General features: G+C 37.8%; 1 protein-coding gene across 4 annotated transcripts; it reads left to right on the top strand.

The window, feature by feature from the left end:
- The first annotated feature begins 34,563 nt into the window (after positions 1-34,563).
- On the top strand, positions 34,564-51,983 carry MGST1 (microsomal glutathione S-transferase 1). 4 transcript variants are annotated; one of them, XM_045554255.1, is made up of 4 exons: positions 34,564-34,686; positions 40,185-40,332; positions 45,645-45,739; positions 51,360-51,983. In XM_045554255.1, the coding sequence occupies exons 2-4, from the start codon at positions 40,207-40,209 to the stop codon at positions 51,604-51,606; spliced, it is 468 nt and encodes a 155-aa protein (XP_045410211.1). In that variant the 5' UTR covers positions 34,564-34,686; positions 40,185-40,206; the 3' UTR covers positions 51,607-51,983. The 4 variants fall into 4 exon arrangements, with proteins under 4 accessions (XP_045410211.1, XP_045410210.1, XP_045410213.1 ...); XM_045554254.1 differs by having other exon boundaries at positions 34,565-34,690; XM_045554257.1 differs by having other exon boundaries at positions 34,632-34,655.
- Positions 51,984-72,089: the final 20,106 nt, after the last annotated feature.

Below are 72,089 nucleotides of genomic sequence, written 5' to 3'. Positions count from 1 at the left end.
CTCAGCTCAACACTGATGGCTTTGAAGATGGAGAAAGGGGTCAAAGAATGTGCCCCCCACTCTAGAAGCTGAAAAAGGCAAGGAAACATGTTCTTCCCCTAGAGAATTCAGAATGAAACATACCCTGCTGACACCTTGATCTTAGCCCAGTGAGATCCATATTGAACTTTCAATCTATAGAACTGTAAGATAATATGTGTTGTTTTAAGCCACTAAACTGTGGTGATTTGTCATAGTTTCAATATAAAATGGATACAGTAGGTTTGTTTCTCCTTCCTGCTGTGCCCACAACAATATTACATTTCAAGCTTTTGCAGAAAGCCTTATCCATTGACATAGTATCACATACAACATTGCCTTGGGCCAAGAGATCCATTGTTTGGAAAAGAAGGTACAACACTGGGCTCATTCCCATGGGATTCATGTTTGTTCCTCATAACTCGTAAGTAGACAGCTTGCTAAGATGCAGAACAGCTCAGTTAAGGCACCAGCTCAGGGGCAACCTTTGAGAGGTTAGTGCAGGATGTCTGCTGCATCTACAACCAGGTTATGGAACTATGTCCTGACAGCAAGAATATTTAAGATGAAGAATGAAGGACTAGAAGTAGAATTTGTCCCTTTTCACTATACTTTCATCCTTCCACTTACCTCTTATCCTAGAAAACTTAGGCTTTGCTAGGTTGGAACTGAACACTATAAACACTACTTGGCTACTTTAGGATTTCCATGATAGTAGATCTGCAGTCCAGTTACTCTACAGGCCAGGGTAATTGATCCTGACTACTCTCAGGAGATAAGGCTTCCACTGCACAATGAGGGCAGGAAGAGACCTGTCTAAAACCAAAGGGACTCACTGGGTCTTCCTTTGGTGATTCTGTGTGCAATGATGTTTGTGAACAGGCAATCATACCAATCACAGCCTGACAAGGACAGAAAACTAGGAGCTCAGACTCTTCCAGAATGAAGGTCTGAGTCACCTTACTAGGCAAAAAATACAGATCAGTTGCAATTCTAGCCAAGGATGAGGAAAATCTAGAATGGGTAGGGGAAGAGAGGAATAATGAATGTTAATATGGCTACAGAATCAGCTAAAGCAACTGGGAACGTAGCTTGGATTTCTAACCTTCTTTAAGGGCTAGACGATGGCAATTGGCTCAATCTTGGAAGGCTGGATTTTTACCTCCCCCGAAGGAAGCAGTGAGGGTATCTTGTTCACACAGGAGATCCATACATTATTAGAAAGTGTAAGCAGAATTAAGTGGCACTGAGTGATCTTATCGGACTCAGTTTATGCATCATCTCCTATCAGACTGGCCCCCTTGCCTCCCCACCCCAAACTCAGCCATTTACCTTGCTTTATGTCCACATTTCTCCCAGCAACTGCATACACCATGCCAAGATGCAGCCTCAGTCACCCCATCTCCTAATCGTTCTGATTGCTTACGCCTTTCCCAGGAGTTTAGGGCTGGGCTTCAGGGCAACTTTCATATCACTCATTACAATTCAACAGAGGAGCCATAGCAGCTCAGTGCTTAGGTACTACTTGAGTGGATACCCAGAGGCTCCCATTTCTCCAGTGGCTGTCCAGGGGGACCCAGTAACCAAGATAAAAAAGTGTGGGAAAAATTAAGCCCCAAGGGATGGACTTTGACCAATGAGAGACAGAAGACAGGATCGGCAGATAACCTGCTCACTCTCCCTCTTCCATACATTTTTCCTAGCAGTGCTTTCATTCTGCCTTGTGGAACCAAGGCATTGTCTAGACTTCCTTGAGAAGTTGTGATCAGTTCAGTAATAAATCATCTTATTTTCACTTTCTCTCCTTCCTTGCTTCGTTTTTCCTTTCCTTAATAAAATGCTGGCACTGATGCTTTGCCTTCAGCTCTGAATTTTTTAAAAAACCGGGGCTAAGGTATTGTGCTTGAGTAGTATTGAAGACTTGAACTACACAAGCCACATGCAGATGGTAAAGAAGGGTAGGTACATGCGCAAGACAATTAGGGAGAAGAATGTTCTGTGCTGCTGTTGCATGGGCTTAGAATTGGAGAGAGGAATGGTAAGAGAGGCTATTATGAAAACTTTGAAGTTTACAGCATTGGCAATGGCTGGAATGATGCATTAACGGAGATTTCAAATATTAAATGTTTGGAGAGAAGTAATGAGGAGAGTTTTGAATGCATTTTCCTTGAGGTAGCTGTAAGACATCCAGGTGTTGAAGTCTAGGAGGAAGTTGGGAATGTGTGCTTGGAGCTAAGGTGGCGGGTGGCATTAGTAAATGAAAGGTTGAGGTCAGCTCGCTACAGTGTAAATTTTTTATACGCATAGATTTTTTACGACCACATTTCTGGCTGACATGTAGGTGTGTTTCAGCAGTGAATGTAACACCTTTCGGAAAATAAATCATCCAATAGCATTTATTTGAATGTCCCTTGCCCTAAAACATTTTAACACTCCTGTCATTTATTTCTTCCAAATCATCTATCATTTATCCTTTCCTGGCAAAGGCTACATTTATCCACAGGGCTGGCTATGATGTGCTTTCAGAGGCAAGAATGAGGCTGCTCTGTCTCAGGAAGTATCTCTTCCACTGCTTAAGCCTGATTCTCACAATTAGTGGTTCTACTGTTGAAATGAAAGATGTAATTCTGTGTAGATCATCAGTGGGTTTGGAAAGACTGAGAGTAACAGTCTTCCTGAGGGAATATTTTGAGGAGAGGTGGATGTATATGTGCTTGTGCCTCTGTGTGTGTGTGTGTGTGTGTGTGTGTGTGTGTCAGAGAGAGAAAGAGAGAGAGAGAAGTGGATGCCATCAGTGGTATAAAAGAGAACAGTGTTCTATTTAGAGGTTAAGAGCTCAGGGCTCTTGTGTCAGTGACATAGGTTCAACCCCAGCTGTATGTTCCCCGGCTTCATCACCTTGGAAAAGTTACTTTCCTAAGATTCAATTTTACTACATCTAGGCTGGTGTCATGGCTCATGCCTATAATCCCAGCACTTTGGGAGGCCAAGGAGGGAGGATTGCTTGAGGTCAGGAGTTTAAGATGAGTCTGGGCAATATAGTGAGACCCTATCTCTACAAAAAAAAAAAATGAAAAAAATTGGCCAGGCATGGTGGTGTGTGCACCTGTAGTCCCAGCTACCCAGGAGGCTGAGGCAGGAGGCTCACTTGCGCCCAGGAGTTTGAAGTTGCAGTGAGCAGTGATGACACCACTGCACTCCAGTCTGGGTGACAGAGCAAGACCCTCTCTCAAAAAAAAAAATTATATCTATAAAATTGGGTATAATCATACTAAATGTCTATAGGGCTCTTGTGTGAATTAAATAAGAAAATAGACATAGGTACTTAATTTAGAATAAGCTCTCAAATATTATTAATAATTTTTAAAGGGATGGATTGTAATGATAAAGACAAATATTATCTTCTGTATAATCTTATCCAAAAAAGGCTTTTTTGATCATGTATAATCATTTGCAAGTAAATTTAGAATCAGGATCTAATTTTTATTCTCTTAATTGATTTACTTTATAATTTAAATATGCAGATTGGTTTGGATCACTCCCCACCCCACCCCATGGAGGTCTCATCTAGCTGCCCCATTTCCTGGTTCACGGACAAGCAGCTTCTCAGCGTCATGGTGCTCCCCTGCTTACTTGGAGGGTGTGCTGTCTGCTTCACCTCTAGATTATGTCTTAAATTGTCTCCTCTCATCCTCTCCACGGCCTTGACAATGGCAGTAGCCTCCTGATGCTACTTTCATTTTTCTCCCCCAAAATCTGTTCTCCTCTCACCCCAGAGACCTTATTTAGTACCCTTCAATGGATTCTGGGTTTTTTGAGTGAAATATTTTGCTTTTATTATTATTTTTAGTTGACACATAATAATGGTACATATTTATGGGGTACATTGCAAAATTTTGGTACATGTATATAATGTGTAATGATTAAATTAGGGTAATTAGCATATCCATCACCTCAAACATCTATCATTTCTCTGTTGGGAACATTCAAAATTTGCTCTTCTAGCTAATTGAGAATACACCGTAAATTGTCATTGATTATAGTCACCCTGTAGTGCTATAGAACACTAGAACTTAATTCTCCTATCTAGCTGCAATTTTGTATACATTAATCAACCTCTGGTTATTCCCTACCCTCCCAACCTCTAGTAGCCACTATTCTACTCTCCACTTCTATGAGATCAACTTTTTTAGCTTCCACATATGAGTGAGAATATATGTCCTCCTATCCCTGGCTTACTTCACTTAACAAAATCTTTCCAAACTCATCCACGTTACCATGAATGACAAGATTTTATTCTTTTTATGGTTGAATAGTATTCCATTGTGTCTATATACCACATTTTCTTTACCCATTCATCTGTTGATGGGCACTTAAGTTGATTCCATATCTTGGCTATTGTGCATAGTGCTGCCATAAACATGGGGGTGCAGATATATTTTTGACACACTGATTCCCTTTCCTTTGGTTATATTCTCAGTAGTAGGATTGTTGGATAATACGGTAGTTTTATTTTTAGTTTTTTGAGGAACCGCCATACTATTTTCCATAATGGCTTTACTACTTGACTTCCCAACAACAGCACAGAAGAGTTCTTTTTTCTCTGCATCCTTGCCTGCATTTGTTATTAATATTTTTTGTCTTTTTGATTATAGCCATTCTAACTAGGGTGAGATGATACTTTATTGTGGTTTTTATTTGCATTTCCCTGATAATTAGCGATGCTAAGCACTTTTTCATATACTTTTTGGATATACTATTTGCATATACTTATTGGATATTTTGGATAAAAATTGGATATTTTTATGAGAGATGTCTATTCAGCTCATTTGCTCATTTTAAAATCAGACTATTTAAGTTTTTGCTAAGTTGTTTGTATACCTTATATATTCTGGAAATGAATCCTTTGTCAGATGAGTAGTTTGCAGATATTTCCTCCCATTCTGGTGGTTGTCTCTTCACTCTTGTTTCCTGTGCTGTACAGAAGCTTTCTAGTTTGATATAATCCTATTTGTTTTATTTTGCTTTTGTGCCTATGCTTTTTAGGTCTTCTCCACAAAATCTTTGCCTAGACCAGTGTCCTAAAGTGTTTCCCCAATGTTTCCTTCTACTAGTTTTATAGTTTTGGGTCTTACTTTTAAGTCTTTAATTCATTTTGAGTTGATTTTTGCATATGGTGGGAGATAGGGCTCTAGTTTCATTCTGTTTCTTTATGAATATCCAGTCTTAATGGATTCATATTTTGTTAGAGTAAAATCAAAATTCTGAACTGTTGTCTCCAAGGCCTCACATAAGTACCTATGGAATCTCATTTTATGTCAGCCACAAGGTTTCATTCTTGTTCCTCCCAAGCCCGCTTTACTTCTTTCTTGGGCCTTTTCAGCAATCTCATCTGCCTGAAATGCTCTCTCCCAGCTCATCATGTGTCAGGATTATTCATAAATGATCGTCCTACTGCAGTTTGGTATCACAACACCCCTTTCCTTTTCTTCACAGGTATTATATCACAATTTTTAACTATCTTGTTTTGTTATTATTATATTTGTATGTGCTTCTCTCTTCTATAAGCACTTCATGGGACCAGATGTCTTATTTCTACCTTGTTTATTTTTATATACCCAATATTAAAAGAGCCTGGCACAGAGTAAACAATAAATATTTGGTCAGTAAATGAATGAATGAACAGGAGAAGTATAATTGCTCATCCACATCTCCCTGGTTAACAGAGTCAGGGAATGAAGTGACAAAGAAGACCACCATTGTAGCATAATATACAAGGTGTCTCTGTACCTATGGGTAGTTGAAAAGAAGTAATTATGAAGGTTTTAACAGTTGAGAAAGCAGTATGTAATAATAGCAAACACACCGGGTTTGGTTTGTTTGCCAGGTGATATGCTTTCAATGCTTGGCCCTTCCAAATCTCCTGTTGAAATTCATTCCCCAGTGTTGAATGTGGGGCCTGGCAGGAGGTGTTGGGTCATGGGGGCAGATCCCTCATGAATGGCTCAGTGCCCTCCTCATGATAATGAGTGAGTTCTTGCTTCATTAGTTCACGCAAGAGCTGGTTGCTTAAAGGAGCCTGGCACCTCCTCGTCCCTCTCTTGCTCCCACTCTTGTCATGTGACACACCTGCTCCCTCTTTGCCTTTCACTTTGATTGGAAGCTCCCTGAAGCCCTCACCAGAAACAGATGCCAGGGCCATGCTCCTTGTACAGTCTGCAGAACTATGAACCAAATAAACCTCTTTTCTTTATAAATTACCCAGCTTCAGGCATTCCTTTATAGCAGCACAAAATGTACTAATACACCAAGGATTGTTCTAAGAAGTTTAACCATATTAACTCATTTAATTCTCACTACGACCCTAAAAAGTAGAAACTATTAACATCCTTATTTTACAGATGAGGAGACAGTCACAAAGGAGTTGAGTAAGTTGTTGCTCAAGATGACATGGCTAGCAAATGTCAGGGCGGGTGTGAATCCCAGCAGTTTGACCTCAGAGCCCACGCACATTCCCCTCTAGAGTTACCCAACAGGCTCATCAACGTGGTCCTTGATACCAGATGATGAAAGCAAGACTGTATCTTATACATGTTTATATCTGCTTTGCACTTTATTCACTGCCTTATCTGTGATCATCGTGTATCAAATTGAATGAGATGTTGAAATCCCTGAGAACGTCAACAGGATATTTAGGAAAAGAAAGGTCCTAAGCTAGATATTAAAATTAGTGCGTTTGTTGGGAGAATGTTCTACAGATTTGCAGGAAAAAATGATAAAGATTAAATAAAAATGCAGAACATGATGATAATAAATACAAACAACAGGGCTTTTTATAGAATTCATAAAAATAAAAAATAGGGTAAGAATGAATGTGTTTCCAGGGAAAAAAGCAGCATTCAAAAGAAAGAGGGTAACTTGACTAGGGAACGCAAACATATGATTTAATTGGCAAACATAACCCTTCAGTGGAGAAGAATGACTCACCAGGCTTTATAGCTTGGTGAAAATATCATCTTTTGAAATGTCTATTTCTCTGATTCCATGTTTAGCAAACAACCTCCAAATTTAAATTCAATTTCCCAGTGTTTCCTGACCTGGGTAAGAAAGCACTAAGAAACAAAAAGCAAAACACAACCTGTCTGCTTTAAATCAAGAATTTTCATGGAAAATGATTAAATTTGCTGTCTATTACCAATTCAAGCAATTCGGTTTGAGTACTTAATGTATGCCAGAAGCTCTTCTAGGCTGTTGGGAGGCACAAAAAAAAAATGAGTTCTTGTTCTCAGCTTGCTTACAAGGTTTTCGCATAAATGTAGGCCTTATTATCATCTGGAGGAGAGGACCGTTAAATGCCTCAACTCGTAGCAGTGGAGGATCAAATCTGAGGCCCACATTGCTTTGGCGTACTGTGTCTCCACTGAAATGCCCACGTCTCCAGAAAGCACACGCGTGTTCTCTTTCAGAGCACTTGCTTCCTTGACACGTGTTCCACGATAATTCCTGCTCCTCCTCTATCTTGTGAACTGGCACTGACCTGGTGAACCAGCAATTAACATTTCGGCAACTAAAGACTAAAATAGTGCCTGGCCTTCCATAATATTGACACCAAATATTGGTGCCTTAACTTCTTTTTTAGTTGTGGCCTGGGAAAATTTAAGCAACAAAGATTGTGTGATCTTGGCAATAACTTTAAAGATTTTTATTATTTACTTGTCCCCCAAAGCCAAGGAAGAACAAAGCATTTTAAACCTGTTTGAAGAGTGTTTGTTTTCAATCAAGAATTACATAGTTTTGTATCTCTCTCTCCTCTCTCTCTCTTTCTCGTACACACACACACACACGCATGCATGCATGCACACGCACTATCTTCTCCTACCATAGCATTATATAATCCTCCAAATTATTATTTCCCTAGCACAGACCAGAACCACACACATCATCTGGGATGAGGATGGGAGAAAGGAACATGGAGGTAATGTTATCTGGAAAGACTTGAGTGAATTTGTTTGTCACTGCAACCTTCACCCTTTGTCCTGCTTGTCAGCTCCTAACATCTTACAATCTTCAGCAATACCCCATAGGCTTCAATGCATGGGTCTGTCCCAGGCTAGTATTAATAAATTGACATCAAATACTTAAAAATTATACAGATCTTAATTGTCAACTAGGTTAAAGATAAGACATGTTCTAAGACAAAGGGAGTGGAGTTTACTGCAGAATGGCTGTTTCATAGAAAAGGAATACAGGCGTGATGTCTATAAAACTGCCGTGCACTTTGCAACTATGGCCTTGACCTCTGTGCCTACTAGGCAAGGCCTCAAATACTCACCCATACTGATTGAAATCAGTCTACACCTAAATAGGAGGCTTTTTCATTCCCACCCCTTTTCTCCTCCATGCCATTACTTTTTCATAGTTAATGTCTATGTGGAACTAACTCACTGCACTGTTTTTCCATTCGTACTCCCCAAAGCCTCCTCCGGAGTCATAAAACCATGAATAAGGGGAATTAGCAAACAGAAAGCCTATGATTTTAGAGTATCTGGAGTAAATGGGAATATAATTAGGCTGGTGCTGGTTTACAATTAGAAGAGGGATTATATCTGCCTTTACTCACTATCTGCAAAGGTAACCTGGAGAAATACAACTAATTTGGAGGAGAATTATCACGTTAGCCCATAGCTCTAGGTCAGCCTCTCTCTCTCCCAGCTGTGGTAACCCTACAGGTCCCTTCTTAAAGAGAAAGCACAGGCTACCACCCCTGCTGCTTTATAAATGCTCTCTCCAACCTGAAGGGATTGTGCTCACAGCACAGTGCAATTTTCATTTAGAAATGGGCTTCCAATTGTGTAGACACACCTCATTAGCTAAGCCCTACCTCTTAAGTCAGGGACTTTCACACAGGAGTTAAGTACTGGAGGGAAAAAAAACTAACACGTAGACGAAGAAAAGCTTCAGTCTTTACTCAAATAAATAAAGGAGGGCAGCGTTCTTTATTCCAAGTCCTTTATACTGTGTAATTCTAAGGTTTGTTATTGTTGTCGTTGCTAGTGTTCCATTTTATTTCATTTTTCTTCACCCCAGGGCAGGAAGCCACATTATTTGCACATGAGGGTGTGGTTAGATATGGGTTTGGCTTTTTTAGAACTATATAAAAAAAAGACTAATATTGTTTTTCTCTCTAAGGATCCCACTAGTGTGTATTCTCTTCATTGTCATGTGTGCCATTTGGAAGTATTCAGTTAAATTTACTGAAATGTTTTATTTTATCAGCCTCTGCTGAGGATCTATTTGGCACTTTATTTTACGTATTAGTTTATTCGATGAGTCGATTCTCAGTTGTCTAAGGGAATATGTGTCCTGATAACTGTAGCAGGTGTTTAAGTGTTTGGCAGGGGTTGTCATTTGGAAGAGAACCAACCCAGCTTGGGCCACATCCTGTGGCAGTAAATTTCAGCTCTACTGTAGGTTTCTCTTGTTCATTGTTGATTTACATGTCAGGAAGAGCATCTAGGAGCTTCTGTTGGGTTACATGACTCTGCCACCCTTACAAATATTTAATGACTCAGTCACCATTATAAGACTAGACTAGGGACAATTGCTCTTCTAATTTGCTCTTTTATTCCCTGCTATTTTCCTAAGCCTTTTCACGTGAACGAGAATTGTATCATAAACCTGCTGTGTGCAATTAATATGTGATACTGCACTTGCCTTTTTCTGGGTACCTTTTTATGTTTCATGATTAGCTGTTGCTAACAGCAGAAATGGGAGAGAAATGTGAGGAGAGAGAAGCTACTAAAAAGGCATTATGTGACAAACCATATTGTCAAACATTAGCAGAAAAAACACCACCGCAGAATGATGGCACAGAGGGAAAGCACTGATGGCCATCACAGAAAACGCCACACATTTCATTTCCTTTAAGTTCTTTATTCACAGGTTATTGTTCTGCAAAGTGTGTACTGGACTGTTATTCGGGTAAACTGATAGATTTTAGACTCAGAAAATTTTTGTTAGTAAACACAACGGGCTCTTTCTAGGTTTCATGGAATTACTTTTACTTTAGCTTTCATTTTATGTCCTTTCATTTGACCTATTTATATACTGTAATCCTGCTTCATTCTAATAATTGGTTGTCATTAATGATGTTTCCAGACCTGTCAAAGAATCACTCTTTTTCTGAATTGCACCACCCCACCTGAAATGACCTGCAAGTAGCCTGCCCCACAACATACATCCTACCTGTTCAAAAAACATTTCCTAGAGAGGGCCCAAGATGGCAGAGTAGAAGCAGCCTGGCTCACCACTTTCATGGACAGGAGTGCATTGGGAATAAACAGAAAGGCGACAGGAGGAACCCAAAGTGAAGGAGAGAGAAGCGGGGTGATCCATTCGGCAGGATGGGAAGTACCAGGGAAGGCGTCCACACATGGGGAAGGGACAGAGAAGAGAATCCTGGGGACATTGCAGTTGGAGCTGCAGGCAGGTCCCTCCACTGCAGCAGGTCTCCAATCTGACACAGGGAGCTGACTAAACACTGCAGCAGCATTGCTCCAGAGAGGTTCCACTGGTTCCTGAAATCTGGGCTCTGTGGCTGGTGCCATTTTGATGTCCCAGCTCCAGAGTGCTGTGTCTACCCTGGAGTCAGATTCATTGCTTCCTCCTCCCCATCACTCCTGCTAGGCTGGGGAAGGAGCAGGGAGGCTGGGTATTCTCACGCACCCCGTGGGTGCATGCCATGTGCCCTTACTGTTCCTGGGGAACCCAGGCACAGAGGGCATCCATGGACCTGGTGCCTGATGCTGCCATGTGGGTAGCCTTGCCCAGCCACAGCTGCCATAGGATTCGGGTGGAGCATGAGCCTACACCCCCCAGCCCCCACCACTACCACCTAGGTAGCACTGTCACCAAGGACCTGGGTGAGGGGAGCTCTCCCGCTGTTGTTGTTTCTGCCATGGGACCTGGGCAGAGTGACTGTCCAGGCTGCCATGCACCTACTGCCCACCACATGCCTGCCATGCCCTGCCTGCCCCTGACAACCACAGGGAAATGCGGAGATGCAGGAGAGTTGCAGTGTGTAAGGTTGACAGTATATCCACCCCTTTCCTGCCTGGTCAGTCTTCCAGAGCAGGACTCAAGCATGCCATCTAGGGACCTCTCCCTCTCTTCACCGAGCAACAGAGTTTCCAGCAGAGAACAGGTGTACCGCAAAGCTGTTTTGAGCTGAGAGAAGAGGTTTCACATTAGAAGGAACCAGCGTAAGAACTCAGGAAACATGAAAAAACAGGCTGGTTTGACATCTCCAAAGGATCACACTAGCTCTCCAGCAATGGACTCCAATTAAAAGAAAATTGTTGAAATGTAACATATGGAATTCGGAGTATGGATTGCAAGTAAGATCAAGGGGATTGGTGAGAAAGTTGGAAATCAGCACAAAGAAACAAAAAACAATAATTCAGGATGTGAATGAAAAATTCACTAAAGAGATAGACAAACTAAGAAAAAAAACAGAACTTCTGAAAATGAAAGAGTCATTTAGGGAATGTAACAATACAGTGGAAAGTTTTAACAACAAACTAGAGCAAGCAGAAGAAAGAATTTCAGAGTTTGAAGACAAGAATTTTGAATTAACACAATCAAAAATGAAGAAAAAAAGAATCAAGAAGAATGAACAATCTCTTTGAGAAATATGGGATTATAAAAAACAAACAAATATAAGAATCATAGGTATCCCTGAGGAAGAAGAAAAAGCAAGTCATGAAAAACCTATTGGAGGGAATATTGGAGGAAAACTTCTCTGGTATTGCTAGAGATTTAGAAATCCAGGTACAAGAATGTCAGCAAATACCTGGAAGATTCAAGGCAAAAATCACATTGTCAAGGCACATGGTCATCAGCCTGGCCAAAGCCAGAGTGGAGAAAATCCTACAAGCTGCAAGACGAAAGCATCAAGTAACTTACAAAGGAAAACCCATCAGACTAATGGTGGACTTCTCAGACAAAACCTTTCAAGCCAGAAGGGATTGATGTTCCATTTTTCAGTCTTCTTGAACAGAATAACTGCCAGTCAAAAATTTTGTATCCTGCAAAACTAACTTCCATAAATGAAGGAGAAATAAAGTCTTTCCCAGATAAGCATACACTAAAAGAATTTGCCACCACTAGACCTGACATACAAGAAATGCTTAAAAGTGATCTATAGATGGAACAGAACAATCAATATCCACCAGTGCAAAAACATGTAAAAGTTAAAATTCACAAGTCATAAAATAGTAACAGAGGGAGAAAACAAAGCAACTAGGTAATAATCAGCATGCCGATCAGAGAAGTTGCTCACATATCGATACTAACATTGAATTTAAATGGTCTTAATGCCATACTTAAAAGATATAGACTGGCTGAATAGATAAAATAAGACAACTCAAGTAATATATGCTGTCTCCAAGAAACCTGTTTTACTTGCAAAGATTCTCATAGACTCAAGGTAAAAAAATATTCCATGTAAATGGAAACCAAAAGCGAGCAAGAGTAGCTATTTTCATATCAGATAAAATCGACTTTAAATCAACAGTAGTTAAAAAAAAAGGCAAAGATGGTCATTATATAATGATAAAGGGATCAATTCAAGAAGAAGGTACAATAATCCTAAATATATTTGCACCTAAAACAGAAGATCCCAGATTCATAAGAGAAATTCCACTAGATATAAGGAAAGAAATAAATAGCATTATCATAATAGCCAGAGACTTCAGCATTCTGCTAATGGAACGAGGCAGATCATTATTGCAAAATATTAATAAAGAAATATGGGATTTAAATGAGACTCTAGAGCAAATGGACTTAACAGACATTTACAGAACATTCTACCCCAAAACGGCAGAATATAGATTCTTCTCATGGACATTTTCCAAGAAAGATCATATTTTAGGCCACAAAATAAGTCTCAACAAATTTAGAAATATTGAAATTATACCATGTATTTTCTCAGACCACAATGTAATAAAACTAGACATCAATTCTAAAAGGAACTCTCAAAACTGCAAAAATACATGCAAATTAAACAACCTACTGCTGAATGATCCTTGGGTCAATGATGAAATCATTATGGAAATCAAAAAATTTTTTGAGCTGAATGACAATGGTAATACTAGTTACTAAAATCTCTGGGATACAGAAGAAACAGTGCTAAGAGGAAAGTTTATAGCACTCAATGCCTACATCAAAAAGACAGATCACAAATTAACAACTTGTCGTACTTCAAGGAACTAGAAAAACAATGAAATACCATATGGTCTATCAGATTGGCCATTACTAAAAAGTCAAAAAACCATAGATGTTGGCACAGGTGTGGTGAAAAACCACTGCTCATACACTGTTGGTGGGAATGTAAATTAGTACAATCTCTGTGGAAAACAGTTACGGAAGTTCCTCAAAGAACTAAAAATAGACCTACCATTTAATCCGACAATCCACTACTGGATATCTACAGAAAGGAAAAGAGGTCATTTAACAAAAAAATACTCCTGCACCTCCATGTTTATTGCAGTACAATTCACAATTGCAAAGATATGTCCAACCTTGCTGCTAATGCATGCATAGGTTGAGATGGATTTGCTTCCTAGACTACAACTTTGAGCTCATCATTATCCACCTTGGTCTCAGGTCACCAATGTGGCTCATTCTCAAGATTAAAATCACCAAAATTGGACTTCCCAAACCACTGACTTACTGTGTTCATTAGCCACATCATTCCAAAACACTTGGTTGATATTTTGAGCTGTCTGTGCTGCATTGATTTCACGATAGAACTCATATTCAAAAATAACACAAATTTTTGACTTATGCATGGTTTCACAAAAATTGCTCTAAAAAAAAATTTGAAAGATAATCACAAGCCAAAACATGCATTTGAAAGAATGAGGATGTACCTGTACAATAAGAAAACAAAACAAGAAGTGTTAAAGTGAAATGTCAGAGATATCAACTGTCAAGCTTAGTACTTAGGAAATCAGACATTCCATACTGAATAACTTACCACCTCCACCCCAAATACTACCACACTGAGGATTAGGCTCCAACATAGGAATTTTGGTGGTACACAAAGTTTCAGTCCATGACATTAGGTGAGAGCCCAGGTAATAAGGATGGCTCAGGGCCAGGAACCCAGCCTTAGGGAAACTTAGTTGCACTAGTCACAGTGTCATGATAGCAAATAAATTGGTTTAATATGGGGATTAAACTTCTGAAATATGAACCCTTAAATTAACTGTGCCTAAGCACTGGGTTGATTTCACTGTATGGGGCAACTCTTAGCCTCTAGGTGAAAGCTAAGCAGACATTTTTCCAGTCACTACTTTGGGAGGAGCCAAGCAAACTTTAGAGGATACCGGGAAACGAGTGGGTGACTAAGGGCATGATTTGCGGAGGGGCTGGCCTGGGAAACAGGAGAAGTCAGCAGTCATGGAAAAACGCCCTCTGGGGACATGTCAGTCTTTTCCTTCCCACTCTCACCAGCTCTTTCTGCCTCTAGCCCATTTCTCTCTCGTTCATTGACATCTGCTCCCCCAGTCATGCAATTGTGTGGAGGCATATCTGCATTGCCCCAGGGAAGGATTATATACATTTATTAAATGGAAACAGAGCTAATTGTAGAAAACTTAACTTTAAAAAAAAATTGAAAATACTACTCAAGGTAGTGAGTGACAGCAGTGTAGCCAGCAAACCTGTCATTGAACCGCTGCTAGAAGGAAGAAGAATCCAGCTGCTGGCACCTTTGTGGTGCCACAATTGAGAAAACTTTGTGTTTTGTAACCCACAGCAGTATTGATTATTCTCTACCGCCTTCTGTGGGAACCAGAAATAATTGTAGCAAGAAGGCTGGCCAGGGGCAAGTAGAAAAAGGGGTTTCCAAGCAATTCAGGAAGCACAGGGAGGGGAGCATCTATTGACTGGGACCTCCGGGTCCTAGGCTGCCTTTTTAAACCTGCCTCTCCCTCCACATAGCACTGGCCCAGTGTTGCTGCGGAGTAACGGGGAACATTTCTCCATTCCATTATCAGTAAATTCCAAAGGGAAGTCTTACCAAACTGCCCCCTGGTTGCTCTCATTTCTAAATTTTGAGCTGGAGACTGAAGTTACTTATAAGGTGGTTACATTGCATTCGGTGACTTAAATAATGCGTATTTATTTATATCTTTAAATAAGCTTCTTTAGGCACCTTCTGCTATCAGAACTGTCATAGTTAAGCTGAAGAGGGTGAGTTCAGACTGGAAAGACAGTTTCTGCTTCTTGAGTTTAAATTAAATCCTTGACATTATAAAACGCTACAGATATATTACCATCGCTGATTGTGTTCTGTTCCTATGTTTTTGCTATTGCATTATTCAGATTAAGTTAAAAATTCTTTTTTATTGTGTTTGAATGTTTCTAGGATGTGGACAGATCAATATTTCTAGCCTGTGCACACACTCTACCTAAGGGCTGTGAGTCATATTTGCTTTGAAAGAAATAGCACTTAAGGACTGTCAGTCAAGTCAGTTGTAAGAAACATAGAACTCTTTAAGAATTACTCTGCCTCCTCCTCACTTCTAAATATAGCTAACTGGTTGGAGTGTCTAAGAAAAATAGCTAAGCTGTGTTTTAAAAATGGTGCAACTGCGATTAATCAATGCAAATAAAAAGCTCAAGGTCTTTTTACCTATACACACCAAATACATAATTTTTATTAAATGACAAATTGTATAAATGTATGAGTAACAAATATGTGTAAGGAAATGACCTAGGCTCTTAAAGTCACTTGTATATCCAAATTATAGTATCTCCCTTTTATGGATCCCTGTATTCTGGTTGGGAAAGCATGGGGCAGGGTCTGTGAAGATGGGATTTCCAGTCTCCACTTGGCCATTGCTTAACTGCATCATCTGTAAAAACTCCTGCCTTCAACTCATCCTTCTTAGGGTCTGAGTCTCCTTTCAGACTATAGGTTAAGAACTACATATTAAGCATTAACTGTATATTTTCAGATTTATTTGCTGTGTCCCTGTGAGAGGCTGGAGTTAATATCAATATAGCTTGATATAGAAGAAATCCTCCTTTAGCACTAAAACTGACTTGGCTAATTAAGATCTGTTTACTGTTTATGAAAGTAAATAAAAGCAAATTTGTTCCTCTTGCATCTAATATACTAATAATGTAACAACTATTTATCCAGTGACTACTTACCTTAGGCTCCTCCGTGTGCGAGGTGTGTATATATTTGATGTTCTCCCTGTATGAGTCTCCATTTACCTTTCACATAATTTGTATTTACCAAGTGATATTTGGTTTCTACCTGCACATTACTACCAGGAGTGCCAATAAAGGAGCCATACTCTGCCCTAATATCCCTGATTATATTTGTATCAGTGTCTACAGAGGTTGTATTAGCAGACGGAACAATGGACTGTACCATTAAATTAGCACAATTTTGCAGCACTGCCTGGCAGAAGCTCACGCTTAATCCAAGAGGTTATTCAACCCTATCCAATATGATTACTCTATAAATATTTGCCCAAGCTCAGCACCAGCCGTTATATCACTAATCACACACGGGTTTGTTATAGCGAAGACCCCCAGTGTCAGCAATTTGAAAAACAAAGCTAATTAGTTTTGATTTAGGGATGGGAAGACTTATTAAATTGAAAGCGAACAGTTTGCATGGTATAGTGGCTATTTAGAGCACATATGAATATGAAGGAGATTTATTGTTGTTTGCATAGGATTTTGAGAAGGAATGGAAAGACTACTAAGCTAGGAATTCAGACGTATGTGACAGCCAGTGTCAGCGACCAGTGATGGCTGGGGGTTGGGGGGAGACAATAGAAACACCCCTTTAAAGTACTACTCCAGATAAACGTACATCTGAGTAAACAGTGAATTTGCTATGCAACCAGCTTTAGAACAAGTCCCTGATTTCCCTTTCCAAACAGATCACTGTTCCTAAACTCCTTCTATAGAATATTCAGGGACCAGCACTAGTATTGGCCCAGTAGTATTGATCTGGGGGAAGGGTGGCCAAGAAGCCCCTTACCCCTACATCTCTCAGCCACCAGTCTGGTGTGACTGTTGTTTGTTTGTTTTATTCTTATATCTGCAATCTTTAAAAACTGTTATAAAGTGTGGTAACATATACCCCTATCAGCAACAAATAGTACAGCGCTATTTATTCTAGTTTTTGAAAAGCAAAACTGTTCAATGAATAGACATTTACTCTGAGGCATGAAAATAAGAGAACTAACATGAATTGAGCCCTTAACTTGTGCCGAGCACGGTACTACTCTCTTTAAATCTGCTCTCATTGAATACTCGTAGCAATCTTACTTGGTAGGACTTATTATTTCCTCCTTAAAGATGAGGAAATTGGGACCCAGTGGAGTCAGATAACCTAGCTGAGGTCATCTCACACTGGTTCCCACTGACAGCCAGGCTCTTCCACTCACTGTTGAGATCTTAGATAATGTGTTTCCCTTTGCTGTGTCACTTGCCTCCTCTGGGAGGTAAGAGGAGTAGATGAGATCACTGATCTCCCAACCTTTTTGATTTTACTATTTTATTAGTTTAAAAAAAATTCTTTGAGCACATATGTGCCGTCCAATATATGCTTATTTTGAATCATATATATGTGCTATTTTAAATTTATTCATTCAATGGTTCTCTCATTTCTTTCTTAAATTTTACACTAAAAATGCATGGACATATAAATTTTAATATATTTTTGCCTTGACAGAATGGATCAAGATTCCTGTGCACCCTACTTTGGAAGCTGTTAGAGTAGATTACCGCCACAGTCCCTGCAAGTTCCAAAAGTCTAGGATTCTAGGTTTTCTGGTCAGCTTTGTAAATTATAGAAAGAATGCACTGATAAAAATCTCATTGGCATGGATAAATTCTGATAAAGAAGCTAGAGAAGCCTGGAAAAACTAGACCAGGAGATTTCAGTTGAGAACTCTCAGCAAGACAATTTGGAGAAACTGAAAACTCAACAAATGGGGAAGAAAAACCAGGGATCAAAGGAGGTGACGTAATAATAATATTAAGTACAATAGAATACTTTCTATGGGCCAGGCCCTGGAGCATTATTTACTTATTTAATCTTCACAACAACCCCATGACGTGGATACTCTTATCATCGCTAGTTTGCAGAAGGGAAAAATGCAGCACACAGAAGTGAAGTACCTCGCTGAAGGTCGTACAGCTAAGAAGTCACAGAACTGAAATTCAAGCCCGGACACCTGGTTCCAGAATTGAGCAATCAAAAAAAAGCAGAGGGAACAAACAGTCATAGAAAATTGCTAAATCTTAGTGGATATTTGTTTAGTGCCTCATTACGATCTAAGCCTCCCTACCTCATTCCTAAAACTGTTCCCGAGTTTCCCAGTTGATGTTTGCATGAGATTGGCTTTCATCCTCAGCTCTTTGTAGGCCCACCCAGTGTAAGACATTCATTGTAGTTCATCTAACTAATTTCAGAGATGGATATCTGATCTAGTTAAAACAAATTAAGGTCAAGAAAGGTTAATTGTGTGACCTAATATGCTTTTAGGGACAGACTTATCTTGCAAGTATGAGAGGAGAGTTTGCCTGGAATGTAGCCAACACCAAGGAGGCTGAGCATAGAAATGGGGAGAGATCCTAATTTTATTTTATGACACTTGATTCAAGCCCTTACAGAAATTAGATATACCTGTGGACTACCTAGTTATACGAGTCAATAAATCCCTTTTAGTTGAATTTGTGTTGAGTATTCTCATACGTGTAACCTAAAATAGTCTGAGAAATACTGGAGAGAAATTAGGCGGGAAAGGATCTTGAAGTCTTTGAGATCAACCTCAGGTTGCAGGTAGTTACCATGCTCCCATAAAAGCACCATGGCAGCTGACTAGTAGGTGCACCCAGGACAGCACTGTGGACTTCTTCATGTTTTTCTAGGTACAGAGAAAAGCCTGGCTGACCTTTTCTGCCAGATGAATTATTGCCTGCTTCATGGTTTTGCCTAAGGCCCACCTAATGACTAACAAATAAAGAGAAAGATGTGACCACAATCAGTTAAATCGAAACCAGAAATCTTGAGGGATTTATGACCCAATGTTATATTAATATTAATATACTCTACAAAATAACTAATCCAAAACTCCAGTGAAAAATCATCTTTAAAGAATCCCCTATGCAAACATTTCACTTTTTTCTTAGTCCAGGACAAATCTCCTTTTATTTCTGGTGATGTTTTTGTTGATATTGTCCCCCTCCCAACTGTCTATCCAATGGAACTGGGAAGAGCTGTTCTTCAAAAGCATTTTCCTGTTTATTTTCACCAATATTGTTCTTTCCTTTTTTTAAACCACTGAAGTTGGTATTGCCTTTTCTACTGATGGACATTTATTTAGTCACTTATTGTCTTATTACCTTGTAGACTTGTGTGTGTGGAAGAGAAAGAAAGAGAGACAGAGCTGTATTACACTGATTAATTCTTAGAGGACCAAGATGGAATGAACTCAAGTGCTATTCCCTGTAGGTTGAGCAAGGCAGAGAAAGCAGAAGAATAGGGAGAGTCTAGATCTTCAGCTCAGCCTGAGGTTGGTAAAATTAGAGACAGGCATGTGGAGGCCAGAGAGTTTTCAACTACAAAGTCCGGCCAAGTATGGAAGAGACAGAAAAGATAAGTACCTTCAGGTTCAAATGAATCTTCACTGTCTGTGAAAGGAGGAACAACATAGGTGATGAGCAATGGCTAAATGACAGGCCAGACATTGAGGACAAGACCTGAGGAGGTCAGGAGCACAGCCATTGGGTGATAAATTCTTGGTAAGGAAGCCTTCCCTGGGGTCTGGAATGAAAGCAGAACTCTAGACATTGAAGACTAGAATGCAAGCAGAGTGTTGGAGCTTGAGGGTTCAAATTGAATGTATGTCATAATCTACAATTAGGTCCCAGAAATGTAATGCTCTAAAATAATCACAAGCAATGATTAGGGCATTGTGATATAAGTTACTAACAGAGTGATCTTGGACAGGTTACCATAACCTCTCTGTGCTTCAATTTCCCCTCTGGTAAAGTGAGGGAGCTGGACTCGATGAACCCCAAGATTCCATGGAGGTGTTTCAGGGATTTCCTAACCAAGGAAGTATATATTTGCTCCAATCTCTAAAGATTTCAGACCATCTGAGAGAACTGCCTATTGCTATAAATTATTTTAAATATTAAGGTCATATTTAAGAAAAATAATTCTATGAGAAAGAAAGACTTTAAAAACCACTAGAACTAATACTAGCAAGGCTTGTTTCAGTGATAGGAACATAAGGACCGACTGAGATTATCTATTCTTCTGTCGATTAACCCTAGGTGGGAAGTGATTTGTAGGTTTTGTTGACATCACTTGAGAGGATCTTGGGACCAAAGGGCCTAAAGGATATAATAAAACATTTGGATTTCTGATCAAATATATGTATTATTGTATTTCATATTTTAAATAATACATATTATGATAGACATTTAAAAATAGAGATAAGTGTAAGGAAGAATATAAATACACACACACATATATGTGTGTGTGTATTTATATATAGATAATATTTCAACACACCTAGGGTCATGCTTTATATTCAAGGGTAAGTTAGGTTGGTGTAGTAGGAGTGTTAAACTTATAAAAGTAAACAAATTACGAGGTAATGTAAACGTGCCATAAAAGAGGTAAGTATAATTTGCTATAAAAGTTCAGCAGAAGGTGAAATTATTTTAATTGGTTAAGATCTTCAGAATTGAGAAGAAATAGGGGCTAGGTTGGGCTATATGGATTTAAGAGAGACTTACATGGTAAAGAAGATACTCTCAGACAGGGTAATCTGAGGAGAGGTATAGTCATGGAAGCCCGTGGAACATGTGTGAATAAACCACTTCCAGATCAAGTAACACATTTAGACTGTCACCCTTCTGTTTTCTCTGCCTCATCAGAAACTTCATATGCAGTCAAGATATTAATACTTTCCCTATTGGCCCCATGAGCTAATAACTACTTTGGCATCCCTGAGCTATTGATGACAGGGATTGGAAATATCCCATCACTGTTAACATAGAGCACTCTATTTCCAGATCTCATCTGAGGCAGGAAGCAATGCATTTTACCAGGATAGGAGCTTTAAACCCCATCTTTATCTTTCCAATACCCTTTGAGTAAGAGATAGGAGGATGTTTATTTTATAGAGAGAAGGCAGACAGAGAGAGTGTCATTGTCTGCAGCCAGTCAGCATTTAAAGATCATGTTGAAAAGAAAACCTTTCCATAAAAGTCCTATATAGACTTCCATATATAAACTGCACTGTGAGCAGGTATCCACATGAAGACTGAGACTTCCCAGTAAGCATTCTGCAGCAAGGTGCAGCATAGGTTTTGTTGGACACAAATAGAGTAGGACATGCAGGAGACAAATCCACTCGGACTCAAGTTGTTGCCAATTGTCAAGTTATTGAATTAAACGATTGCCAGTTTCTTCCCAAGGAGGAACTGGAACTGTGGTCCAAACCTGCTGTATCTTTATTGTGTATTAGCTGTTTAACCAAAATGTATCTGTGCTTGAAAGGCCCTCTCTTTCTCAACCTGCTCGTTGAAGCTCGGCTCAGCACCTCTCGTGAGTCACCTAGGCCAATAGGTATAGAGTTGCCTAGGTCAATAAATAGGAAATCAATTACCTAAGACTTTACAGAGAATTGGACACTTTACTAAAGAGTGCATGGGAAAGGAAGAGAAGGGTTACATCACATGCTATGTCTGAAAACTTAATAAAAATCTCCATAGTCACATCTGTTCTCCCTCTGAAGTTCTCCAGTTGCCTCATCTCTTTCTCAACGCTTTCTCCAACTGCTCCTGAAACTTTACTGGCTCTGCCTTGTAAGGTTTCTATTCCAGCAACCCTCCTATCTTTCTATCTCCTTTCTATCTTATATAGACCTAGTTAAACTCCCTCTCTTTCAGTAGCCACTTTCTTTTGAGGGTGCCAAGAAATTGCAAATTACTAATTTTCTTCAATAGAAATTTAAAAATTTCCCATATGTATAATAAGGAATAAATGTTTATTTTCAAAATGTCTGCTTAGTGATTCTCAAGAATCCTTCACACTGTCTTCAAAGAGAGAAACTCGAGTTATATAACTCCTTTGGATTCTATTAATACTGAGTGCAGGTAGATCTTACTTGGCTATTACAGTCAGGATCTTAACACCCCAAAATTTGTCCAAACCAGTTAAGAAGACCCATTCTATTTCCCAAATACTTTACTTTTACTGTAGCATGACACATTCTAGAGATAAGATTGGGAAGGTAGACCAGGCAGAAATGACTGAGTTGCTTAAATTACAGACATGGGGAACTACTAAGGTGATTTTCCTCAGTGAAATCTAGTGTCTTGATCAGAGCTTTGCTTCAGAAAGTCCAAACAGGCAGTGCTAGGTGGGCTCTCCTGGTGGGGAGAGAGACTGAAATTGGGGAATCCAGTTAGAAAACTGTTATAATATTTCCACAGTCACTGGAAAGGTGAAGAAAACCTGAGATAATTCCCCAAATTCTGCTAAAGCCTGAATAAAGCATTCCTTTTATTCTGGACAGTTTGCTATTTCTCATTTGGATTTTCACCTAAGAAGTGAAGACTTCATAAAGTAGATTGAATAGTCTCATGAATGGAAAGACAGAACTCTCCTTTTTTACTTACTAAATTGCAATACTGTTTTATAAATGAGTAACAATAAATATATTATTTAGGTTATTAAGTATAAAATGTCCAATTTCCTTAAGTACTAAGTTTGACAGTTGATATCTCTGACATTTCACTTTGACACTTCTTGTTTTATTTTTATTGTACATCTTCATTCCTTCAAACGCACAGTTTGACTTGTGACTCTCAAAATTTTTTTTAGAGCAATTTTTGTGAAACCATGGATAAGTCAAAAATTTGTGTTATTTTCAAATATGAGTCCTGTCATGGAACCAATACAGTGCAGACAGCTTGAAATATCAACAAAGTGTTTGGGAAAGATGTGGCTAATGAATGCACAGTACATTGATGGTTTGAGAAGTTCCGTTCTGGTGATTTTAATATTAAAAATGAGCCATGTGGGTGACCTGTGACTAAGGTGGATAATGATGAGCTGAAAGCTGTAGTGGAAGCGAATCCATCTTAACGTATGCGTGAAATAGCAGCAAGGTTCTGTGTTACTATTCCAACAATATTGGATCATTTGAAACAAATGTGCAAGGTAAAGAAGCTGGATAGATGGATTCCACATGAATTAAATGAGCATCAGGAGAGAAATCATCTCGAAGCTTGCCTTTCTTTGCTGTCACAACATAAAGGCAAACCATTTCTACATGGTATTGTTACATGTGATGAAAAATGGATTCTTTTTGACAGTCACAAGTGTTTGGCACAGTGGTTGAATAAAGAAGAAGTGGCAAAACAGAGTCCAAAACTGAATATTCATTAAATATTTAAAATTATTTAATAAAATTATTTAATATTAAATTTAAATATTAAAGCTAATGGTATCTGTTTGGTGGTCCAGCGCTGGTATTATCCACTACAGCTTCATGAAACCTGGTCAATCAATTACAGTGGATGTCTACTGCCACCAATTGGACAAAATGATGAGGATGCTTGAGATTAAGCAGCTGAGATTGGTCAATAGAGACAGTCCTATCCTCTTGCAAGACAATGGTTGACAATATGTTGCACAAACAACACTGTTCAAACTGTAGAGGCTAGGCTTGGAAACTCTCTGTCATCCACGGCATTCACCAGACCTTGCACCAACTGAGTACCACTCTTTCCAGGTTTTGGAACACTTCTTGCAAGGAAAAATATTAGATTCTCAACAAGCTGTGGAAAATGCCTTTTGTGATTTCATCATCGCTTGCTCTCCAGGCTTCTTCACTGCTGGCATAAACAAGCTACTGTCAAGATAGCAAAACTGTGTCAACAGTTTAGGAGCATACCTTGATTAATTGTACCACTTCTTGTCTGAGATATAATAAACTAAACTTTTGATTCAAAATCAGACATTTCACATTTAATGACCTAATAGTATGAATTCATTCTGGAGAAACTGAAGACTTGTGTAGGCCAATAAAAAGGAAATATTTAAAATATTTTAATATGTAAAGACAGAGACATCTGTGAGGCTCAACATTTGCAGCCCACCCACCTTCTGGTCGGTGATGCTTCCCATTCTCCCTTTACTTTTTAGTTGCCATTTGACATTTCAAGGTCACTTAAGCTCTGTTCTTCAGTTTCCTGATCTATGAAAGGTAGATAATACTTCTCTTAAAGTGTTGTTCCGAGGATCAAATTATCAGTAGAAGAGAGGGCATTTGGAAAAAAAATTGAAATGTTAAAAAAGTTTAAAGGGATAAAAGGTCAATTTTGTAAACAAAATTTGTTTTTTGGACCGCTGTTCCTGTATGAGCCCTATGTGGCTGGGCTGAAAGGATAAAAGACATTTATTTAACTTCTATAAAATGTATGTCCCTGACTATTAATATTTGATAATGTATCCCGCTCTTAGGGTTTAAAAAATGTTCGTGAACACTGGTATTAGATGTATGATGTTTCTAGGATAGAAATTTTAATGGAGAATAAATTGGTAACTCCACAGAAGTTTTCTGGAATGGTTGGAAAGATGTGCGATCGACATGAGCCCAGTCAGAAATTCTCAGTTTGGGGCAAGTTGTCCTCTGCTCACCGTAAAAACAACTCTTCCTAATAACATTTAATAATCTCAGTTTCCCTTTTCCAGCACTAATGCTATACCTCAGTCTTGCTTGAAAATTTGTACTGTTGCTACCACTGATGTACCTGTGCTAGAAAGAAACAGGCTTTCGTTTCCAAAACTGTCAAATCGGGAGCTCTCACAAGAACACAAAAATTCCCTCTATTATTGCACATCATAGAACTCATGCCTGTAGCTTGAAAATAGAAGTCTTTGGTGTAGGCATTTGCTTGTTTGACAGTTCTGTTCTAAATTTTGCAACTAGTGGTACTGTAAAGTGCCTGTCTGACAATGGTGTACCAGAGCTTAGTCATGCAAAATAATTATTGTTCACGGTTCCTTAGCTGAAGTCAATAGCTCCCTGCAAAACACAACATAATGCAGAGATCTAAAGTTACTAAATCAAAACTGAGAAAAAGAAGAATTTTAAACAGGTTTGGCAGAAAAAAATAGTTTCTACAAGATTTACCAAGTAATTTCTCTCAGTCCATGGAAGGCTCTAACCTTTCTAAGGGAGGCTCCGTGATAGAAATGTTGATAAATTTTATTAGTCCATTCTGGTAATTGTTATCAGTAAGCTTATGTGATGTCAAAGGAACAAAAGCAATTATGGAGATATTAGCAAATAATGCACAGTGCTTATTTTCTAAACTTTAAATAACAATTATGTCTCCATGTTGCCTGAAATATTTGTCAGAGAATCCTGCTTGACTGCTTGAATAAAAAAGATAATCTCCTTATTAACCTTTGGTAGACAATTAGATGTAAGAATATCCCCCTTGTAGGAAAAACAAGGAAACAGCAATATCTATTGTTTCCCTAGAAAAGACAGAAACCCTGAAAGAAGCAAGGATTTCACAGAATTCTCTATGACATATTTATGTACATTTCTCTTTAATACTTTCAACCCAATATTAAGGTGAAGCCACTAGTAATTAATATGTAATTAATTTAGTCTTAGTTTATTTTAAAAAATTAATTTGTTATTGAGATATAATTTGTATACAATGAAATGCACAGATTTTAAGTGTATGTACAGGTCAATGAGTTTTGACAAATGTATACGCCCATGTAACCAATACCCTGCACATTTCCATCATTCTGGAAAGTTTCTTCATGCTCTGCGATTGTCTGAATGTCTATGTCCCCCCAGATTGATATGTTGAAACCTAATCCCCAATGTGATGGTATTAAAAGGTGAGGCTTTTAGGAGGTGACCAAGTTATGAGGGTGGAGCCCGCATGAATGGCATTAGTGCTCTTACAAGAGAGGTTGAAGGGAGCTGCCTTGCCTCCTCCTCTGTGTGAGGAAGCAGCAGGAAGGCACCATCTTACAAACACAGAGCAAGCCCTCACCATACATCAGATCTGCTGGTGCCTTGAACTTGGACTTCCCAGCCTCTAGAAGTATAAGTAATAAATTTAAATTGTTTATAAACTACCCAGTTTAGGGTATTTTGTTATAGCAGCACAAATGAACCAAAACATACTCCTTTCCAGCCAATCACTGGCCCTGGTCCACTAGAAACAGCCACTTTTCTCATTTTTATTATTATAAATTAGTTTTACTTATTTTTGAATTTCATGTAAATGAAACCATACTCTTTTGTGTCTGGCTTCTTTTGCTTAGCATAATACTGAGATATAATTTTGTTATTGTGTTTTTCAGTAGTTTTTAATTTTTTTTGTGATGTAGTTAACATTTCCTTGAATGAATATACTACATCTTGTCTTTGCAGTCTTCTGCTGATGAATATTTTGGTTTCTCCAGTTATTCATAATATTATGAATAAAGCTACTAAGATCATTTTTGAATAATCCTTTATGTAGCCATATGCTCCCATTTCTTTTGGGTGAATACTGTACCTAGAAGTAGAATTGTTGAACTATAAAATAGATCTATGGAACTGGGTGCAGCAAGATGGCTGAATAGAAACCTGCAGTGATCATTCTTCTGCATTAACACCAAATTCAACAACTATCCATGCAAGAAAGCACCTTCAGAAGAACCAAAAATCAGATAAGCAAACATAGTACCTGGTTTTAGCATTGCATCAAGGAAAGAGGCACTGAGAAGGGCAGAAAAGATAGTCTTGCATTGCCTAAGCCACCCCTTCCCCAAACCCCGGCAGCATCCAGCCAGTGAACAAAATGAAGACAGAATCTGTGTGCCCAGGAAGAGGGAGAGTCACATGATTGTGGGAATTTGCATTGGAACTCAGGGCTGCCCTGTCACAGGGGAACACAGCACAGGGCAGAATTCTGCTGATGCCCATAAGGGAGCTTTTAGACCAGTCTGGCCAGAGAGAAATCCTCTGCTCCGAAACCCTGAGTACTAGCTAGCCTTACTATGGGCTGACCAAAAGCAGCCTGGGGCCTGGACTCAACTCCTAAGGCAGTCGGGCCACAAAGGCTGCAGTCTTCAGGCAATTCTTATGGCTGCTCTGGCTTGGAGCCAGCGGACTTGGAGTGCATGTGACCCTGTGAAATACCAGTTGTGACAGACAAGCCAGTGCCTGTGTCACCCCTCCCCCAACTGCAGGCAGCGCAGCTCAGGGAGAGTCTTATTCCACTTGGGGAAAGGAAAGAGAAGAGTTCAGAGGACTTTGTTTTGCAACTTGAGTACTAAGTCAGCCATGGTTAAAATAAAGTACCAAGCAGACTCCTGAAGCCCCTAATTCTGGGACTTAGTTCCTGGACAGCATTTCTAGATCCCCCTGGGCCAGAAGGGAAGCTGCTGCCCTGAAGAGAAGGACCCAGTCCTGACAAGATTCACCACCTGCTGACTAAAGAGCCCTTGGACTTTGACTAAATAACAGCGGTAACCAGGCAGCAGTCACCATGTGCTTTGAGTGAGACTGGGCTGGTTTCAAGTGTGACCCGGCACAGTCCCACCTGTGGTGGTCATGAGGGAGTGCCCACATCACTCCTCCCCCAACTCTAGCAGCCCAGCACAGAGTGAGAGAAGAGAGTGAGAGAACTTGTCTGGTAATCCAGAGAAATCTCCCATATCTTATGTAAGCCCACCAATGTAGTATCACCAGGTGTCTGCAAGAGTCACAGCATTACTGGGCTTGGGGCACCCCCAGTGCTTGCTGATATGGCTGCAGTGATCAAAGACTTAGATCATAACACTCAATTCCTTTGAATATCTGGAAAGCCTTCTCAAGAAGGATGGGTTCGAACAAATCCAGACTATGAAGATTAAAATAAATACCTTCAGTGCTCAGACATTGATGAATATCCACAAGCATCAAGAACACCCAGGAAAACATGACCTTGCCAAATGAACTAACGTATCAAAACCTATGGGATACAGCAAAAGCAATGAGGAAAGTTTATTGCAATTAGTGTCTACATCAAAAAGGTAGAAAAGCTTCAAATAAACAACCCAATGATACATCTTAAAGAACTAGAAAAACAAGAATAAACCAAATGCATAATTAGTAGAAGAAAAGAAATAGTAAAGATCAGAGCAAAAATACATGAAATTAAAACCAATAAAATCAACACAAAAGATCAACAAAGGTGAACCAGGAAGAAATCCAAACCTAAATAAACCAATAAAAAGTAATGAGATAGAAGCAGTAATAAAAAGTCTCCCATCAAAGAAAAGCCTAGGGCCTGATGGCTTCACTGCTAAATTCTACAAAGCATTGAAAGGCAAACTAATACCAATCCTACTTAAACTATTCTAAAAAGTTGAGGAGAAGGAAATACTCCCAAACTCATTCAATGAGAGCTGTATCACCCTAATACCAAGACCAGACAAAGATGCAACAACAACAACAAAAAAAGAAAACTAAAGGCTAATATTTCTAGTGAACATAGATGTAAAAATCCTCCACAAAATATTAGCAAACCGAATTCAACAGCACATTAAAAAGATTATTCATCATGATTAAATGTGATTCATCCCAGGGATGCAAAGATGATTCAACATATGCAAATCAATCAATGTGATACATCATATCAATGGAACAAAGCACAAAAACCATATGATCATTTCAATTGATGCTGAAAAAGCATTTGATAAAATTCAACATCGTTTCATAATAAAAAATTCCAAAAAACCTGGGTAAAGAAGAAACTTATCTCAACATGCCATATATGACAGATAAACGCACAACAAGTATCATACTGAATGGGGAAAAACTGAAAGCCTTTCCTCTAAGATCTGGAATAAGACAAGGATGCCCACTTTTACCACTGTTATTCAAAATAGTATGGGAAGTTCTAGCCAGAGCAATCTGACAAGAGACAGCAAGAAAGGGCATCCAAACTGAAAAAGAAGAAGTTAAATTATCCTTGTTTGCAGATGATATGCTCTTATATCTAGAGAAACCTAAAGACTCCACAAAAAAATCAGAATTGATAAACAAATTCAGTAAAATTGCAAGATACAAAATCAACATACAAAAATCAGTAGCATTTCTATACACCAACGGTAAACAATCTGAAAAAGAAACCAAGAAAGTAATCAGATTTACAATAGTTACAAATAAATAAAATACCTAGAAATAAACTTAACCTAAGAAGTGAAAGATCTCTACAATGAAAACTTTAAAACATTGATGAAGGAAATTAAAGAGTAAACAAAAAATAGAAAGATATCCTATGCTCATGGATTGGAAGAACCAATATTATTAAAATGTCCATACTACTCAAAGCAATCTACAGATTCAATGCAATCCCCACCAAAATACCAATGGCATTCTTCACAGATAGAAAAAAATAATCCCCAAATTTATACAGAACCAGAAAATACCCAGAATAGCCAAAGCCACCTGAGCAAAAAGAATAAAACTGGAGGAATCACATTACCTGAATTCAAATTATACTACAGAGCTATAGTAACCAAAACAGCATGGTACTGGCATAAAAGCAAACACATAGACCAATGGGAGAGAATAAAGAATCCAGAAGTAAATCCACACATTTGTAGTGAACTTACCTTTGACAATGGTGCCAAGAACATACACTGGGGAAAGGACAGTCTCTTCAATAAATGATACTGTGAAAACTGGATATCCATATGCAGAAGAGTGAAGCTAGACCCTTACTTCTCACAATATACAAAAATCAAATCAAAATTAAATCTAAGACCTGAAGCTACAAAACTACTAACAGAAAACATTGGGGAAATGCTTCAAGACATTGGTCTGGGCAATAATTTCTTGAGTAACACCCCCAAAACATAGGGAGCCATGCAAAATTGGACAAATGGGATCACATCAAGCTAAAAAGCTTCTGTACAGCAAAGGAAACAATCAACAAAGTAAAGAGACAACCTACAGAATGGGAGAAAATATTTGCAAACTACTTATCTGACAAGGGATTAATAACTACAATATATAAGGAGCTCCAACAACTCAATAGAAAAAAATCAAATAATCTGATTAAAAAATGGGCAAAGGATCTGAATGCAAATACAAAAGAATACATATAAATGGACAACAGGTATATGAAAAAATGCTCAACATCATTAGTCTTCAGAGAAATACAAATCAAAACTACCATGAGATATCATCTCACCCCAGTTAAAATTGCATTTATCAAAAACACAGGTAATAATGAATACTGGTGAGGATGTGGAGAAAGGGGAGCCCTTGTACACTGTTGGTGGAAATGTAAATTAGTGCAACCACTATGGAAAACAGTATGGAGGTTTCTAGAAAAACTAAAAATATTTCTAGTATATGATCCAGCAATCCCACTGCTAGGTATATCCAAAAGAAGGGAATTCAGTGTATCAAAAAGATATCTGCACTCCCATGTTTATTGCAGCACTATTCAAAATAGCCAATATTTGGAATCAACCTATGTCCATCAGTGTATGAATGGATAAAGAAATTGCGGCACATATACACAATGGAATATTATATAGCCATAAAAGAGAATGAAATCCTGCCATTTGCAACAACATAGATGGAACTGAAGAACATTAAGTTAAGTGAAATAAGCCAAGCACAGAAAAAGAAATCTCTCATGTTCTCACTTACATGTGTGAGCTGAATATTAATAATAATTGATCTTGTGGAGTCAGAGAATAGGTGATGGTTACCAGAGGCTGAGAATGGTAGTGGAGGGTAGGGATAAAATGGGGATGGTTAATGAGTGCAAAAATATAGTTAGATAGTTAGAATAAACAATATTTGACAGCACAACAAAGTGACCATAGTCAACAATAAGTTAGGGTATACTTTAAATTAACTAAAAGAGTGGAATTAGAATGTTCCTAAGAAAAAGAAATCATAAATGCTTGAGGTGATAGCTACCTCAATTACCTTGAATTGATCAATACACATATGCCTATATCAAAAATCACATTTCCTATAAATATATTCAACTATTCTGTATCCATGATCATTAATAACTTAAAAATACAGATCTCTGTGTATTTTTACAAGAAATGATGAGACAGTTTTCCTAGGTGATGTTCCGTTTTATACCCTCACTAACAATGTATGAGAGCTCCTTTTGCTCCATACCCTTTTCAATATTTGATTTTGTCAGTCTTTTCAATTCTTGCTTTTGTAAATTTTGGTATCTCATTGTGATTTTGACTTGCATATCTCTGAAGACATTAAACATCTTTTCATGTGTTCCTTGTCCATTCATATATCTTCATTTGTAAAGTGTGTGTTCAAATATTTTGCATGTTTCTATTTTTAATTTTATATTATTGTCACAGGTGTTCTTTTGCATACACATTATTTGCCAAATAAATGTACAGTATTGATATTTTCTCCCAGTCTGTGGATTGCCTGTTTATTTTCTTAATGATGTCTTTTGATTAGCAGAAGATTTTAATTTTGATGAAGTCCAATTTATCAATTTTTTTGCTTCACAGATAATGCTTTTTGTGTCCTGTTTGAAATAGCATTTTCTACTCCAAGGTCATGAAGATAATCCATGTTTTCTCCTAGAAGCTTTATAGCATTCGTGTTTAGGTCTAAGATCCATCTCAAATTAATTTCTGTGCATGGTGTCAGTTAGGGGTCGAAGTTCACTTTTTTCCATATGGCTATTCAATTGTTCCAGCCCCCTTTGTTGAAAGCTTTCTTTTCTCCATTGAATTGCTTTGGCGCCTTTGTTGAAAATCAATTGCCCAATTAAGTGTGATTCTATTTCTGGACTCTATTCTATTCTTTTGACCTATTTGTCTATCCTTATACTCTTATCATACTCTTTTGACCGGCTTTGAGAATCTTATCATTTTTTTTTTAGTTCTGTCCCTCTCATTATTGCCTCTTGCTGGTGTTAAGTTCAGAGTTTATTTCAGAAGTTAACACAACTGCCAAGCTGCCATGGATTGCAGCGTGACCACTTGTAAAACAGGAAAAATAAGAACTCCCTTACAGGATTGTAGGAGAAATAAATAATATAGTGTACATTTTAAAAATATAATTCTAAAATAACATTTACATGTGTAGAATGTTGCTTATTTTTATTTCACTTTTTAGGGCCCTTTATCTTAAGACATAGTCTCATCTACGTCCACTGAAATCCCCAGGTAGGGTCTGCTCCCTGTGTTTCAGATTGTGTGGGGCACCTATTCGTGGATTTAGGAGAAAACAAAGATCCAATATAATTGAGGGGGTGATGGGCATCTATTTTTCTTTCATTTACAATAAGCCTCATCAAGTGGCAATGGCAATCCTTTTTGATATTTCTTCTTGTCTGTTTTAAAAAGATAGGAACTGCTGGACTTCAAGTGCTTTGTTCTTCCAGATATTTGTGACTTGATCTCTCCAAGGCAGCTACTCTTTGCTGAATGACCTTTGCTCTCCCCACCCCAAATCAATGACCTTTTAAACTGTTTTAATATTTACCAGAGAATTACTTGTCTTGAAGCTTGGATTGGGTTTCTCTGAAAGATTTTATTCTAGGATTAAAACGGTGGTGAGGAGAAGGATTGAAAATCTGAGCTCTTCCTTTCATCCAAACGAAAACAAGCTGAATAATAACCCTTTCTCTTCCTCACTCATCTAACAGCATATAGCAAAGATCAATAGAAAGCATCAGTTTTTTCACAACTTTTTCCTGTTACTGTCCAAGTTTGCACCCCAATTATCATTCTTATTTCTAAACTGAAACTTTTCTTCCACAAGTTTAACGGCAACTTTTTACCTTTTTGGCCTTTGTGTTTACTAGATCATAAATTCCTTAAGGACAGCTATTTTATCTTAGTTTTAGATTTTAGCGTCAAGCCACTTAATAAATGTTTATTAAATTACGTTTATAGTAGTTGAGTGCTGGTATTGTACCAAAGACAGTGTCATATATATAACAGATAGGCAATAATTGTTCATGATTTATTAATAGCAAGAACCAAATATTTATTCATTGATTAGTTAATAGTTTGAACACATTCTGCAGTTGAATCAAGTGCTCCTTTTCAAAAACATGTTGGAACCATTCAACTGGCATTCTGTAGATCAAATTATTTAAATAATAGCTCTTTTGTACCTTTTTCTATAATTGTTATTCATAGGATTTGGGCTGTATCACCTTGTTATAAATGAAAACAGTCTTTTAAATACTTATAATACCAAACTCCCTTGGAGAGAATTCAGAATAGATTTTTTAGAATCTCAAATTACATACTATTCTAGTTAATGTTACAGCCAGGTTCTTGTGTACTTTACAGAAACAGGTGAATAAATACAGTTTTCAAGAGATACAGATATAAAAATGAAGCACTAATGTCTTCTGATACTAGATTTTCCAATGCTCCTACTGTTATGCTTATGTAAAAATTGTTCTTAGGGCTGCCTGGGATTCATTTCTGTCTCCTAGAGCAAACTGGTAATTCTTACTTCTGTTTTTGGTAGAACATGAACTTGTCCATCAAATCCTAGAAAGTTAGTTCTGGGAGTATCCCTTAAAGCCTAAAGGGGTTAAAATTAAGGTAAAAAAAAAAAAGGGAAGGAAGTAGGCATGGCAACAGGTGGTAAATGTCTGAGATGCATTATTAGGAGAGAAGTATATAAATTGAAAACATAAATTATTAAAAATTTTGCAGATAAACCCATGGAAGACAGATCTGCAAATTTGATTATGGGGATTGTGGGAAATTGGAAGCTTGGAAATATCCCTAATCTAGATATTGATGTTAGCATAACTTTGCCCTCCTAAAACACTCCCCGAAATGTCCCTGTAAAAACATTCTGTACTGATTGTGTAATGAACTGATCCAGTATAATCTCCTCCAATTCCATTTTGAACCTTCAGTGTGTGGGGACATAGTGACAAAGCATATTGTCTGGTGTCATGAATTTGGGACACTATACTGGATCATCTTTGTTAAAGGTTACTTTCTGTCAGCGCTAGCCTCTTAAGGAGGGCTCCCCACTGCTGCAGGGAAGGGGAGGTAATTTTGTCAATGACTTCTAATCAGTTTTCCCCCACAGATATTAAAAGTTTTTTTTTTTAAAGCTTTCAAAATGCAACATTGAAATCTTTTTCATTGTTTCCAGCTAAATAAATGTGGACCGTCTTCCGCCTCCTTCCCCTCTCCCGATGCTGAAATGTTTGAGGACGCAGAGTTCTTATGCAATCGCTAATGTCCCCTCCCTACTGAAAAGGGGGGGTGGCATTTCAGGAACTAGAACTTCTGGGGCGCCAAATACAAAGGGTCAAAGAAGGGAACCAGTGGTCCGGGTTACGACAGGGAAAACAAAAATGAGGCGATTTAGGGGAGAGGCGTGGCGAGGTTGGGAAATCCGGTGTAAACTCTGGAGAGCTAATTAGCACGAGGTGGGCCGGGGAGGGGCGGCGCCTGCGTGCTCCCCGCGGTGACACGACCCGCCGCCCGCAGCGCCCGCGCGCCCGTGGCCGGACAGGTCCGCAGCCTCCCGCGTCCTCGGCTTCACGGCAGGTGCCCGGGGCGGGGGGCGGAGAGGGTGGCGGGAGGGCCGGGGAGAGGCTGGTGGCGGGTGGAGGGCTTGAGGGATCGCTGACAGCCCGAAAGTTCTTGGCCTCTTTCAGCTGCTAAACGTCCGCTTTGCAGTCGCTCACTCCTGCGGGGGACACTGCGTTTCTGTCCCCGTGGGGGGAGCTTTCCCCTTTGTCAAACGCCTAGAACGAAACTTGAGAGTAAGTCTTTTCGCGTTTAAGTGGTGATTTCCTCACTTTTGAATTTTAAGTCAAAGTAGCCTCCACTTCGAAAGGGTCCCTTGAACTTTGGGGGAGGGAAGGGCACGTGCAGGAAAAGGGGAAGTCGCGGTGGCTCCGATTTCGTGGACATAATGTCCTTTGTGCCCATTGCAAGACAGGGTTTGCTGTTCTTGGTTCGCTTTGATAGGCAAGAGAAACATCAGCAAGTTTTAAACATTATAATAATTAATAATAATGATAATAATGTGCAGGAAGTTGTGGATTGGATTATGATATAGATTTTATAGCCAGATGACTGGAGAGCTAAGGATAAAACCCCTTGGGAGGGTTCTCCCGTGTGTCACCCCACGCCCCTCCTCCAGTCTGGAGGAGGAAGCCATGTGGAAGGAGGAAAGGAGAAGGGGACCCTTTGTAGGAGTTAAGGCCTTAGTTATTATTGCTCTGTCTGCACTGGGGCAGTGGAGAGAGGGGTGCATGCAAGTCTTCTGGCCTCCTTGCTCCCCTTGAAATGTCGTAATCTGAGCAGCACATTTATTTGCTCATGTACCCTCTCCCTGTTTTCTCTCCAAACGCATGCCATCTGGGTGCTTATCAAGCATTGTAGTGTGTCCCCCCAGCTCCCCAGCTAATAGTATTTAAAGAAGAAGTCCATTCTCTGGGGGGCCCCTAGCCAGGCTAGACCCACCTTTTGCACACCCTGGAGGCCTGCTCTCCCGGGATTAGGGTAGTCCTGGGTTTTGTAGTCCTCTGCTCTTTCCAAAATAAGATGACTATGTGTGCAGACCATCTTTGGCCATTTAAATAATGGCAAATCTGTCCAAATTTGAATATCACTCTCTGTGGCAGACAAGTAAAATTTTTCCAAGGCCTTGTTTTTCAGTGGCGTTTATTAATCCTGGAGGATGGAAAAGGAGGTCCCCCCAGGCTCCTGAGAATGGATTTCCTACCACATCTTCCTCTGCGGCCCCCCACCCCACCCCCTGCCCCCAGAGCCACCAGCATTTTCCTCCTGGGCCCTGGGCTCTGGATCCCCTCTGCATGAGACCACATAGGAGGCTCAGTTTGCAGCTACCACAGCCTCCTTGGTCAATTCTAGAATTGATTAAGGTGAACAGCAACATGGCCACTGAATTATCTTTATTTAAAAAAAAATCTCATATGTAGTGTTTGTTAGTTTCAGAAGGCACAAGATTGCAAAGTCATGGACCTGGACATGCGTACCCAGATTTTCCATGTGTTTCACAATATTGGTGTAGAGAGGCTGCATAATCCCGAGAAGAGAACTTTGCTCTGTTTGGCCGAGAGCCTATAAAGGGGAGAGGTTAACTGGGTGGTGAAGACACTTCTCCAGTAGATTCTAAGGGGGAAAAACAAGAGAGGAATGGGATTTAACAGGAAAAAGCCTCTGGAAGACCAGAGCTGTCTAGAATTCTTAGCCTTGATGGTGGCTAGCCCATGAGTTAAACGGTTGAAAAAACTGAATCCCGGTTTTGGTCTCTCCAACTTTGAATTTGAGTCATATTACTCACTGGACTACTCTGGGCTTTGACTTCCTTGTGTACTAAAGCTTGAGAAAAACATTTGCTCTGATTACTTTAGGGCTTATCAGATTAAGTGAGGAAAAGTATGAGAAAGGTTTCTGAAAATTCTAAAATGGTATCCTCAGTGCCTGGAACAGCTCCAAAGTCATAACTTTCTTATTTACTAAACACTTACATAGCACTTAGTAGGTCTCAGTGCTTTTCTGAGCACTTTTCACTTCACTCAGTTAAGATACTCTACCCCGCGTCCTCTTATGGGGCAGTCACTTCCACATTGGGGACTGAGCCCTAATCTCTGGTGAGATAAGTGGACATATTCACTACTATGCTGGCCTATAAATGGATGATAAAAGGAACAAATCACTGTACAAATGTAATGTATCATTGTAAATATTTTCTGTAATTCATAACCAAGTTTCCTGTTTTTCCCTACGTGCTTTTTCTTAGATTATTTCTCCCTCATTCCTGGAATACTCAGGTCACCTCACATTCTATTTATTTATTTATTATTATTTCTTAATTATTATTACTACCGGACTGCTCTTATCCTTTCTGGCGACCTTTCCTGGTAAAAGCTTTCAGTAACTTTGACTGTAGTGCCTATCCGTGATAGTGGCTTGAGTTTTGTGCATCAGGCTTATGGCAATTTATTGGTAAATCAGCTTTGCGGGGAAAGAGAAGTCCAGACCAGCATGGCTTTAATCCATGTTGTAAATTACTTCTATTTTCTTTTTTTTTTTTTTTTGAGACAGAGTCTCACTCTGTTGTCCAGGCTAGAGTGCTGTGGTGTCAGCCTACTTCACAGCAACCTCAAACTCCTGGGCTCAACCGATCCTCATGCCTCAGCCTCCCAAGTAGCTGGGACTACAGGCATGCGCCACCATGTCTGGCTAATTTTTTTTTCCTATTTTAGTTGCCCAGCTAACTTCTTTCTATTTTTAGTAGAGACGGGGTCTCACTCTTGCTGAGGCTGGTCTTGAACTCCTGACCTCAAGCAATCGAGGCTAGGATTACAGGCGTGAGCTACCATGCCCGGCCAACTTCTATTTCTTAATTTTCTTACCTTCACTGCTCCTTACCTGGCCCTCAGGTACTTCCGCAGTGGAAGATGTTATCCAGGAGACGTGGTTCAGGGTGTGTAGGGTGTGTATCCGAGGCTGGGTGTTGGCCCGTCTCCCAAAACCACTGATTTGAGGAGTTAAGCCACATTCATTCTTCATGATTGAGAAATTCTTTTTATGAGGTGTGCTTTCTTTGTGTTGTTCACTTTTAGAGAAAATGCCTCCCATTCTCGTTTTTCCCCAGCTGCTGACATCTTTGTGTTCCTTTCCCACTAACAGTTCTGGAAGGCTTCCACTTTTTCTCTACTCTTTCAATACTGATTTTCACTGAGGGGAAAAAAAAGTTCTCTGGACTTTTGTTTCATCCCCAAATAAATTTCATTCTAGGAACATTAGTAGAGAACTAAAGAGACTATTTTAGTTTTAAGGTTGTTAAGTAGCAAGTCTCTACCTGATAAATTTTTCTTAATTTTTTAAAAATGAACATTCCTGCTGTATTTCTTCAGATCTCTGTCTAGAGGCATAGGACGTAGGGATCCTTTTTTGAGCAAATTACTTTATATGTGCTCTGAAGGATAATGCAGTTTATTCATGACTTTCATCTCCTCAAAACTAGAACAAGAGCAGATACATTAAATGTTACTGAAAGTATTATCTTGCACTAAGAACTCATCTAACAGACTGTGCTTTCAAGACTGCAGACTTTGGATTAATTTGCTATCATATGTGGAATTTTTTTTTAAACTAGAATATGTAGTTTTTATTTGCCTAAATCCAAGGAGTACATTTTTAGTCTAAGTAAACAAAAATGGGGATTTATTAATATTTAGGAAGCTTTGGTTTCTTTATCTGCAAAATGGGAATGATAACGCCTACCTCAGGGAATAAGTGGAAAAGGAAAGAAGATGATGGATGCCAGGGATGTCCAGCTATGCCAGCCACAAAGTGGGCATTCAGTCAATGTCAGGTGAATCAGAAGTAAGCAGAATTAAACAGTTGAGGGCTGAAATAATCAAGTCTCTTGAAGGAGACAGTACAATGTGGCTAGTGTATGGGATGTGAGGTCAAAAAGCCCTGGGTTTATGTCCCAACTTGGCTAACTCGCATTTTCTTCATCTGTGAAATGGATACAGTTATGACAAGTAAAATACAGTTACAAGGATTATGTAAAGTACTGCACAAAACACACATGGCATAGTTGGACACATAGCAAACTGTTATCAAATTAAATATATGTGGTTTATGTCATATTCACCAGCAACAGTAGACAACTATATGATCAGTGACAACATATATAGAAATATATATATATATTTATAGATTATTGGTAGTTGGATAGAATTATCAGACTCTGATACTTGTCAGCCTATTAAGGTCACATGCAAGGGTGGAGCTTTAAAGGCAGGAATGGATGTCATCTAGAAGAGGTAGTACTACATGCTAAGCAGGTTAAATAGTGTCTAAGCTTGGATATGGGAAAAGATTTGTGTTTCTGTGGAAGAGCTAGAAGAAGTAGATAGCAGGGCTGATGAAAGGACAAGAGGAGGTTACAAAGAATGACTGTCAAATACGGCTGAGAGTTTAAATTTTAAGACTTACCCTGAATGCTTTGACTCCTACATGCTTTGACTTCAGTGTCACCAGTGTGCCTTAGCTTTCCTCCTGACCACATTCCCGATTATACTTCCAACTCCAGACGCAGATAGCGACATTCCTTTATTGGACAGCTTTTAGATGGGTGTAACTATGGAATGTGAAATGACCTGAAGAGTCATATAAAGCTAATTCTCCTTCTCTCATTCCTTCTATGAAAGTGCCATAAATGCTAATTCCTTACCTTGCATTTGCAAGCCTGTTACTGGGATGTTTCCATTGTACTACTTCTGTCCTTCACCTGTCTTGGTGTTAGTGATGACCATGATCATGATGATAGTGATGACCATGATAAAGATATCATAAAGTTTAAGGTTTTTCATGGGCCAGGTGCTATGCTAAGTATAGTGCATGTGTTATCTCAGTGAAATTTGGCAACAGCCCATTAAGTTAGAAGCTATTACTATTCCTATCTTATAAATGAAGAAATTTAGTCTGAGAGAGGCTGAATCCTTCAAGCAAGTTTAGTAGCTAAATGGTGGAATGGAATTCAAATCATGGAGCCTGTGATTTTGAATACTACTGAAATGACAAAAAACTGTAAGTTGGGTTTCTGAAGCAGGACATAGATTAGACCCTAGGCCTTCCTAATAAGACAGCAGCAGCACTACTGTGTACATAGTTTGATGTTTCTAAAGGGATCAGTTTAAGACCTCTGGTCTTGTGCATTCAACCTATAGTTCATCTCGGTGCAAACATATGATTTTAGTCTATGTTTAGGGTGTTTGGCTATTTATTTTTGCTTGTAATACCCCTTACATTTTCATTCAGTACTTGTTTGATGTCGCCAAGCTTAATGATGTAGAACTAGAGAGAACATAATATTGTTTACTTTAAAGTTTTTAAAACGAAATGTTCATTTCTTCTGCATATAACCCAAGATGCTTTTAAGAACAGTATGTTAACAGTTAATGCTGCAATATAAGCAAATCGAATGATCATCAAGTTATTTTGGGTATTTGTGTGTGCTTTTTCTCATCTTGTCTAAAATCTTTTTAAGATTTCAGACCAAAATTGGAAAAATGGCTGACCTTACCCGGCTAATGGAAAATGAAGTATTCATGGCCTTTGCCTCCTATGCAACAATTGTTCTTTCAAAAATGATGTTTATGAGTACAGCAACTGCATTCTATAGACTAACAAGAAAGGTAAGAAATTTGGAGGTAAAAGTTTCTTACTTTTAAGAGTTGGAATTCTGGAAAGTGGTTTTCTTAATTTAGTTTTTTTTTTTTTTCGCGTGGCCCAATATCACACTGTTTAATGCCGTAAGTGACGTATATAATCCTTTGATGCAGATGGATCTAATACATTTATGGAAGAGTTGCTTCTCTCAGAACATAGTAAATGATTTTTTCATTGTGACTCTTACATTTTGTCATTCTTTTTAACAGATGAGATTTCTGGAGTATCAAAGTTTTCAAGGAGTTATCAAAGTTTTCTGTGATTTTGGAGTTAATTTTGCCAATTAGAGTTTAGAAAATAGTCATTTCCTAGACAGTTAATGGTGTTTTCAGTTTTATTAAAGGTTAAAAGTATTACTTGGTGAGGGGAGAGTAGGGGGAAAAAAAGAAGAAAGAAAGAAAAAAAGAAAAAGAAAAGGCAGAGAATTAAAATTCTTATTCCCACGGTAGAGCCTCTTATGATTAGATTGAACCATTTGAATTTTGTGTACTTTTGACTTCTTAAGTCCATTCCTTTTCTACCCAGCATTATAAGAAGGACTTTTTAGAAAAACAGCAGGCGTGTGAAAGGTGGTAGAAAGATTTTGAAGCACATATTCAGTGTTCTGGCAGGGTTTATGGCTCAGGAAAGGGGATGAGGGAGGCTGCCTTGACAAAGTTAGAAGATTTTCATTGGTATAGTCCCTGTGTCTGTTAGCAACATCCTCCTGGAAGCCACCTATTTCTCTCTTAGGGCTTGTCCTGGGTTTTTGTTCCTCCTGAGCCTTGATTTTATGTAGAGATCACAGTTCTCCCTAGGGCGTTTCCTTGTCACTGTCTTGAGGTATAATGGAAGGATATTTGCATGTTAATGGTTGGCACCTACACACATGGTTAATCTTTGATGGGGCACAGTGTTGGAGCTGCAGGTCACAACATGACTGTCTGCTACTGGGTCCACACTGTCCTCTAGTGAGGAATGACAACAAGGAAATGTACCCTTCCTTAATAAGAAAAGAGGAAGGGAATTCAGGTTTGTTGTGCCAGGAGTCAAGACACTAGTTATATGTGCCTGGTCACTGAATCGTTTTTCATAATTGGTAGCATGGTCAGGTGAATTGAGGGTCGGTTTCCCCGTTTTATAGGAGAGGAAATGAAAGACAGTGTAGGCAGCTGTCCAGTCAGTTTGGGCTGCTGTTTCAAATAGAGTGGCTTAAACATTTCTCTCTCACAGATCTGGAGCTTGGCAAGTCCAAGGTAAAGATGCCAGCAGATCTGGTGTCTGCTGAAGGCCTGATTTTGGGGTGGGGACCTTTTCGTGTTGGGAGGTAACATTAATTTAGCTGTAATCAAATAAGGCCGCATTCAAGAAACTTCAATTAGATGTACTTAAAAAATGTTCATTATTTTGTAAAAATCTAACTACTATGTACTTAATAATTTCAAAAAATGAAAACTCTTAATTTTAAAGTTAACTGGTTTCAGTTGATCCTCTAGATGGGTTTCAGTCATTTGTGACCTTAAGGACATCTTGATTTGGGTTAGGTAGGAGAATGTAGATTCCCAGCAATAAGTGTTTGAAAAGCAAGAAAGCATTTTTCAGGCATGTTGAGGAAGGCACTTTTCCATATATCAGTTGGATCTTTGTTAGCATCAAACAATGACTTTAAATGTCATCTACTAAGAGTTCAATCAATTCCTTCTGTAGTTCTTTAGGTACCTTGGTGATATCAACTAGGTGAGGCTGAAATGCTAATTTGAGTGTGATGTCATGATTCTTAAAGTCAGTGAAACTTTCACTGTATTCTCTAATTAATAGGTCTATAACAGAGGTGTATTCTTCAAGTAATTCACATATATCATCCTGCTCATTAATGACCTTTGCTAACTGGGAAAAATGTTCTGAAATTTCCTTCTGAAGAAGAAATGTTTTGACAAAAGATAGTATTTTCTAAATGCTTAGATCTTTGGCCACATATCATATGTAGACTTAGTTTTACCTTGCAAAGAAATATTTAAGTTGTTTTGATTTGACATGATATCACACAGAAATGCTGCAATTCCTATAGAAATCTTCTTTCAATAATTCACATTGCTGATCCTATTCTTCATAATATTTAACGATCTGTTCTCACAGAGGTAAAATTTTGGCTAACAGCTGTCCCTGGGATAGCCAGTACACTTTAGAATGATATGGCAAATCCACACTAAATACCTCATGGTTCAACTTTAGCATGTTACAAAATTGGTGATGCTGTGTTGCATTTGTACCAATATGTTAACAATACTTATAACTTGTTGCAAAGTATCACTTAACATAGTAGCTTTAGCACAGAGATTTTGCTGATGCAAGATACAATGAAAAGAAATGAGAGCATCTGGATCTGTTAATAATTTTTTTATCTGCAATAAACCCTTCATGTTTTCCTGCCATGGAAGGTGCACCATCTGTACATATACTCACTAAATTGACCAAATTCAGTCAAACTTCATGACGTTTATCTTGAAAGTTGTTGAAGATACCTATTCTCCATGTTCTGTTTTCAAGAAACGAGTAACTCTTCATAGCAAAGAAAATCTTGTTATGACCTGAATGAGGTATAAAACCTGTGCCTAGTCAGTAGTATCAGTTGATTCATCCAAAGTGATTGAATTATGTATATTTTCCTTTTGAAATGTTGCATGAAGTTGTTCTGTTAAGTTGAAGCCTAATTCATGCTACCGATCAGTTATGGTTCTCTTTGAAAGAGATAGTACTTTGAAATGTCATCTGGGTCTAAGTGTCCTACAACTTCAACAGTGCATTCTTTCACAATTTCTGCATCACCGAATGGCATCCCCTTTTCCCTGAGCATATAAGCTACTTTATAAGTTCCTTCAGTGGTGTTATTTCCAGGTGCTATTGTTGCTTGAAAGAATTGTCTTTAGGCCAGGCGCGGTGGCTCACGCCTGTAATCCTAGCTCTGGGAGGCCGAGGCGAGTGGATCGCTCGAGGTCAGGAGTTCGAGACCAGCCTGAGCAAGAGTGAGACCTCGTCTCTACTAAAAATAGAAAGAAATTATCTGGCCAACTAAAAATATATATACAAAAAAATTAGCCGGGCATGGTGGCTCATGCCTGTAGTCCCAGCTACTCGGGAGGCTGAGGCAGTAGGATCGCTTAAGCCCAGGAGTTTGAGGTTGCTGTGAGCTAGGCTGACGCCACGGCACTCACTCTAGCCCGGGTAACAAAGTGAGACTCTGTCTCAAAAAAAAAAAAAAAAAAAAAAAAAAAGAATTGTCTTTGCTTTTGCTTCTCATCTTTTAATTTCTACAGTACAACCTTTTGTGACTCTCCCTCTAGTTTAAAATATTTGTGGTCCTTATGAGTGTTATAATGCTGATGAGCACTGAATTTCTTTAATGTTGATATTGCAGTATCACAAAGCAAGCAAATCATCTTTAGGATAAACAAGATAATATTGCAATTCTCAATTCTCATTAAAAAATGTTTTCTTCCTTCAGCATTCACTTGGTTTTTTTGACATGAGGGGCTGTTAAGCAGACACAATTAAAAAATACTGTCAAGCTGTGTAACTATTCACAAATTCCACTTCAAACAGAAACACAATGCATCCTTGTCAAAAGCTGATGACAGACTGACGTATTCGACCCCCATAAACTCTCACCAACCAGCCTCATGTGGTAGTGGCACCAGTCGCGGGGGGAGAAGTTAGAACTAAATCATTAGCATAGTAGCCATTAATTTAGCCCTTATGGCTTACTAATGTTCTAATTGTGCCAATGAGTCTGGGAGGATTATTTTGTTGAAACTTATTTTATTCTTTGGTATTTTAAATACATTCATTTTAAAAATAAAAATATTAAAGACGAAAAGCTTGTATTAATAAAAATAAAATTTTGGATCCAGTCAAAAGGCCACACTGAAGGACGTAAACGGCCACATGCAGCTTTAAGACTACAGGTCCCCCACCCCAGGCCTGATTCCTGTTTTGCAGATGGCCGTCCTCTTATTGCATCCTCACGTGGGTAAAGCAAAGACGGAGAGAAAGAGAGAGGGAAAGAAGCAAGTTCTCTCTTGTCTCTTCTTATAAGGGCACTGATCCCATTCATGAGGGCTCCACTCTCATGGCCTAATCACCTCCCAAAGGCCCCACCTCCAAATACCATCGCTTTGGGGATTAGGCTTCAATGTATGAATTTTGGGGGGACACAAACATTCAGTTCATAGCAATAGCTTACCCAAGGTTACATACAAGTAAAGGGTGAGACTGAGATTCAAATTGAGATTGTTTTAAATCCAAATCTCATGCCCTTTCCATTGTAACACATTTATTTCTTTGTTCAGAATGTGTTTATTGTACATCTAGTATGTGCCAGGCACTTATTTAGGAGTCACTAAAATGAGCAAGACAGACAAGCCTGACCTCAAAAGCTGACACTGTATCACATCTCTGCCCGTCAGTTTTCCTCAACATCTTCATCTGGAATAAATGCTCATATCATAGTAAGAAAAAATGTAATATTTATGAGATTTTTTAAGCTTAAATTAAGACTGATTTTGCAGTTTGTGTTTTTCTTTATAGTGAATTATTAAGCAGTGGGACATGTGTACATGTTTTGTAAATGCATATTTCAAATTTCAAGGGATGGGGAAATCATTTCAAACGGCATAATAATTGTAGGAAGGAATATATGAATATGTAGTGTTATTCTTAGGAATGCAGTTCAGCTTCTTAAATTTCACTGTACAGTATTATTCAACTCAAAGTTTTATCTAGGTTAGGAAAAACAAAAGAGGTACACATATCCTAACATAGTACAAAATATCTTTCCCACTCCTGTTTCTTTTATGTTTCTTGCCTGTTCTCTAACATCTTTGGCAAGTAAGCTTATTACTTTCAGAAGAGCCAATCACCTGGAAATGTTAATACACTCAAGGGAAGGTGTGTCAACATCACTATGAAAGAGATGCCAGTGAACCATAGTAATAGTCAATCATGACTTAGAATCATGCCTCTTTTCCAGTTTTGCTTCCTTTATACTGTTTTACATGCTGGTTTTTATTTAAGTTCTTTTCTATGCCTTTTTAAAAAAATTTGCATGGTTAATAAAAATTTTAGGTTTAAACTGTAGATGCTTCCCTCCCCTGTGTTTGACTTACAGCTCCAAATTTTCTTTTAATAAGTGCCAACTTGGATGCCTGTATTTCTTCTATTAACATGCAAATAACTTACTAGGTAGGATACCCCCATGTTATTTGGTATTTGGAATAAGTTTTTTTCTTCGTATTTGGAATAGGTTTTTGTCAACCCAGAAGACTGCACAAGCTTTGGCAGAGGAGAAAATGCCAAGAAGTATCTTCGCACAGATGACAGAGTGGAACGTGTGCGAAGGTAAACCACTGTGTCTCAAAATTACTTACAAGATCAAAGAATTTTGGCAAAGGATTTTGAGAAAGATGCTGGGATCTTGGAGAAGAAGGATAAAAAGCCAGTCATTTTACCTACTATATATAATAATTGCAGAAATTTAGAGATCAAAAAGTCTCCAAGTATCACTGCGATTGCTCATATTGCCAGTTTTGCAATACTATACTCTTATATGCAGTTTTTTGGGGATAATGACTTTGCTCTGTAGAAGGATGTATCAAAAGTAGGTAGGAGGTAAAGTGGGGACAGTGGATTCTTGCAGTTTTGTCATCTTTGTCCAGAGGTGAGGCTAACTCATGTAAAAAGTTGAACAACTAGGTGTTTTTTGCATAAGATTCAAAATAAGAATGTTGATAATTTTTGCAGAAATAGGGAAATCAATCTCCCTCCCTCTCTCTCTCTCTGTCTGTCTCTCTCTCTTTTGTAGCTACTATGTTTAATGTACTGGGAATTCAATGAACAATGAAAAGCAATAAGCCAAGATACCATCTACATAGTTCCTAACAATACAATTAATATACTTATTTGAAAAGCAGGTTGAATTCTAGTTTTGGAGGTATATTTCTTAATCTTTATCATAACTCTTGTAAATCGTGAAATATTTTACATTGAGATTCACTGCCAATCCCTTAGTCACCTTTTTCTAACATGTGAAATACCAAAGTTACATACTATCTTCTCATTTAGAGTTTTCTGATGCGCATCCAAAGTGTAGTGCAGTTCTAGGCACATTTGAAGGAACACATAAAATTATATACAATTAAAGAATTAGTGAAGAGTTTTTATAAGCCACAGTTAAATATACAGATATTTATATTTTTGATGAATATGTTAGATAGGAAATATAATAAATGTATGTATGTGATTATACTTCCTCAATTTGATGAGTATGGATAGATAGTGAAATGAATACTGAAAGAAAAGAGTTTTACTTTTGTAATTCAGGTATCAGCTGGAGTCTCTAGTCTCTTTAGGAGCTAGATCATATTTGCATGATCCCTTTTGCAATTCCCTGTGAAAGGCTGAAGTCTCTCCTGAGATTTCTGCAGATTCCCTTAGGGCCTGTGGTCTCAAGATTAACTCTGGATCTGGGCGTCTGGATCTATGCATGTTTCCATGTTCTGCAGTTTGTTACTCTGTTGTACACCAGCCCTTTTCTCAATTCCCTCGACAAATCAACTAAAAAGTGTGGATAAAAGTGGACTTGACTAAGTGGAAGCGCAGATGAGTTTACGCAGACATTTCAAGTCGTATGTTAGACTGCTGTGTCTGACAGTGTCCTTTAGCATCCTGTCTCTGGGGAATGTGCCCCCTACCTTCTTCACTCACGTGGTGCCCAGCATGGGCACCATTTTCCAGGCTCCTCCCTCCCTCCACATACTCTTTGGCTCTTTCATAATGCTAAAATTTACCTTCTTGCTTATGCAAAACAGTTGTACTCCCAAGGTATTCTTCAAGCAAGAATGTTGTTCTTCTAAGAGAAAGTCTGCATACTGGATACTTAGAACACAGCTTCACCTTCTGTTTCAATGAGTTATGTGCTTATTAATTCAGCAGTCCTACCGAGTAAATCAGCCAGTCTGGAAAATGGGTTGTGCCGAGACTATGGATCTAAAATAGCGTCAGGACAAGGAATCAATGTGAAAATCTCAAACAATATCAGAGGAAAAATTGTAAGTGTAATGATGAAAAAGAGTAAAAATCAGAAAAGGTGCATGAAGCTTGGAATTCTCAGAACTGCTGAAGAGACGTCAGGCAGTTTAAAGCTTTGTCTTGTCGTTTGTGTACTTCCCTTTTAGAGCAGGCAGCCGTGAGCATGATGCTAATCATGGCCCTATACTCATGAAATTGCCTAGGAATGACTGGAAAGTGAGAGCAATTAGACTCTCAGTAGCATTAGTAAGATTGAAATGAAGATCCAAGTAAGTCTCATGTGTGAAAGCTTAACAAAAGATATTTATTTGAGGATTTTAGATTCCTCCCCACTATTCTTTCCCACCTCATACCCTTACCCCCTGCCCTTGGGATTGCACTTTTAGAGGAGAAAGCTATTATCTAAGTTGATCCTCTAGTCAGGTTGCAAATACATTTTAGTAAGAACAATTGATCCTAGTTCCTAAAGGGTTCAGTGTCCTGGAGGAGGTGCGGCGATTGTGTGCACAGCGCCCCCTGGTGATCAGACACTGGCTTTTCATTGTGGCAAGAGGAGCATCTACAAGAAAGACAAGGTGTCCAGTTTCCAGTTGTATTAATAATTTTTGAGACCTTATCGGCCCCACTGAAAAAGTTGCTATTATTTAAAAAGTGTTATTACACACTTTTGTAGATACTTTTCAGAGAAAGGGTTTCCAGAATCTCCCCTTCCCATTTTTAGCCTAAACTTTTTTTCTCTCTTATTACTTCAGCATGTAAAGCATATTCCAATGGCAGGGACAGAATGGGGCTACAAATGAAGGGGAAAGTATGCTTTATGGTGTGCAATAATGAGAAAATGAATACATACACATATAGCATGATTAATCTAAGACTTAAAGTAATATGTGTTGAAATATCAAGATATGTGGCTTAAAGTAAGTTATCTGAGTTCTGGACAGAAATCAGTGATGGTTAGAAAGCACTTTACATATTTCTTTATTTAATCCTATCTTATCTTATTCTAGGAAGCATTCAAGACCCATACACATTCAGTACAACAAGATAAAAAGAAATTGAAAAGCCAACAGGGCAGCTGGTGAAATAGAGGGACTCATTCAAAAGACAAAAAGCAAGGCTAGGGCTTGGTATTTAGGGAAAGGAGAGATACTTAGAATACACTACCTTCTAATGTAGAGAATACCCCTTCACTGAGTGCGTTTGCTGGAATCTAAGTGACGCTTGCTGGGGAGTCTTTCAAGAAACTGGAGCATCAGCTAAGGCTTGGACTAGATGACATCCCTGTGGCCCCAGTGCATAAACAAAGCGTTAATGGAGAGATTATCATGTATGTATCAACCATCACTTCCATTAGGATGCTACCAAAGAGCTGTAAGACTGGGTTCCTGGGTTTATGACTCTCCCCCTGATAATAAGACCAACATGCATGAGCAATCAGAGAATCATATGAAGCAGTGCTCCACTACATGTTAAAGTGGTGGAGTACAAAGTGTAAAGTCCTAGGATATTTAGGAGTATTTCATGAAGGAAGACCTTGAAGAATATTAGGATTTGGAAAGAGGAAGAGGAGAGGAGAAATCATGTCAATTTGGGAAGATTCCTTTGTGGGGATTCGGACACACTGCTGTATGCTGAGAGGGAAGAGCTTTGGCTGAGGTGAGGGAGTCAGTGGAAATGCTGTGTGGAGCTCCGTTTGTAGTTGGCCACCCCCTGACAATTCCCAGATGTGTATAGCAACTCTGTTGCAGGTCAGGTGGATGCTGAGATCCAAGTGATTCTGATCTGAGGGCATGAGTGTGACATCTGATGTGACATGAGCACAGAGCTGGTGGGAAGGCCTGTCACGGAGCACATGTGTGCCAAGGGGCACCGGTCCAAAGGAGAGAGAAATGGGAACATGGAATCTTGGGGTGGGGGGCAGGGCATAGACCCAGGTAGAAAGTGGTTACTCAAGAAGACTGATATCCACTTGGTAATAGGTTTTGACAGCTGTCTATAAATGGCACTAAAGTGAAGGAAGCTGCCACTCTCAGAAGGGGTCTGTTGTTTGCGCAGAGGGAAGGGTTAGAGCGGAAGGGGGTGATGTTGAACTGCAGCAGGTTCTCACTGGGAGAGCTGGGGAAGGATATGCCTGGAACAGGGTCTAAAGAGAACAGCATATACAATGGCATATGTTAGCACAGAGCGAGAGGGTCTGTACTAGGATAATGAGGAGTGTCATCTGTGAGAACCTTTGAGGGCTGGAGAAAGAGAAAAAGAATTGAAAAGGAGAAATAAGATAGAGAATGAGGCCAGAAGAAAATGGAGGAACCAGAAAAGTCAAAGGGACCCCTGCCCCTCCCTTCCTTCCCTCTGCCCCATGTCCTCCTATTGTCCTTGACGTCTTCTCTGCTATAACATTGCGTTCTTTTTGTCAATTGCCTAATATTGGCTTAGAAATAGATACTGTGTTCCAGAGGGTCTCTCCCTATGATAGTTTCTTCCTCCACTTTAAAATTTCTGTCCTTTTAGCCTGTTGGGAAGGAGAACATTAACATGCCCAAGGTTGGAGGTGAGGATATCCCTGTGGTCCTGCAGGAGAATTCACATGACCAAAACAAATACACGTGGTGTAACTGACCAAGCGAGCCCTTCTTTAGTAGAAAATGGTATTCCTGTCCTCTCTTGCCCACCTTATTCTCAGTAGCCCTGGTTGTTTCATGAAAGAGAGGGCACAGGGACACTCACATCTTTCTCTCTTTGCTTTTATTCAGGGGCAGGTACTTTGTCTAAGCCTTTCGAACCTTTACTTACCTGTGTTGCTGTTGGCCTCTTCATCTCTTCATGTAGTGATCAGCTTTGTCAGGCAAAGTTAAAGATAACGTAGGAAAACAGGAGAAAGGAAACGAGAGGATAATGGTGGTCACTGAGCAGGCAATAGGAAATAATTATATTTTATGCTAAAAGAGAAGACAGTAACATAAAACAAATATTTTTCATTTTGAAATATGTATCCATTAGCTGACAAACTCTATCAAAATCCCCATTTCTAGCCTAGATTCCAAAACAATTTGTAAGTCTGTAGACTTTAAAGAGGACATCAGATTTTAAAATTAAGCATTTTTAAAAATGTCATGTCTATAATCGATGTCCCTTGTATTAACAATCCTAGCCAGAGCAACCCAAGGTGTCATAGACTGGAGCAAAACTGTGGCTAACCCATGCTTTTTATTTTCTGCTAGCTGTGGTATGAAGATAAAATTTAGAAAATCTCTCTCTTTCTCTTTCACCCATCATTTTTGTGTATACTTTATACTTTTGCACCATCATTATTAACTACTTCCTTTGGCATTTTGAAGATAGGCTGGCCAAAATTTTACCCATATTTGAAAGGCTAGTTATGTGTTCTGTTATTTGGATGTAAGAGCATAAGATTCTTGATATTAATTGGTAAATTAATTCTTGACAACCTAGTGGTTTGAGTTGGCAAGGACTGGCGAATAACCATTTCATAGTGTCGCAGAAGTGAATGAGGCATCTTAAGAAAGGTCATCACCAAAATGGTTTTGTTCTTTTGGGAAAAAGAGTTTTCATAGGAAGAGTCTTGAATTACTAATTGTTATAAACCTCAGAAGAGAAGAGATGTCATTATTTACAAAAATGGAGTACGTTTTATTAGATAGATGCAGTTTGAGATCTAGAAACTGCAAAATACTTTCTCTGTTATGTTTAAACAGGCACTAAAAATAAAAAGAAACAAAAATAATGAGACGTTCTAAATAAAAGTTAAGTGGGTAAGGAAGCCAGGCAATCTGAGAGAAAAAAAAATGAATCTTACTTTGCAATTTAAAGATCCGTTAGCACTTGTATTCAGTTTTAGGAGAGAGGGAAACATGAATGTATTTCTGCTGCTTTTGAAATTAATGTCTTTAATAGTCATCTTTTTCCACAGGGCCCACCTGAATGATCTTGAAAATATTGTTCCATTTCTTGGTATTGGCCTTCTGTATTCCTTGAGTGGTCCCGATCTTTCTACAGCCCTCCTGCACTTTAGACTCTTTGTTGGAGCACGGATCTACCACACAATTGCGTATTTGACACCCCTTCCCCAGCCAAATAGAGCTTTGGGGTTTTTTATTGGCTATGGAGTTACTTTTTCAATGGCTTACAGTTTGCTGAAGAATAAATTGTACCTGTAAAGAGAATCATCCAACTCATCATCCAACTGGTGTTTTAAGAATTCTGTACTTCCAATTTTATTCATATAATGAATACTTCCTTAGGTTTTAGGTAGGAGGGGAGCCAAGAATTTAAGAATCAGGGAAAACTTATTTTGAATATTAGCATCACCAAAATCCTGTATTCTTGATTCATACTTGCACTAGAAATGTAACATCATAATTCTTACGTATTCTGTCTTCTTAAAAGTACTTTGTTGGAAATTTTGATTGTGTTATAATTTGTAACATTCATTCAGCATTTCATATTTTGAATCTATAAAAGGATTGTGGGTATGGGATACCTATATTTCAATACTGCTGAAGTGGCCATATATAATAAAGAATTTAAAGAATAATTTTGTTTGGTTTTATTTTTCCCAATTTTTTATTTTCAAAAGTACCAAACTTATGGAAAAGTTGAAAAATAGTTCAGTCACTTTCTGTATACCCTTCACCTAGACCCATCATTTGTTAACACTTTGCACATTTGCTTTAGTTCTCTATTCAATTTTTCTGAACATTTTGAAAGTCAGTTGCAGATATCATGACACATCACCCCTAATACTTTGACATTTTTCTCCTATGAACAAGATAATCTCTGAATAACCACAATACCATTATCTCACCCAAGAAATTTAACATTAATATAATATAATATTATTTTATATATAGTCCTTATTCAAATTTCTCCAGTGTTCCTGATAATAGCCTTTATAACTGGTGTATTTTTGATCCAGGGATCAAACAAAGACCATTCATTGCCTTCTGTTATCATCTTATTTAGTTTTCATTAAGATGGAAGACTTTCTTCACTTTTTCTTTTAATGACATTGACTTTTCTTGAAGAGTACAGGCCAGTTGTTTAACAGAATGACCCTTAATCTGGATTTGTTTTATCTATTGTTTTCTCATTCTTAGATTCAGGTTAAACATTTCTGGTGGTGTGTGTTTCATATTACAATACACCAATAGGCATATGATGTCAGTTTGCTCTACTATTGGTGATGTTAAATTTGATCAATTTAGTAAGGCGGTATCAGTCAGATTTGTCCATTGTAAAGATATCTATTGATCTTTGTAATCATATGTAAATTAATAAATTGAGATTATGCATACCCTTTTCCTCTAAAAACTTTCACCCAATGGGTTTAGCACCCAGAGATGATCAGTTTGGATTTTACTTAAAAATATAAATATATAAACATAGAAATTTGTAAAATATATATAATATAAATATATAAATCTACAAATAAATACATGCAAATTTAGATTTTTTTGTCTTAAATGGAATTATGTGCACATAGACTTTTATAACAAGGGTGAACTTTTAAAATATCAATATTTGTCTTATATATGCCATCCAATTTACATTAGCTGTTAGTTTTCCTTTCTATCTTTTGATTAGTCTTAATTACTTGTTTATTAAATGGTATTTTTAGTGGCATTTGTGAATCATTTAGGTTTGCCACACAAACATAAAGTCACTGTGTAATATTTTAGGTTTCATGTTTTGAGCAACCCTAAACTTTTCCTTAATGTTAAGAAGCAGTTTTGTGTTCTGTGGATCTTGGCTTTAGAGAATCATTGTGGTGTAATTAATGGAAAAGACCATGGGCTCAGAAGTGAAAAGTCCAATATCCAAGGATAGGATTGGATCTGCCTACATAAACACATGCACATGTCATACATCAGCACACTCCCTGCTGTCTGGGTTTGCACAACCTACTTACCCTGTCTGTTCTGCAGTTTCCTCAAACTTTTTATGAGATTTTTTGAAGGTCATATGCTTTTCTGTATTTGAGGCATATGGAAAAAGTATGTTCTAAGCAATGAAGTGTTCTCCATATGTAAATTATATGAGTAATCCATCAATGATAAAGATTCAGTTAGCTGAGTTTTTTCTGCATTTGGGTCAGATCTTTGTTGAACCATTGTCACTAATCTCATTGGTTTCTTAAAATTTCTATTTACCAGGTAATGCTTCTGTGAGTAGTAGCAGAATGGATTGTGGTTATTGTAATGGTTATCTATTTAGCTATTAATGTTTGATATTCATTACTAGACAATTATTAGGAAAAAAATTTTATATTCTCAGAGGTTTAAGAACTATGTATATGTGCAGAACATGCTTAAAAAAATGAAAAAGTCTAGGGATTACTTATTTCAGTTTCCAAATTTAAATCAAAGTTGTAAAAACAATTTAGAATAGTATCTAACCATATTTTCACTGATAAGAGAAGCTTTAGATGCTGGGGATTTATTAGTAAAACTGCTTTCATGGAGGAGGGTGGTTGAAGGGGAAGCATTACTACTGGTTTTTGTTTTTGCTACACCAAGGAATCCCCATCTGACCTCACGACAGAATTGGCTCTAGGGTAAAGTCTGTGTGGCAAGTGACCGTAACCTGTCATGGGACATAGGTGGAACTGTGCAGCTTGCCTTGACACTGTTACCTGTGAGGGACAGGACGGATGTGTTTTCCTGTTTCTGACAATTAATTAGCGCTCTTTGAAAACAAAGATTGTGGTTTATTTGTCTTCGTGTCTGCCTTCACATTCATGTACACATTCACACACACACACACACACACACACGCACACGCACGCACGCACGCACATTGAAGGATGGAGGTGGGCCATGAGATTTTCCTGTATACTGAAAGGCTCCGTGGTTTAAACAAGGTTGAGATAAGTTTGTAGAATCAATGTCAAATGGATGTGCCCCCCCCACCCCTTTGAAGACTGAGAGACTTACTCTTTCAGGGTACAGGTGTAATTAAGCCCTGAGAGGCAGATTCATAAGAACCTAAATATAAATGAAACTGGAGTGGAAAACAGAATGGCAGGAAATTCATGGAAACTCAGACTTATAACTGTCCCATGGCCTGTTTTTTTCTGAATCCCAGGAATTAGTCCACTCTGCCCCTGTGGTTGAGTGGCCCTGGAAGCTAAATCCTAAGAGAAGTCATATTGGTTCTCTTGTGGGATCACCACTGAAGATCCCGGAGTCACTGCATGTCCCAGTGCTCTGCACCCTGCTCTGCGTAGGCTTGTGTGGCAAAACAGCATGATTGGTGAGCGTGGATCAATCCAAGAGAGTTGGAGGAATCAAATATCAAATGGAATAAGACTAAGATAATCTGACACATCCATTTCAAGATAGAGATGAGCTTATGAATGGGACTAAAGATACACAGAGTCCATTGATGACAGCACCCCACCTTCATCTCCACATTTGGAACTGCCTTGCAATTTAGGCCTGGCAAGGCCAAGTCTGATGACATGAGACCTCACCACCGTGGGTGCTTGGACAAGTACAGTCAATGCTTATCTTCATAGTCTTCTTGTTTTCCTGTTTTCTTGGCTATCAATTGCTCTCTGACTGAAGCATTTTCCCTTTCACCATATTAAAACACACAGAGGCTACCTCTTGGGTCTTACTAACCAAGAAGCCAGTGACTTACTTGGCATATCTATGCCGTGTTTAGCTAGGAGGTTAACTAGGAGGGTAATTGTGCAAACTCTGGTCCCTAGTTATTGGGCAGGTGGGGGTTCAAAACCCCTAAGCACTGTTAGCTACCTTCCTCATCTAAATTTCAACGATTCTAAGGCCAGAAGTTTTTTCAGGCAGTGAGGAGAAGGCACCCAAAGCATTAAGCTTTAAGCAGAGAGGCCCAGTCCTAGGGAATCCTGCAGAGGCTCCATGCACCATTCACCTGAGGGCTCTATTTCATAAATAACAAAACCAAAAAAAAAGTTTTTTGAGTTGCATAGTTGCATCACACTGACTCTGTGTGGAGACAGATGGTAAGATGTGAGGCATTTGCCTTGGGAGTGTTTACAATCCATTTAGAAATCGCAGCATAAAAATCCTATGATCATCTCCCCCCTGCCAGCCTGAAATGTCAGCCCTGTGGGAAGCTGATAGGTGTTCCTGCCATCAGCCGAAGCAGCACCTCTACATTCATACCTTTCAGGATACTTTATTCACTATATATTCTATGTAAACTGTTGGATTTGACAAGGAGGAGTTGTCAAAGGCAGACCACTGCGAAGGCGCTATGTTGGGTTGAATTTGGCACCAATCTCTCACACTTGACAGCTCAAGTACGAGATTGTGGATGAGCTATAGGACCTGTGAGCCTCCTCAGTCAGCAAGTGCAGGCCTTAAGTCACATTTAATTCAGAAAACCTTGACAGCCCTGCATAAAATGTGAGCCGTAAAATGGAGGGATAGGAGCTGTGTGTAAGAGTAGACCATTTAAAGTTATTTCCTTTCACTGAAGTTTTGGAAAACATGAACCAGGACAACACAGACTCCAACCAGACTCCAACACACTACAAAGAGATCCACATTAGTAAATAAAGAGAATAATCCAAACTTTAAGCCATGGTGACCTGATTTTTAATGGCTAAAATCTAAGAGGGAAATCAGTGGAGAGTTAGAAGCTGCCAAAAAGTCTTAATTTTTTAGCCTAAATCATACATTTGTATATCTCTATATAAACAAAAAAACCTGAAATAAAGAGAAAAGTAAAGGATAGAAGCAGTGTGGTATAGTGAGTAAAATACTGGAAAACCACCTATATCTGGGTCTTGATTCTGAGACTTTCTGGCTGCCTGAGATAACCAAGGCTTTAAGCTCCATCTTCAATTCTAAAATGGCCAAAGTAATACTTCACCTACTATATTAATAGTCTATTGACACAATAATTCTGCATAACAAATCATCCCATGACCCAGCAATGCTGCAGGGTTGAGCTGATCTTAACTGGTTCTGCTCATGTATCAGCTGTAAGCTACAGGTGGGCCAGGCAGTTCTGCTAGATGTGTGGCTGGGCTCACGCATCTGGAAATTGGCTGAAGCTCGGCTGATTCAGAAAGATCTCCACAAGCATTACTGGGGCAACCCAACTGTATTCCATGTGTCTTATTCTCCCAGTATCATGCTCAGCCAGCTATAGTCTGTGGGCTGAATCCAGCCCATGGGCTATTTTTTATAAATGATGTTTTATTGAAACACAGAGGCACTCATTTGTTTTCATATTTTCTGTAACTGCTTTTGTGCTACAATGGCAGAGTTAACTGTTTAATTGTTGCAGTGGAGAACACATGGCCTACAAAACCAAACATACTTACTATCTGGTCTTTTACAGAACAAGTCACCTGATTCTTGCTCCAGAAGGCTAGCCTGAGCATGTTATCATGGCCATGGCAAGGGAGCAAGAGAGGAAATGGAATTGTGTAAGCCACTCTCAAGAGTCTGCACACATCACATCCACTAACACACCACTGGCCAGAAACGTCAAGTGGCTGATTTCAGAATTAAAGTGCTGGGAAATAGATTCACCCTCCTGGGGGGAACTGCAAAGTCACATGGCATAGGGGCATGGATGCACAGAGGGGTGAAGAATTTATATCATTGATACAATCAGCAGATTATACTTGTCCATTTTGTGATGCTATTATGAGGTTCAATTCAGACACATATTAAGCATTTTATAAACCCTACAACATTATACAATTAAAACAGTACTTGTTCTAATGTGTCATAATTTTATCAGATTAGTGGTAATCTGTGATATATTCAGTGTGCTAGCAATAGTTATAACTAAGTAAAAAATGCAATACAGGATTTGTGAACTTGGCCTTCTCCCTCTTATTTGCAATGTGCTGCCTCAGGAAGACAGATGGGACAAGGAACAAATATTTGGATAACCTTATCCCCTCTATAACCAAGTTGGTTCCCAAACTGTGCCCAGTCTGTTCTCTTGAAATTATCATATGCACTCTGCTTCCAACTAAGTTTTTCATCAGATTTAATCAGTTTCTGACTATTGGCATACTGAATGTAGACCAGAGAATATCACTGGCCCAAACATAAAATTTTAGTGTTAGTCTTTGCTGAAATAATTGTATATTATCTTCTATGGGTTGTATTAATCATGAAAATAAGACTGTGCTAAATCTTATTTGAGCTGCCCAATCTATAAACTTGATAACTAATGGAATGTAATTTACTTTTTTTTGAATAACTCATCTGTCATGACAATATAGTTAGAGGTGGAATCCAAGAATTGATTATAATGATAGTCTTGCCACTGACAAACGTTAAGACACCCAGGCAAATTACCTACTCATGCTCTATCCATTTCTTCACATTTATTTTGTTCCCACTTTTTAAATTTATATATATTCATGGGGTACGAGTAAAACTTTGCTACATTGATATATCGCACTGTGGTGAAGTCAGGGTCTTCAGTACATGCATCACTGAAGCAACACACATTGTACTCACCCAGCAACCTCCTAACTTCCACCCCTCTCCCACCCTCCTACCCATCTGGGTCTCCACTGTCCATCATTCTACATTCTGCTACCATGTATACACATCATTTAGCTCCACGTATAAGTGAGAACATGCTGTATTTGTCTTTCTGTGTCTGAGTTGTTTCATTTAAGACAGTGGCCTCCAGTTCCATCCATGTTGCTACAAAAGACATGATTTCATTTTTTTTTTACAGCTGAATAGCATTCCATTGTGAATATATGCCACATCTTTTTTATCCAGGCCTCCGTTGATGGACATTTAGGTTGACTCCGTATCTTTGTTATTGTGAATAGTGCTGCAATAAACATACAAGTACAGGTATGTTTTTTATATATTGATTTCTTTTCCTTTAGGTAGATACTCAGAAGTGGGGTTCCTGGATCATATGGTAGTTCTATTTTTAGTTATTTGAGAAACCTCTATACTGTTTTCCAGAGAGGTTGCACTAATTTACATTCCCACTAACAGTGTATAGAGTGTTCTTTTCTCCACATCCTCGCCAACATCTACTGAGGTTTTTCTTATCCTTTTATAATAATTATAGCCATTCTGATTGGTATAAGACTACATTTTATTATGGTTTTAATTTGCATTTTACTGATGAGTAGTGATGTTAAATATTTTTCATATACTTATTGATGTTGAATATTTTTCATATACTTATTGGCCATTTGTTTATCTTCTTTTGAAAAATGTCTATTCATGGCCTCAGTCCACTTTCAATGTTTTTTGTTGTTGTTGTTGAGTTTTTTTGAGTTCCTTGTAAATTCTGGATATTAGTCTCTTGTTGGAAGTATAGTTTGCAAATATTTTCTCCCATTCTGCAGGTTGTCTGTTCACACTGTTGATTATTTCTTTTGCTGTGCAAAAGCTTTGTAGTTTGTTTAAGTCCCATTTGCTTGTTTTTATTTTTGTCGCTTGTGCTTTTGAAAAATCTTAATCATGATTTATTTTTTGTCTAGACCAATGTCCAGAAGAGTTTTCCCTAGATGTTTTTTCTAGTACTTTTATAGTTTTAGATCTTACATTCAAGTTTTCAATCCATCTTAAGTTGATGTTGTATATGATGAGAGATGGAGTTCCGGTTCATTCTGCATATGACAATCCAATTTTCCCAGTACAATTTACTGAATAGGATGTCTTTTCCCAGTGTACATTTTTGTCTACATTGTCAAAAATTAGTGTGTTGTAGCTATACTGCTTTATTTTTGGGTACTTTATAATGTTTCATTGGTTTACGTATCTACCTTTATATGAGTACCATGCTGTTTTGGTTACTATAACCTCATAGTATAATTTCAAGTCAGGCACTGTGATGCCTCCAGCTTTATTTATTTATTTATTGCTTAAAATTGCTTTGGTAATTCAGGCTCTTTTTTGGTTCCATATCAACTTTAGAATTGTTTTTTTCTAATTCTGTGAAAAAACGATGTTGGTATTTTGATAGGGATTGCATTGAACCTGTAAATTGCTTTAGGCAGCATGGTCATTTTAACACTAATTTTACCAATCCATGAACAGGGGATGTTTTGCCATTTCTTTGTGTCACCTATAATTTCTTTCATCACTGTTTTGTTGTTTTCCTTGTAGATATCTTTTACCTCCTTGGTTAATTCAGCATCCCTTTATGATAAAAATCCTCAACAAACTAGGCATTAAAGAAACATACCTCAAAATAATAAAACCCATATACAACAAACCCACAGTTAACATTATACTTAATGGGGAAAAGTTGAAAGCATTCCCCTTAAGAACCAGAACAAGATAGGGATGCCCACTGTCACCACTCTTATTCAACACAGTACTAGAAGTCCTCACCAGAGTAATCAGGCAAGAGAAAAAATAAAAGCCATTCAAATTAGAAAAAAAAAAGTCAAGTTGTCCGTGTTAGGTGATAATATGATTTTATATCTAGAAAACCTTAAAGACTCCACCAAAAAACTCTTAGATTTGATAAATGAATTCAGTGAAGTTTCAAATACAAAATCAATATAACAAAAGCAATAGCATTTCTGTATACCAATAACAATCTAGCCAAGAACAAAATCAATAGGGCAATCCCATTTACAATAGCTGCAATAAATAAATAAATAAATAAATAAATGTCCATGCATTTTTTCATGTTTAAAATAAAGATATTGAATTAGAAAATATTTTGAAGGATCCTGTGACTCTAAAAATTCTATTTGTTCTGGATACAGGTGTTGGTCTACTCTTTCTCCAGTGATAAAATATGAATATCTAGATGTGGAAGAATTACAGCAGAAAGCTTGTAGCCTCTGTTACTGAGGTCAAAGCTAAATTTGAGTTAAACAGCATTTTGTTATTTAATGTCTCAGAATAGCGATCTTTAAATTAATTTTCTCTGAATCACTTATGCAATGTTACTAAAACAAAATAATCCTCTGTTGATTTTCAGAAATATTAAATAAATGCATTGAGTTAGCCACATTTAAAATTTTTCTTCTATTAACTTTTCTCCAGACATTGAACATGCCATCACTTGAGTAGACCAGTCACTTTTCCTAGTAGTTGATGGTGAGACAAATAGAATGCACAGAAGTAAATGAAATAAGGTTCCTTGGTCTTATTTATTTTGGGCTCGAATCTTGACTCTACAAGTTAGTGAGGTTACACCTAGTCCAAATAGTTATTCACAAAATAGCAGGAAATGTTTACTGATTTCTTTATGAAAGAAATATTTATGGAGAGCCTCCTATGTGCCTGGCCCTATTCTGGGTGCTTGGTATACAACAATGAACAAAGAGTTTGAATTTTAGTGGGGATTCTTTAACTTAAGGCTTATAAAGAAAGCAAAGAGGTTCATTGAAATGACTGAATCCATACTATAATGGGAATTATCTATGCCAGAGTTCATGCCAAAAAGGTCTGTGGACTAAATCTGACCTGCCACATGTTTTTATATGGCCCACAAGCTAACAGCGGTTTTTACTAATGAACCTATGCAATCAATTTGATGACTAGAAACACTAACCTTAAATCCTAATTAAGCACAATTGTTATTCTTTGAATAAAAATTCCATCCTTCTCATTAGCAGATCTGAATTGCAAAAAGGGTACACTATTATTATTGTTATTCTTTGAATTTTATCAATTAAAAATATAGAAATTTGTTTTCTAAACAACATACTCAATTTTTCCTCTTGGTTTACAAAGTCTAAAATATTTGCTCTGGCATAAAAATAGACACATAGGTCAATGGAAAAATAGACATGTAGAATATAACCCAGAAATAAATCCATGCATTTACAATCAACTCATTTTCAACTAAGGTACCAAGAACATACACTGGAGATAGAACAGTCTCTTCGATAAATGGTGTTGGGAAACCTGAATATCCATACTCAGAAGAATGAAACTAAACTCCTATCTATTGGCATCCACAAAAAACCAACTCAAAATGGATTAAAGACTTTAATCTAAAACCTGAAACTATGAAACTACTAAAAGAAAGCATTGGGGAAATGCCCCAGGACTTTGGTAATTTTTTGAGTAAGACCTCAAAAGCACAAGCAACCAAAGCAAAAATGGATACATGAAATCATATCAATGTAAGAAGCTTCTGCACAGCAAAGGAAATAATCAACAAAGTGAAGAAACAACCCATGGAATGTGTGAAAATATCTGAAAACTACTTATCTAACAAGGGATTAATAACTAGAATATATAAGAAGCTCCAACAACTCAATAGGAAAAGATCAAATAATCTGATTAAAAAATCAGCAAAAGATCTGGACAGATATTTCTCAAAAGAAGACATACAAAGGGCTAACAAGTGTATGAAAAAATGTTCAACATTACTAATCACCAGAGAAATGCAAATCATGACCACCATGAGAAATCGTCCCACTCCAGTTAAAATGAATTTTATCCAAAAGACAGGCAATAACAGGTACTAGTGAAGACGTGATGAAAGGAGACCTTTCGTGTACTCTTTATGGGAATGTAAATTAGTAGAGTCACTATGGAGAACAGTATAGAAGTTCCTCAAAAAGCTAAAAATAGAACTGTCATTTGATTCAGCAATTCCATTGCTGGTTATATACCCAAAAGAAAGGAAATCAGTATATCAAACATCTATCTGCACTCCTATGTTTATCTCAGCACTATTTATAGTAGCCAACATATGGAATCAACCTAAGTGCCCATCAATGGATGAATGGATAAAGAAAATGTGATACATATACACACTGGAAACCTATTCAGACATAAAAATGAATGAAATCCTGTCATTTACAATATGGATAGAACTGGAGGACATTGTTTTAAGTGAAATAAACCAAGCACAGAAAGACAAATATCACATGTTCTCACTCATATGCAGGAACTAAAAAAAATTGCTCTAATAAAAATAGAGAGTAGAATGATGGTTACTAGAGGCTAGGAAGGGTAGTGAGGATGGGGGGAGAAGGAGGGGTTGGTTAACAGGTACAAAAATATAGTTAGAAGTAATAAGATCTAGTGTTTAGTAGCACAATAGGGCAACAAATGTTAACAATAATTTATTGTATGTTTCAAAATAACTAGAAGAGTGGAATTGGAATATTTCTAACACATTTCTTTGTGTTATAAATTCTTGAGGTGATGAATATCTCAATTTCCCCAATTTGATCATTGTATGCTTGTATCAAAATATCACCTGTACCCCATAAATATGTGTAACTATTATATATCCATAAAAATAAAAATAAATAAAAATAAAAGATAAAATAAAATATTTTCTCTGGCCCTTAACAAAGTTTGTCAGGCCCCGATTGATATAACTAAATAAAAAGAACATAAATGGATACTGAAATTTCTCTACTTCTTTGTTACTGACAAACTTGTGTCAGAATTTATCAAAGTGACTAAGAAAACCACTTTATTTCAACACTTATCCTCTCATATTTGAAACAAATTATCCATTTTTGTTTCAAATTATTGTGTTCATTACAGCATGGTATATGCAGAATATTTGGTAATTTTTAAAAGAATCTTCCCAATTGTTAAAGGATTGAGATATTATTAACTGACTCCTATGAAAACATAGCTTCTTATTAGCATGTTTTGATTTTGTATATACTCTCCCTAGTAGCTGAATTTTCTCCATGAGATCAGTATTCTTGATGTTAATGTGATAAAAATTGGAGTTTTAAAACCCCTTTGGCTGGAAAAGTCTCTTTTTGCTTCGAGTAGATATATAGAAATCATGATATTTCCAGTGTTAAGTCACTCACCATTAAATCATTCACTTCTCAGAAATGGTAGTTTAAATCATTAATGCTTAATCACATCATACCCAATGCCAAGTAGTTTACATTAACAGAGAGCAAAATATGCTATGGCCAAATGAAACTGAATGGAAAACTCAGAAACAGCTGATGATGTCTAATTTAACATATTTGTTTTTTCCTGGGACATTTATGATCATGGTAATGATTTTATATTGCTTATATATAATATAGTCATGGTTATTTCTTTTAAAATTGCTCCTCGTTTCTTTGATGGATTTAAATTTATTATTGTTTTATGGAGAGGTAGCATATTGTTCCACTAGAAGCATCTTGACTTCTCATTGCTCTACCATACAAACAAATTTTAAATCTACTAATTCAAAAATTACCTCAAATCTCTTTACCAAAACAAAAACAATAACCATTATGTTTAGAATCTTGAGTTAGAGTTTTAAAATATATTTCAAAATATGAAGTAGAAAAGATACACTGGACAAAAAATATGAAAGTACTTGCAAACAAGGCTATTCATTGAAGCACCATTTGTAATAGCAAATTATTGAAACAATTCAAATATTCACCAATAGAGAATGGTCAAATAAACTATGATGATTCACACAATGGATTATTATACAGCTGTAAATTCTCCATATGTTACTATGTTACTATGGAGTAATCTCTGGGATATAAGAATATATATATCTGCATATATACATATATACACACACATATACACACACTTGTGCTTATATTTTGAGTATCAATGAAAAGACAAACCATAAAGCTTAGAAAAATCATTAACTATATGGCCAAGGAAGAAATAGAGTGAGGGGGAGAGGGATAGAAACTATATTTAGATATCTTGCTTTGAAGATATGACCTTGAAAACATAAATATTTTACGTAATAATTAAACTAAATTAAATTAAATACAAAAAGCAATTCCTAAACATTGAAAGTAAAAAGAAACAAAGAAACTTCAATGTGTATCCTGTTGGTGGTATAACCTTCCACAGAGAAACCACCCCAAGTGAACTTAAAGCCTAACAGTTTGAGTGTACATCCATCATGGGACAAAAGAACTTAAAAGAATAACTTTTCAATAATGGTATTATTGGTTGCAGTGTTGACATTATTCTAAGACTGAAGTGTAAGTAGTGTGAGATAAAATAAATGAGTGATTATATGGATGTCATTAAAAACCACGATTTGGGGCAGGGCAGAAAGAAGATACAGATATAAAATCAATTAGATTAAGTAAAAACTCTGTACTTCTGAATTTTAATTGGAAGTATTAGTTTGAATTGATGATGTGTTTTATCTAAAACAAAACAAAGATAACTATTTCTTATCAACGTCCACTAAAAAGAACTGGAAGGTAGATGCAGGAAATGTGAGATGAACCTGGCTTATAACTTGTCATATAAGCAAATAACAATGCTATTCAAGACTACTAGTGTCATGTCAAAAGGACCAGGCCTAAGTGAACAGGTTCCCATGCCAATAAATTGATGTCAAAGATGTTTAAATCCATAAGCTCATAAAATACATACATATACATACACCTATACACATACATATATATATATACACACACATATTTTATATATGTATATAAATGTATTTTATATGTGTGTGTGCATATATATTTATATAGTCTTCTCTGAAGGATGTTAGGGATGTTATTCTTTTTTAAAAATTTTATTTTATTTTATTTTATTTCAGAGTATTACAGAAGTATAAATATTTTGGTTATGTAAATTGCTTTTGTACAGTCTGAGTCAAAGTTATGTTCCCACTACCCAGATAGTGTTCATTGTATCTATTAGGTGTGAGTTTACCATGGAGTATTACTCAGCCATAAAAAAATGGTGAACTAATATTGCCTGTGTTAACCTGGATGGAACTGGAGACCATTCTTCTAAGTGAAATATCATAAAAATGGAAAAACAAACACTACATGTACTCATTATTAAATTGGAACTAATTGAACAACACTTCCCTGCACAGGTGGAAATAAAACTCATCAGAAATCAAGCAGGTAGGAGGGGGGCGGAGGGATGAGTAAGTTGACATGTAATGGGTACAATGCACACTATCAGGGATCTTATTCTTTTTGAAAACTGTTTAGAAACAAACAAACAAAAAGAACTCCAAGCATTTATCTTGCCTCTCCTATAAAAACTGTACCTCGGAATAAGTAATAGTTGATGAGGGGAAATGTCTCTTTGTAGAAGCAAACCAGCTAATAATTGAGGAAATATTAATAATTTATCGTTTCAACACCTATTGAGTTGATGGATCTAAGCAAAGGTTATCAATAGCTGCTAACAACACAAAAAGAAGACAACCAGAAATTATTTATTCCTGAGGGAAGTACACAATACCATACGGAGTTGTTTGTACAAAAAAGCCAACAAAAGTCTTTAATCTTGAATACAAACTTAAAGGAAATACAAAGGACAAAAAAAACATGAATTCATAAAAATTCAAACTGAGAAAAACTGTACAGGACATGCAATCTATTTCTTCAACCAAAGCTTACAGAGACAGAGACAGAGAGAGAGGGAGAGAAGGAGAACCTAGAGATTAAAAGAAAATTAAGAGATTTGTCATCATTCAGTTGTAATGAATGGATATTAATTGGATTCTAATTAAAAAGAACAAAATAAAAAATGGCAAAGAATTGGGTAAATGTGAACAATGGAATATTTAATATTAATGAATTATTTTAATATTTTCAGGTGTGCTAACGGCATTAGGTAGGTAAAAAACAGTCTTTATCTTTTAGAAATATCCCTGGAATGTTTACAGATCATATGATGTCTGAGATAGCTTCAAAATTCTGGGGAGGGATAGAGAGGAAAAAGTGGGTGTCAGAATAAAGAAAGTGAAGTTAGTCACGAATTGTTAATTGTTGACACTGAGTGATAGGTACATGGAAAATTATTGTACTGTTCTCTCTCTTTTTATTTCTGTTTGAAATGTTCTAAAATAAAAAGTTTAAACAGAGAACATAAAGGTGAGCAAATTCTTCCAAGACCTAGAGCTATAGCTTATCAAAACTTAAGTGTATTAGATGCTGCCTGTTGAACTAATACTTTTAAAATATTTTGTACTCTATAGAGGAAGGTTTTATATAAACCTAAGTTGTTTTTAGTTGATGCTTCTGATTAGCATTTTTATATATAGTAAAACTTTACATATAATTTTTTCTAAGTCTCAGTTTCTCTCTTAAAGTTTGTGTTAAGATGTTGTCATGTGGGACCAATATCATCATATAACATACTACTCTGTGTGTGTCTGCACGTGTATAATGGAGATAATATTATTTTGAAATGTAGTTACAGATAATATAATCTCTTTCTTAAACCACAGGGTTTTTTTGTTCTGTTTTGTGTGACTATTAACACTCTGCCCTGACATTTTGTCACCCAAAGGAAGAGAAGAGTAGGTACCTTCTAGAGTCAAGAAGCCCACAAGTAGAAACTGATACAGGTGCAACAAAGGTGAATTCTTATTAAAAATAGACAGGACGTAGAAACTCCTCTGGTGCAAAAAGGAGGGAATTCAGAGAAAATGGATCTAGGGTTGGGATGCTACTGAAGTTCCCTGAGGGGACTTACCCATCCCTGGCCTTTGTGAGAAGTTAGATACCTGAGTCAGGAATATGCCCCATGTAATTGATTTAAAAGTGGCCCCCCAGAAAGATGTATCCCAAGTTCTAACCCCTGGAAACTACAAATGTGACTTTACGTGGAAAAAGTGTGTTAGCAGATGTAATTACATTAGAGATCTCTAGATGAGATTATTACAGGTTAGGGTGGGCCCTAAATCCAAAGGCAAATCTTTGTAAGAAGAGAGAAGGGAAAACAGACGCAGAGACACAGAGATCTAAGGCCATGTGAAGATGGAGGCAGAGAGTGGAGTTATGCAGCTCCAAGCCAAGGAATGCCAGCGGGTGCAGGTGGTCAGAAGGCAGAAGAGAGGAATGGAATGAATTCTCCCTTAGATCCTCTAGAGAGAGCCAACCTTGCCAACAACTCGACTTCAAGCCCCTGGCCCCCAGAACTAGAAGAAAATAAATTTCTGTTTAAAGCCACTAAGTTTACAGTAATTTGCGATGATGGCCTTAGGAAACCAATATACCTTGCTTCTCATATCACACTCCGGGAATAGTCCATCTCACAGGGTATCCAAGTGCAGTAGGAGATGGTCAAAGGGTAGTGATATTGGTGTCTGGTGGTGTGGAAGGGCAAGGTCCAGAGATAAGATCCTTGAATCTCTCTGGACTCACTTTCATAGACAGTTTCCTGGAGTTCTCATGTGCTCCCTGTGGGATGCAGAAGACAATCAATGGCTAAGAACCAGTGGGGTCCCTGTAGTGAGGGTTAGAATAGAGGCTGAATGAAGGCGTACAGTGGAGGTAGAGGGCAAAGAAGGAACAAGGGTTAGTTAGGAAAGGGGAGATAATACCAGGCAGTAAATATGCTGAGAGAACAGATCGTGGATTTCGCCAGCCGTGGACTTGTTAGAGTGGATTTAGACAGGACAGAGTCTGAGGCTGGACACCAAGAGAGACTAGTTACAGCTCAATCAGAGAAGCAAAAGCCAGGAGAGAAATACAACGTGGCAACTAGAGACCACCTACCCTGTATATACTTCCTCTTGTGCCCAAATTTCACTTTGGGAAGAAAGAGAGTCTTGAAGAGAGAGAATTGTTCTAATAGTTTGAACTGCAATATGAGTTTGACTGCAATGGGCTGTTGTAATCAAGAAGAGATTTAGCGAGCATGAATGGGCAAGTTTGACAATTTTCTTACGTCATTAGGTGGGGGTGGGGGTTGGAAGGTGAAAAGAGAACTTTGAGATTGCATCAATTACATAATTTCTTAAAGACTACATTTGGGTACACAAATTGTAGTATACAATATTTGACCTTGCTACATGTACAAATGGCAAACGCCGGAGGTTATAGACTATCAATATTTTTCTCAAGTAAAATCCACTATGATTTTTACCAGCTAATTTAGACCCAATTTAATTTATTTGCACATCTGTCTGCCTGTGAAAGAGTCAAGTTCAAACAATGAAAATCTGATCCACCTGCATCTCTTAGCTTCAATCCTATCATCAAAGTCCAGGAGAAGCCTGTCTCTTTTCAAAGGGCTTTGTTTTATCAATCTGGGTGGCTCGCTTTGATTTGGCTTTGGCATGTTACTATGAAGCTCACAAGTAACTCTCATTAAGAGTTCTGTGGATGCTAATTGATATATCAGCAAATTTGGAAGGCTGTTTTTAATGTATTCAGTTTATTTTGGAGCTTTGCATCTTTTCTACCTCTCAAGGGTCAAGTCTGTTTTCCAACTAACTAGAAAGAGAGTACTGAAGTAATTGCCCATAAAATGGGCATAAAATGAGGGTCTCCTATATATACCCTCCCCTCAGCACACTTGCCTGAAGAGTCTGCCTACCACTTTCACTCTGCTCCATTTGGCTATACAGAGGCATGCTGGGTGTGGGCTCTTGTGGCCAGTGTACCCGGTTGTATTTCAGGTCCCTGTGGTGCCTGCTTGCATTCAGGTGCGGTGACTAATTTGCTAGGGTATGCGGAAAAGTTCAATACATGAATCTAAAGCACCCAAGCAGTTTGTGGTTTGGAAATTCTTGAACTCTTTTGGAGCAGATCGGTGATTTTCCATTGCCACTAGATGTCCCTGTGTGGCTTTTCTTTTGGACATCAGTGCTGTACACGCGGCAAGTTATTTCTACTCTGCTGGAAAGAAGGAAAGTGCTCCGCAGGCTCTGAAGAAGCAGTTTACACTAGAATGTCATCCAAGCTGGGACTTGGCACAATGTAGCCTAAGAATGTGGATTTAGAGTACAAGGGCATGGCAATGCTGAAAATTACTCTGAGGCTGTGCAGAAATCAAGATTATCTCTATAGAGGTCCTGGGGTCTTTCCAACTTGCATTCGTTAAACTTCCCCTGCTTCCCAGCCCACTTTCAGTCACCTAGACCAAAGCTTCTAAAACCATCTACCATGAAGAACTATGAAGAACTAGCTTTAAAAAAATATTTTTGCATGTCTGATCTTTCGCAGACCAATACACAATCTTACTGTGCATGACTAGTATGCAGCTCACTATGTAAGTTTGATAACACCCAAACTGGGTACAGTAATCCCCCTTTGTCTGTGGTTTTGCTTTCTGTGGTTTCAGTTACCTGTAGTCGACTGCAGTCTGAAAATATTAAATGAAAAATTCCAGAAATAAATACTTCTTAAATTTTAAATTGTTCACCATTCTGAGTAGTGGGATGAAATCTCGTGTCCCACTCCATCGTGCTGGGGTGTGGATCCTCCCTTCGTCCAGCATCTCCACCTGTGCACACTGTCCACGCCATTAGTTACTTAGTAGCTGGCTCGGTTATCAGATCAACTGTTATAGTATTGCAGTGCTTGTCTTCAAGTCGTCCTTATTTTTACTTAATAATGGACCCAAAGTGCAAGAGTAGTGATGCTGGTATATTGTTATAATTGTTCTATTTTATTATTAGTCATCATTATTAATCTCTTACTATGCCTAATTTATAAATTAAACTTTATCATAGGTATGTATGTATAGGAAAAAACATAGCATAGTCATATATTGCATAATGATGTTTTGGTCAATGATGGGCCACATATACAATGGTGCTCCCATAAGATTACAAAGGAGCTGAAAAATTTCTGTGTCCTGGCGACATCATAGTGGTTCTAATGTTGCAGCACAATTCATTACTCCATTTGTGGTGATGCTTGTGTAAACAAACTTACTGCACTGCCAGTCATACAAAAATGTACAGTAATGTCCTAGGCCTTCACTTTAATTCACCACTCACTCACTGACTCACCCAGAGCAACTTCCAGGACTGCAAGCTCCATTCATAGTAAGTGCCCTATACAGATATGCTGTATTTTTACTGTGCTTTCCCTATGTTTAGATACACGAATACTTGCCATTAGGTTCCAGTTGCCTATGGCGTTCAGTATGGTAGCATGCTGTGTAGGTTGGTAGCCTAGGAGTAATAGGCTACAGCAGGGTTGGGAACCTATAGGCTTAGGGCTGCATGTGGCCTTCTAGGTTCTTAAATGTGTGCCCTTTTGACTGAATCCGAATTTTACAGAAAAAAATCCTTTTATTTTTAGTAATACATTTTTGTTCCTCTTTTATATTTTTATTTTATATTTAAAATGAATGTATTTAAAATGCCAAAGGATAAAATAATCCTCCCAGATTGATTGCCACAATTAGAACATTAGTAAGCCATAATGGCTAAATTGACAGGTGCTATGCTCACGGTTTAGTTCAAACTTCTCCTGCTGACTGGCACCACTACCATATGAGGCTGGTTGGTGAGAGTTTATGGGTGTTGAGTACACCAGCTTGTTATCAGCTTTTTGACAAGGGTGCACTGTGTTTCTGTTTGAAGTGGAATTTGTGAATAGTTGCACAGCTCGACAGTATTTTTAATTGTGTCTGCTTAACAGCCCCTCATGTCAAGGAAGACCAAGAGAATGCTAAAGAAAGGAAACAGATTTTTTAATGAGAGTTGAGAATTTCAATATTATCTTGTTTCTGCTAAAGATAAAATGATTTGCTTGCTTTGTGATACTACAATATAAACATTAAAGAAATTAAATATTCATCATTATTATAACATTCATAAGGACCACAGATATTTTAAATTAGAGGGAAAGGCATGAAAGATTGCACTGCAAGGTAAAACTATGACAATTCCTTCAATCAGCAATAGGACCTGGAAATAATGCCACTGAAGCAATTTATAAAGTAGCTTATAACTCAGGAAAAAAGGGAAGCCATTCAGTGATGTAGAAATTGTGAAAGAATGCATTGTCAAAGTTGTAGGATGCTTAGACCCAGATAACATTTCAAAGTGCAAGCAACTGCCTCTTTCAAGGAGAACCATAACTGATCAGTGGCATGAATTAGCCTTCAACTCAACAGAAAAACTTCATGTAATACTTCAAAAGGAAAACATATATTATTCAATCACTTTGGGTAAACCAACTGATACAACTGATTCAGTGCAGGTTTTCTACTTCATTTGGGTCATAAGAGAAGATTTTCTTTGCTACGTAGAGTTACTCACTTTGGCCACTCTTGCAACCAGAACATGGGGAATAGATACCTTCAACAACTTTCAAGATAAATGTCATGAAGTTGGACTGAATTTGGTCAATTTAGTGAGTATATGTATAGATGGTGCACCTTCCATGACAGGAAAACATGAAGGGTTTATCACACAGATAAAAAAAGTATTAACAGATCCAGATGCTGTCATTTATTTTCTTTCTGTCTTGCATCAGCAAAATCTCTGTGCTAAAGCTACTATTTTAGGTGACACTTTGCAACAAGTTATAAGTATTGTTAACTACAGGGTGTCCCAAAAGTTGCCCTATATAGGGAAAATGGGAAATTGTTGTAAATAAAGGTACATTTAGCTAAAATTCATGCAAATGCAACATGGCATTGTCAGTTTCGTGACATGCTAAAGTGGAATGATGAGACATTAGTGTGGATTTGCCTTATTATTCTAAAGTGCATTGGCTGTCACAGCGACAGGTGGAGCCAAAATTTTATCTCTGCAAGAACAGATAATTAAATATTACGAAGAACAAAATCAGCAATGTGAATTATTGAAAGAAGATTTCTGTAGGAATGCAGCATTTTTGTGTGCTAGTACATCAAATCAAAACAATTTGAATGTTTCTTTGCAAGGTAAAACTAAATCTACATATGATATGTGGCCTGAAATCCAAACATTTAGAAAAAACTATCTTTTGTCAAAACAATTCTCCAAAAGGAAACATTTTCCCCAGTTAGAGAAGGTCATT

The sequence above is a fragment of the Lemur catta genome, chromosome 6, assembly GCF_020740605.2.
Source record: "Lemur catta isolate mLemCat1 chromosome 6, mLemCat1.pri, whole genome shotgun sequence".
Taxonomy (NCBI): Eukaryota; Metazoa; Chordata; class Mammalia; order Primates; family Lemuridae; genus Lemur; species Lemur catta.
This window is presented reverse-complemented; position numbering and strand designations above follow the sequence as displayed.

Excerpts from the sequence above, each read along its gene's own strand:
- MGST1 (XM_045554255.1), top strand. The coding sequence starts at position 40,207 with ATGGCTGACCTTACCCGGCTAATGGAAAATGAAGTATTCATGGCCTTT. Across the intron at positions 40,333-45,644 it reads TCTATAGACTAACAAGAAAG|GTTTTTGTCAACCCAGAAGA; the intron begins GTAAGAAATTTG and ends TATTTGGAATAG. Across the intron at positions 45,740-51,359 it reads AGAGTGGAACGTGTGCGAAG|GGCCCACCTGAATGATCTTG; the intron begins GTAAACCACTGT and ends CTTTTTCCACAG.